This window comes from Labeo rohita, chromosome 2 (assembly GCF_022985175.1).
Source record: "Labeo rohita strain BAU-BD-2019 chromosome 2, IGBB_LRoh.1.0, whole genome shotgun sequence".
Taxonomy (NCBI): Eukaryota; Metazoa; Chordata; class Actinopteri; order Cypriniformes; family Cyprinidae; genus Labeo; species Labeo rohita.
In genome coordinates this window covers 27,130,103-27,201,552 of record NC_066870.1, presented here as the reverse complement: position 1 = coordinate 27,201,552, position 71,450 = coordinate 27,130,103, and the positions used below count along the sequence as shown (strand labels likewise).

Genomic DNA, 71,450 nt, shown 5'->3' with positions numbered 1-71,450 from the left:
TGCAGGCATTTTTACAGCACCAAGGAAAGGAGCGTATTACTTCAGATTTTATGGTCATTGTCAAAGTGGAACCACAATGGCAGTCAGTCTCTTGAAGAATGGTCAAACCCAGTGCTCTCTGCATTCTTGGAAGCCTACCTCCAACAGTAATGCCAGCAATGGTGTTGTTCTCACACTGGAGACCGGTGATCAAATTTATACACAACTTTGGCCGAACACCTGGGTTTATGATGATCCAGCAAGTTACACCAGTTTTGGTGGTTTTCTGCTTTTCCCCATGTGAATGTTGTATAACACATAACCTAAGGATCCTCAAATGCACACTGTGTGTCTTTTGCTTCAAGAGAGCAACCATACATTTGTGTTTTGTTTCCTTTCTTCTATTATTTTTCCATTGTTGTTTAGTCTTATGACTGTTTCAAGGGCTGTTTGTCTTCATGAATAAGAGATAAGTGGGAATGTTTATGGAAATTCAAAGTTTATGGGATGTTGTTGTGAAGCAGTTTGGTATAACACTGCTTGTTGGATTTGTATTCATTAAACGAAGTCTGAGCATTGAAACATACGCAACTAGACTATTCAATAAACTCTGCTCCTTCTTTCTCAGCATCAGTTTGTCTCCTGCTTCTGTCTGTCATTGCTCAGTCAACGTATTGGCTGACAGAAAACTGTTAATACGGTCTTAGGTACCAGACAAACACTGTTTTTTCACCAGACAAGACTTGCATTTAACAGGTTTTGGTTATTAGGCAATTTTGCTGACAAGTTGTTCAGTTACCAGAATAAATGGATATTTTCTAACAGTATCTGGCGTCCAGGGCTGGATCTTTATTTTCTGGCATGGAGGCATGATCTAACATGTAAGTGAACTACATCTTAGTAAAAAAGAGTAAATAATACGCATAAAGTTTCCTTAAATTAAAGTTTCCAATTTAGACATTCTACTAACAGTAAGTAACTTTGCAACTGCATGTCAACTTGTCATTAGAGTATTAGTAGACTGTCTGCTTAATATCTTCTAACACCCTTCTAAACTTTGCAAGTATGTCAACTTATTCTACTAACCCTAAACCTAACCTAAAAGTCTGCTCTGAGAGTTAGTTGACATGTAGTTGCAAATTAATAAAAATTAGTTGACATGTAGTTGCAAAGTTACTTACAGTTAGTAGAATGTGGAATATCAAAATGAAGTGTAACTGGTTAATGTGTTTTCACTTAATAATAAACTTAATAATTAATTTCACTTAAAAATAAACGTCCAGATCACTAGCAGTTCCTGGGGGCTGACAAGGTGATGCTTGAGTATTAGTGAGCAGTTAAGTTGTTAAACTTGGTAAAGAAGAAGTCCACTTCCAAAACAAAGATTCGCATACACTGTAAAAAACAATTTGCTGAGTCAACTTAAAATAATTTGTAACCTGACTGCCTTAAAATTTTAAGTTCAGTCAACTCAAAAAGTTTATTCAACTTGAAATGTTGAATTATACTAAGTGACAACTTAGATATTTGATTTGAATCAACTTAAAATTTGAAGGCAGCTGGGTTACTTACCCATCTGTTAAGTTTAGCAAACACAAATATCGAAGTTGTTACTTAGTACAACTTAACATTTCAAGTTGACTAAACTTATTTTAGTTGACTGAACTTAAAATTTTAAGGCAGCAGGGTAACAAATTATTTTAAGCTGACTCAACAAATTGTGTTTTTTATTTTTTACAGTGTATAATGTACTCACCCCCTTTCCTTCTAAGGTGTTCATGTCTTTCTTTCTTCAGTTGTAAGGAAATTATGTTTTTTGAGGAAAACATTTCTGCATTTTTCTCCATATAATGGACTGCTATGGTGCTGTCACGAATCTGGTCGGTGTCCCACGGTCCGCTCACCACCAGATGTCACTCTCGCTCTATCACACACGGACTGTTGCACTACACCCCGGACTACATTCCCCATCAGCCATTGCACTTCACCCGCGACCAATCAGCGGCGCTATAAAAGCCCCGGTCTTTCCCCTTGCAAACCACAGAGTATTGTGAGTTGTTCTTGTGTTCTATTGTTAGCGTTCTCTAGTTTCCTTGTTCCCGAGTTCCTAGTTTCCAGTGTTTAGTCCCCTCGCTTGGCCCTTCTCGTCTCGACTGCTCGCCGCCTGCCTACCTGACTCTCGCTCGTGTTTTTGGATTATTCTCTACGTCTCTCCTGTGATATTCCTGTTTGCTCCTGTTTGACCCTGCCTGTCTGACCATGTCTTTGCCTCGTCCATTAAATAAAAGCTCGCATTTGGATCCGCTCGCCTCTCGTCTCTCACTCCATGTTACAGGTGCCCTGATTTTGAACTTCCAAAATGCAGTTTAAATGTGGCTTCAAACGATCCCAAATGTGGTTGTAAACAATCCCAGCCAACGAAGAAGGGTCTTATCTAGCGTAACGATCGGTTATTTTCATTTAAAAAAATACAAATACTTTTTTAATCTCAAATGCTCATCTCACCTTTCTTTCCATGAACTCTGTGACAAGACAGTTAGGGCATGTCAAAAAACGCAGACCGTATTTTCTCCCTCAACTTCAAAAATCATTTCAAAATCATCCTACATTGCTGCAGAAGTTCCGACCCAGTCTTTGCAAAGTGAACATGCAAAGAAGATCAAACCCCCTAACAAGAAAAGGTAAAACAGCAATATAGGACGATTACAAAGTTGAGGGAGAACATGAGATGGGAGTTCTTCGACATACCCTACCCGACATACCAGAACTGGAACAAAAACAGTCCAGGCAGAGTAAGACAAGATGAGCATTTGAGATTAAAAAGTATATAAATTGTATTATTTGTATTAAAATTACTGATCGTTACGCTAGATAAGACCCTTCTTTCTCGGCTGGGATCGTTTGAAGCTGCATTTAAACTGCATTTTGGAAGTTCAAAATCGGGGCACCACATCAATCCATTATATGGTGAATAAATTATTTATAAATTGTTGCTCTGTAAGTGGACTTCTCCTTTAACATGTCTTTCATTTTAAAAAATATTGATCCAGATCACTAGTAGTTCTTGAGGGCTGACAACGTAATGCTTGAGTAATTACTGACTTACTACTTAATTCATCTTGCTTCCATATTAGTTAGTATTTTTAAGCTCAGTGTTAATGTAGTACCTATTACTTCATGATACTTGTTAACAATGGACCATTATTCTAAAGTGTTACCCCCATTTCTAGCATATGAAATGCTGAGCATTTAATTAAATAAACCAAATACATCACTGAATTATGTTTCGCTTTCATTCTTATCCACATGTGGTCAGACACAGACAAAGAAGAAGAAAGTTTAAAAACTGAACTAAACTAAAGCTGAACTAAAAACAATCTGTCCCAAAATCAATCTGGGGGCATTCTCAGTCTGGATGACCTCATTTGGGGAGGTCGCTAAAACTTATCTTTAAATCTCTGTGACGAAGGCGACATTAGAACCATCGCTGATAGTCTTTGCCTTGACTGAAAAACTTTTTGATATTTGTACTTCAACTTATACTGCTACAAAAACTAACTGTAATCAATAAATTAACTTCTGTTTTTCTATTGACAGTGTACTTTAAGTGCACTTAACATCTGTACATCTGACGTGTACTAATGGATTACTAAAATAAACAAAACCCTGCATAGTCTAAAGTACAACCGTTTACAAACATGCGCAACCGTAATACAAGGTTTCAAAGCATTTGTAACAGTGTCCAAGCTGAACTGTAGAATAATTACAGGAGTAATTTGTGGACCTGAAAAATAACTGACAATGGCGGTGTTACAAATGGTACTGCTGCTCTGTGCTGGGAGTTCACTTGCAGAGGAGTTCTTTTCACCAACTGTGAACATTATTGCTGAGCTTGAGAAACTGAAAAGCGTGAATGAAAAGATACAAAAGTTAGAAGAAACACTGGCCAAAGTGTTGAGTTAAAATGAAGGTAAGGTGGAACAGTAGGTACATTTTTTTTAACGTCATTGTGGAAAACTACAATTTATTTACCTATTTTAAAGAAACTGCAACTTGCGCATCAGTTTAAAATGATTGTTTAGCAACGCTGTGACATTATCATATCTTTGTGTATTCAAACAGCATTGAAAACCACAGTACAAGATTCACAAAATAAGCTTGAATCTTTCCAGAAAGAGAACGAAGGCAAGTAAAAGGCACACTTTGTTGACATTTAAATGTAATTACGTATTTTATTTTTTTGTATATTTTATACCGGTCTTTTTGTTCATTCACAGCCAAAAAAGTTGTCTTTTCTGCATTTGTCACAAATGCTTATCATATCTTTGTGTATTCAAACAGCATTGAAAACCACAGTACAAGATTCACAAAATAAGCTTGAATCTTTCCAGAAAGAGAACGAAGGCAAGTAAAAGGCACACTTTGTTGACATTTAAATGTAATTACGTATTTTATTTTTTTGTACATTTTATACCAGTCTTTTTGTTCATTCACAGCCAAAAAAGTCGCCTTTTCTGTTGGACTTCTGGAATCTGGAACAGGAAACACTGGGCCCATTAGAACTGGGCAAACTCTGGTCTACAAAAAAGTCTTTAGTAATATTGGAGGTGGCTATGACTCAAATACTGGTAAGTTCTCTAAAGAGAATATCATGACAAATGCAGAATCTTGTTCACACGATGATATTTTCTGTGGCTACTTTGTACAGGTGTTTTCACAGCACCAGTGAAAGGAGCGTATTACTTCAAATTTTACGGTCATTGTCATGGTGGAACCACAATGGCAGTTAGTCTCTTGAAGAATGGTCAAACCCAGTGCTCTCTGCATTCTTGGAAGCCTACCTCCAACAGTAATGCCAGCAATGGTGTTGTTCTCACACTGGAGACCGGTGATCAAATTTATACACAACTTTGGCCGAACACCTGGGTTTATGATGATCCAGCAAGTTACACAAGTTTTGGTGGTTTTCTGATTTTTCCCTTGTGAATGTCTTCTGTAACCCATATCCAGTGCAGTACACAATGTGTAAATTATTTTATGGAATTTAATTGTTCCTGTGTAAGTGAACTATATCTTTGTAAGTAAGAGTAAACATTGGGCACAAAGAAGGGAGATTATTGCTTTTGTTACAATAGCTGCAAGTCTAAACAAAGCAGAGTGAAAAAGAGTAAAGGAGCTAAGCTCATGATCTTTCTAAGAACAAGTGTAGCACTTACCATGTTTCTAGCATATCAAATGTTGAACATTTAATTAAAAAAAAAAAAACAATTATGTCACTGAGTTATGTTTCACTTTCATTCTTTACCCCATGTGGTCAGACACTGACAAAGAAGCAGAAAATTCATAATAAAGGGTTAAAATCAGACATTTAAAGCAATCAGCAATTGCAACACTTAACTTATTTCACACGTGAATTTGTTTAACACATACCTCTTCCTCCTCCTCCTCCTCCTCCTCCTCCTCTTCCAACAAATCTCTTTCTTCCTCAGAATCATTTATCTCTTGCTCTTTCCTCTCTCTGTCTTTTTTTGCTGGAATGCTGAAGAGAGGAAGCCTCACCCGCTTCTGCCTTTACACTTTTCCCCTCTGAGGTAAGAAGAGCATATACAATAAATGAAAAACTGTTAATAAGTAATTTAAGCAACCTATTCACATTAGTGAATCATTGGTTTTTAGGATTTTTTATTATTATTATTTTATTAAGCCTCCAGACTTCTCACGAGGGATCCCTAAAGGGGGGTTCAAATTTTACAGTTAAGGGTGCATGATCTGAAATGGAGTTTAGATCAATATCACATGATATAATTCTATCCAAGGCTAATTTAGATTTTTAAAAAAGTCTATCCTTGAAAAATATGTATGTGGAGCTGAGTAGAAAGTAAATTCTTTGTCTTTAGTGTGTAAAATTAAATGTAGCTTTTTATCACCGGCCTCGGGCGGCATCCCGACCATTGAGGCAGCTGCGAGCTAGGCCTTCCTAATCTGTGAGTGTGATCCAGGCGAACCAGCTGCTCTTCTATGCCAACAAAGGTGGGTAGCCAGGATTGGAAGAAGTTGGGTTTGCACCTTCCGCTTCTTCAGTAAAGTTTAGAATGATCAGGTTCTGTCGTCTTGAACTGTTTTCCAGATATTCCACTTTGGCTGTTCATCTAAACAATGCAGGGCACTCTATAATTTTGTCTTGGTCGATGCAAGTTTGTCTTTTGCCCCGATACTCAGGTTTCAACTTTATTGATGCGCTTTGTGTTGTCTTTTATTGTGTTGTATTTTATTTGCGATGTTTTGCAACTGGAGAGTCGTGGATCGCTCCTCTCATTTGAGTGACATCACGTGATGCCCCTTTAGTTTACTACGTAATAAAAGTCCATTTACATTTCTGCATTTGAGTTCTCACCTCATCACTACTTACAACGTGACAGTACGCACTAGCCATAAAGAGGACTCAGTAGAATGAGCATTCGAGTTCTGCCACCTACCACTGGTGGTCCTGGAGGACCGACTCCAGTGGTCCCAAATTCAGTGGTCCCGGAGAACCCGACTCCTTTGATCCCAAGTTCGGTGGTCCCAAGAGGTTCCTGGGCAACCTTCTCCAGAACAGCCTGCCAAAGAACAACCCACTCTTACTGCTGCAGCCACAAAGGCTGTCACTGAGCAGCCCGCTCACCTTGTCTCGGCCACAGAAGCCACTACAGAGCCACCCGATCTCACTGCTCACAGCACCTTTTACCACATGGAGCCTGTCTCGGAGTTCAATCCAGAGCCTTCTCTAGTCCATGAATTTGCTCCTGAACACACTCAAGTCTACAAGTTTACTCCAGAGTTTGCTCCAGGTTACGAGTCTGCTCCATAGTCTGCTCCAGTCCAGGAGCCCTCAAAGCCTGCTCCAGTCCATGAATCTGCTCCACAGCTTGCTGCAGTCTATGAGTTCAATCCAAAGTCCACTCCAGCCCATGATCCACTCCAGAGCTTGCCCCAGTCCATGAGCCTGATCCTGAGCCCGCTCTAGTCTATGAATTTAATCCAGAGCCTGCTCAAGCACCTCCCAATATGGCAGCGTCTGCTTCAGCTCCTCTCAAGGTGGTGGTGCCCATTTCTGAACTCTCTGTTTTGTAATGACCAAGGACGTCATTTCCGAACTCACTGCCTGTCTTGTCATGCCCATGGACAGTGGTGGACAGTAACGAAGTAGTTGTAATTCGTTACTGTACTTAAGTACATTTTTCAAGTATCTGTACTTTACTGGAGTAGTTTTATTTTGAGTAACTTTCATTTTTACTTCACTACATTCCAAAGCGTAATATCGTACTTTTTACTTTACTACATTTCATAAACTTATCGTTACTCCTTATAATATATCACGTGCTCTGAGACGCACAAGCGGTGTCTGATTCATGAACAAACTGATTCTTTTCAATGAACCTGTTAAACTGATTCCCCAATCGCACCAAACGATTCATTCACGAATTGGAATGATCCGATTGCAGCTGTTCTCGAATCGACAACTCATTGATTCAAGTGATCCGTTTAGAGCGAGTCTCCAGTCAAATGAATTCACAAGTAAAAACCGGGAGATCTTTTGTGCGCGCGACCGATGCTGCGAAAAGTAAGTTACCAAGGTCGAATTTTCGTATCAGAGATGGGGACTCGAGTTTGAGACTCGGACTCGAGTGCGACTTAAGTCGCACACACAGTGACTTCAGACTCGACTTGAGACTCGTCCTCGAAAGACTTCAGACTCGACTCGGACTCGAGCTGCGGGACTCGTGAACAATGTTTATTTTTAGGAAACAACTGATGAGCTCGCTGTTATTCAACTCCCTCCATTACCTATAACCTGCCCATGTAACACGCGACGTGTATCTGCTGCGCGCGGGCGCGGCCACACATTTTTTATTTTTTTATTTTAGGCGCGGCCGCCACACATGAGAGGACAACGAACAAACATGTCGACTGCTGTGCCATTCATCGTTAGCTTTGGATTTTAAAACTTCAAACAAGACGGCCCAAACAGAAGAAGTGCTCAATGCAAAATATGTGATATGAGGATAAAAGATTCAGTATAGACAGCGTCATTGATTATAATAGAGCTTTGTGATATCGCGAACTAAGCTTTTACTAATTTTAAGGGAGTTTGTAAATGAGATACTGATTTAATACAGCAGTTAAATAAACAAGATGTTATTATTAAGTGACTTTCATTGTCTGACTGTAACACTGTTGCCTGATTTTGCTCTATTTCGTCGTCAGAAGTAGTCTGAAACAAGTCACAACTGAGCCGCTGCGCATCTCCATTCAAACACAGCGGTGTTTCGTTTATGAATGAACTCGTTTCTAGTGAAATGATTCAATTTCCCATTCATAAAGACAGTCACTCTTTATTCCTAAATGAAGCAGCAGTTCGAACGAATCAAATGAATGATATGATTCAGTAATTAAATCAGTCTCTTGCCGCCACCTGCTGGCAGTTATTTAAATCATTTAACATTTCTGTATTAAAACAATTTGATTTAAAACATTAATCTCAACAATGAATTTAGGAATATGATTGCACTTCTGCCACCTCTGAACCTCATTAAACATATGAAAAGGTAAAAACAAAAGTTAAATTCCCTTGTAAATCACTTTAAGGAGTCAAATATCACCTCATAATGGGAAGGCAAATTTTTTTATCAGATTTTTGGATTATTGTTTAGAATGTGCTCCTAAAATTTTGATTGTGCTACTAATTTTTTTAAATTAGGAGCACAATGTGATGTTTGACCATATTTGGTCTTTCTTAATTTTTGGTCTGTACTGTACTGTGTGTTCATGCTACAAGGCAAAATATAGATATTAACTTAAAAGTAAAGCATTCTTGGTGTTTTTGTCATGTTGCAATAGCCTGTTTACACTGATTATATACCAAAATCAAAGCGGATACTGTATGCTAATAGATAAAGGAGTCATTATAACATATTACATGCTTTGAGTTCCTTATATATAGCTATGCAGTGTTGGATGGGTCGCTGTACGTGATGCAACACTTATTATAACCAGAGACTTAATATAATAAAGAGACTTGAGACTTGACTTGGACTCTAGCTGAAAGACTTGAGACTTGACTTGGACTCTAGCTCAGAGACTTGAGACTTGACTTGGACTCTAGCTCAGAGACTTGTGAGCATCTCTGTTTCGTATTAATTATTATAACTGAAAATCATATTTAGGTCAAAGCTGTCCGTTGTTTGTGAATTACATCTGCTGTAAAAGGTGATCTGTTTAAGCGCACTGAAATGCTTGAATTCAGACACATCAAAAACGAAAAATTGTAATAACAGCTTAAATAAAATAACTCATGCACGTTCATATTCCTCGCTGATGTAACGTTAGCAGTTTTATTAAAATGCTAGCCCTACGTGACGTCTGTTTATATATTGTTTTGCAACAGTATAAATGTTTATATTGTTTGGATCAGCTAGAGTAGACAGATATAATGTTTATTTAACTATACTGAAAATAAGTAAATATTGTTAGCTGATGCTAACTGTCTAGCTGCTTGCTGGTGCTAAGTTGAGATCATTTTTAGATATAAAGTCCACATATTTTTATTCAACCACCTAGATAGATTACATCCGAGGGAAAAAGAAAGGATGTGATGTTCAGATCATGGTAACTACAGTAATTATCAAAGGAAAGGAAATAATCATTATGTAAATATTTCCTTAAAATGTTCTCCCTAACTTTAGGCCTTATTCTCATGTCATATATAACCGTGACGTTATGCAAAACAAGCTTTAAAACACTTTTTTTTTCTTACTGTTGAAAATATGATTGTCAAATCTGTTTTGTCTCGGTACATTGCAGTGTAAGCTACACATTGAATATTACTATATCACTTTCGTCAACATAGTCCATATCAACAACAAAAATGTATTTTTTGGGAAAATCCCAGGTTTTTTGAGCAGTAGGATTATAAAAACAAATATGTGCTAATATAAAATTCAATTAAGTAGCCTATTTAAAATTGCAAAATTAATCTATCAGTACTTTTTTACTTAAGTACATAAAAAATCGGGTACTTTTGTACTTTCACTCGAGTAAAATTGAAAGAGGAGCACTTTTACTTTTACTGGAGTAATATTTTATTATACGTATCTGTACTTTTACTCAAGTACTCAACTTGTGTACTTCGTCCACCACTGCCCATGGAGGCTGTTCTTGAACTCTCTGTTTGCCTTGTCATGGCCAGGGATGCTGTCTCTGAACTGTTTGCCTGTCCTGTTTGGATTACAGCGACCCCCTATGAACCCCTTGCCTCTTTTGTTACAGCCACAAAGACCATTGTTAACCTTTTTGTGCTCTCTATTACAGTTCTGCCGGATTCACAGTGGTGGATCTTCAGACCGGTTTGCTCTGCTATCATGGTCATCTGCTCCACCATGGGGGTCTTCAGATTACTTGGGCTGCACGCTTTTTCATCTATGTATAATATTGTCTCTCAAGAGGAAACAGACACTCAACTCATGCACTCAGAGATAAGAGAGACACTCAACACGTGAGCTCACAGATAAGAGAGACTCGTGGTTACTGTAAATGCATGTGTTTAGTGTCTCTCTTATCTGTTTTGCATGAACACGCGGTTCACGAGTTGGTCGCGTGTTCTTGTTTTGTTTTGTGTAAGCATATGACTTTGATTTACTGTGCTGCACCCCCCATCTTGTTACCTGATTATTGCTTTAGTTGTTCCAACTGTCCCTCCTCGTTTGCTCCCTTATTTATTTGTTTACATTCTTGTGTTAGAGTCCTCACCTCATCACTACCTGCAACGTGACAGTGACATCAAATTTTATAACAAAATCTGCCTTCCGGGGAATTGATTTATGACTTTGAGCCAGAAAAGACCACAGAGATTCTTCTGTCCAATTGTAAGTATTTTAATGTTCTTGTAAATTAGGTCAGATTAAACTTAAAATATGAATTAATAATAGGCCTGCATGTAGTTAATAATTCATTAATGCATTTATGCTAAAGATGTACTTTCAGTGCACTTAAAGGGTTAGTTCACCCAGAAATGATAATAAGCCCTTTATTTACTCACTCTCCAGGCATCCCAGATGTATATGACTTCGTTTTTTTAGACGAACGCAGCCAGAGTTATATTAAAAATTATCCTGGCACTTCCAAGCATTAGAATGGCATAGGTGGGTGCTTCTCTTTATCGGTCTAAAACAAGTCCAATAAAGGGCATTCATCAATAATGAAAAGTGCCTCACATGGCTCCATGGGGTGAATAAAGGCCTCCTGTAGCGAACTGATGTGTTTTTGTAAGAAAAATATCCATATTTAAAACGTAAGAACCACTTTAATAGGCTGCGCCAACTGCTTGTACACAGAAGCTGCTCCAGGCAGATGACTGCAATACAACTATTTATATTTATGAGCTGAATGCACATGAAGGCCACCACAAAGTCGTTATTACGAGTGGGAAACTCAAAATTTTCTTTAAGACCCAAGTTTCCAAATTGGGGGTGTGTCAGTGAAAAAACGTGTTGGATGCAATGGACACAGCCAAAGACAATAGATGTGCAGCATCTGTATTGATGGTAAATTTGTTGGAATGAATACAATTATTATTTTTTGTAATGTACAATAAACGTAAAACAAAAAGTTACATATACAAAATATTATATTATTGTATAATAACCAGAATATGTAATTATGCCGCTTACATCACTTTCATAAATGAAATAAAAACACAAAAAGCAAAAACACCATGATGCACCATCATTTTGTAGATGCAGAGTTTAAAAAATGTTGAATTTTATGTAGAAAAGGTAAATCGTCATCTTGCTCCGACCAAAGGGACTTGAACGCACCTGATGTAATGAGGACTTGTCAACTTGGAAGTACAAATGTCCCAGGAGGACTTGAACACAGCATTAGACGTGAACGCCTCTCAAGTTGTATGTACTACTGGGAAATTTTATACCAGAGTTTCCGAGTTGAGCGGGTCTTGTCGCTAAAATAGTGTATTTATAGGCTAGATATTAACGATCATTCGAAGCATATTGTATGTTTTATAAACAGTGAAATAAGAATGTATTTGACCGAAATTCCAGAATTGTCAGCAAACTGCACGTGTAGTGCGTTGAACGTTTATATGATTGTCAACCAATGGGATGCTACATTTTATTCTTTCCGACATTAAAGCACTTGAACATGACAAACTCGTAATCACAACTTCATAAGTTGGAAATTTCCGATAGAAAGTGAAGGCAGCATAACAGGTGATCAAATTTCTACACAACTTTGGCACAACACTTGGGTTTATGATGATCCAGGACGTTAAACCAGCTTTGGTGGTTTTCTGATTTTCCCCTTGTGAATGTCTTGTATAACCCATATCCAGTGCAGTACGCAATGTGTAAATTAGTTTATGGAATTCAATTGTTCCTGTGCAGGTGAAATAAATCTTAGTAAATAAGATAATAGTAAACAATAGGCATAAAGAAAGGGAGATCATTACTTTTGATACAATATGTTTGTCTAAACAAAACAGAATTTAGAAGTTTAGAAAAGCTAAGCTCATATGATCTTTCTAAAAATGAGAGGAGCACTTCCCATATTTCTAGGATATCAAATGTTAAACATGTAATTAAATAAACCAAATGTCACTGAACTGTGTTTCACGTTCATTCATTACCCCTAACAAAGTAGTAGAAAATTCATAATAAAGGTACAAAATAGTAAAAAAAATAAAAAAATAAATAAATAAATAATAATATTTAACGGCAAATTCATGTTATTTGGAATATAATATAATATGAATGAAAAAAAAAACAATTAAAAACTAAACTAAAAACAATCTGTCCTCACTAACCCTAGTATATATATATATATATATATATATATATATACACATATATACAAGGATTAGTAGTGAGGACATATATATATATATATATATATATATATATAAAATGTATAAAATGTATAAAATGTATGTGTGTGTGTGTGTGTGTGTGTGTGTGTGTGTGTGTGTGTATTTTTTTTTATCTTTTTGTCTTTATTGTGCCCACAAGGCTATTGGTGCTGACAAGTGATCAAATATTTGCCAGTGTTATCAAGCCTGCATGAGTGTTATATGTTTGCAAAGCTGAAAACATTTTTTTAATTTAATATTTTATTAAAATTTTCCTGTAGAATTATTCTGAAACAGGGTAATATAAAAAATACAGGTAAATACAAACATATATGTTTCCTGGAAACTTCATTGGCTCTCTGTAATACCGGAGCCACTCAAGTTTCCCTTTTAAAATACAAATTTTATCTTTGCTCACAGGAAAAAAAAAATCCCATAAGACACACAGGGCAAACAGAGATCAGGCCAGTTTCACTCTGAGAATACATAACGGACATATTCTGCTAGTGAAAAATAAAAACAACTCTCAGGTTCAAGACAGAATGATTAAGAATAACTGGAGAATGTAATAGTTTCCGTTGTCTGAAAACAAACGTTTGTCTTCATCAAGGTTGAGGGACACTTCAAAAGCCTGAACAGATGTCATGCTAACATGAAAAATAAACTGACATCAGTGAAACTGATGTAACTGTAGTGTCAGTAATTACAGGAGTGCAGGCATCTACATTATAACAGACAAATCTTTTAAAGACTGGCTTCAACCTTTCAAAAGAACTGAAAGGGTTGAATTTTTAGTGCGTGTCTCGTATCCACAGGGTTTAAAACAACCTACGAGTCGTCGCCATTAATGCTGTCACCATCATCTTCCCCTTCTTCGTGCTCGCCCTCTTCCTCCTCTCCCTCTTCTTCTTCTTCGTTCTCTGCTCCTTGGCTTTTAACCTGAGTGGAACAAAATAAAAAAAAAAAAACCTTTGTTGGTGTATCTGTACAAAATCCAGCACCAATTACAACACTTAACTCATTTAGCACATGAATTAGTTTTACGCATACCTCTTCCTCCTCGTCTTCTTCCAACAAATCTCTCTCCTCTTCTGAATCATTTATCTCCTGCTCTTCCCTCTCTCTGTCTTTCTTGCTGGAATGCTGAAGGGAGGAAGCCTCACCCGCTTCTCCCTTCACACTCTTCCCCTCTGAAGTAAAAAACACATGCATAAAGAATAAATTAAAAACAACAACAACAACAACAACAACAACAACAACAACAACAACAGTTAATAAGCAATGTATCATGGTCTCAAAACATTAAGCAGCACAACTGTTTTTAACAATGATAAGAAGAAATTTTAAAATAGAAATTGCATATATATTACAAAGTTCAAACGCTGCTTCACTTATGTTTCAGAAGGAAACACAATGCATTAAGAAAACTTTTTGAATTTGAAGATCAGGGTAAATTTAACTTATTTTGTCTTCTGGGAAATGTGTATGTATCTTATGTAGCTTTTGAAGGACAGTACTAAATGAAAAAAATATAATGTTTAGGAAAAAAAAAGAAAAATGCACCCATCTTCATACTGTTCAAAAGTTTACACCCCTGGCTATGCATCGTGTTTCCTTCTGGAGCATCAGTGAGCATTTGAACCTTCTGAAATAGTTTCATATGAGCCCCTCAGTTGTCCTCAGTGTGAAAAGATCTCGAAATGGATCTTGAAATTATACAGTCATTGCTGAAAGGGTTCAAATATACAAAAATGCAAAACCAAAGAATTTTTGGGACCTAAAGGATTTTCCTGAAGAACAGCAAGCAGTTTAACTGTTCAGGACAAACAAGGGACTCATGAACAACTATCACTGAAACAAATAAAACAGATGTGGATCATTCAGGTAACAACACAGTATTAAGAATCAAGTGTGTAAACTGTTGAACTGGGTAATTTTTATAAATTCAACTATTATTTTCTCTTGTGGACTATATGTAAACATCTTTTATGTAAAATATCCAATTCAGGTCAGTACCAAATTAAAAATAACATGCATTTTGTATGATCCCTCTTACTTTGTTAAAATAATTAACATTTAGCAGATTCTGCAAGGTGTATTTAAACGTTTGACTTCTTCTGTATCTGTTTAACTGACTAACTTTAATGACAATATGCATTTAAAGACACATTCCCATCTATAAAATCATTACTAATATTAGTCTGGGCCAATTTTGACATTTTCTGGTGACCCTAGTACAAAAACTAGGGGGAAACCATGAAGAATGTTACCAGATTTCTTGCTGTGGTCTTTCTCCATCCTGTCCAGACTCTCCAGAAGATAGTCAACCTTGTGTTTGATTTGAGCAAGCTCTCTCTTAATAGTTTGGAGGTCATCAGCTTTCACTGAAAGAAAAAAAAGCCCTGAATGCATACAAACTGACAAGCCAACAACAGTTAAAACCATAAAAAGGATAATAATGATTTGCCACTGGCAGATTAAAATGGAAATAGTATGAGAATAGTAAAAGGAGGCACTGACGTGTTCGAGAAGATGTTCGTTGGCTGCTCTTGGATGAAGTGGAAAAGCTGGACTTGGTGCGGCGGCTGGTTCCCCCACTCACACTGACCCGTGGACGTTTGGAAGGGACCACCGCCCGTGAGAGAGGAGGAGGTGGTGGAGGGGGCACACGAGAAGGGTATGAATACATTCTGCACAACGCAAGCAGACTGAAAAGTCAGAAAAAGTGCACACTTATATAAATCCACTCTGGGCAGTGTTTGTGCAGATCTTACCTGTCATAGTAATCTCTCTGGAAATCATAATCAAGCTCGAAGGCAGAACTACCGCTGCAGAGATTTTAGAAAATGTTTAGAGATTTTGGCAACAAAACAGCTCATTGAAATAAAACAATATAATGGGTAAGAACACATAAGAAGAAATATTTTCATTACCTGTACATATCTCCAGCCGATCGCTTTGTTGTTTTCGACCTGTGAGGTTTGGGCTCTCCTGCCAAATTAATATCTGATAGAGAGACAATGTGATTATTCAGTTAAGAGGGAAAAGTGATAAGGATAAGAGAGCTGAAGATTTTTTTTTTTTTAATGTCCTCACCAAGCACCTGTCCAACAATCATCCGGCCGTCTTCTCCTGCAACAGCCGCCCGTGCGTTCCTCTCGTTGACGTACTGGACGAAGGCGTAGCCCTTATGCACAGAGCAGCCCACAATCTTGCCGTATTTGCTAAAAATGGCTTCAACGTCTGCCTTGGTAACTAGCATAGTATTTAGGTTCCCAATGAAGACCCTTGAGTTCAGCGACCGGGGGTCTGTCTTATTTGTGACGTTGCTGGCCAACAGCTGACTAGTGCTGGGAGGACGACTAGAGCAGGAATAGGAAGGAAGGAACATTAGTACATCCCCAATGGGAAAGCTAGTAAAATTAAGCATATTCCACTTTTATGACATCTAGTACAGTGTTTTGTGCTACCTGATGCTGTTTGTGATGGTCTAGTAGTAGATTATCAACCCAAAGAGGACAATACTATTACTATAACATTTATCCAGAAAAACCACACGGAGTATTTGACATGGAAAGAAAAGTGTTGATGACTTCGACTCACTCCATAGCGTCAGTGCAGGGCAGTTGTCTGTTTGTCAGTGCGAGCAGGCCAAAGTGTAGATTGCTCTCAACCAAAACGACAATATTAGCACTCAACCAGTGAGCAGCACCTCCAACAGCTTCCCGCGGTGGCAATGTGTACCAATTAATTTAAACCTGAGACAACAAAAATATACAACATTACAACTGGACACAGTTTTTTTTTTTTTTTTTTTTTTTTAAATCATTACATATCCATTTCTCTTTTCAAATAGATGTGCACCAGCAACCCACTGGACACTACAAACTCTGAATTTCTGGCAATACGCTGCTGCCTTTTTCAGTCTTAAGGTATTAATACAGAAGAAAAGACCAATTAGAATACAGTATAATTAGAATTCAAAGAAAGAATTTTAATCTCAGATATCCGAAGTGAAATGTTTAAAAAAGCCAAAATGCAAACATGGACTTAAAGGCTGAAAAAATAAAATTATATAAACTACCAGTCAAAAGTGTCTGAACAGTAAGATTTCTAATTTTATTTTTTTTTAAAGAAGTCTCTTCTGCATTTATTTAACCCAAAGTACAGCAAAATAGCGAAATTGTAAAATATTTAAAATAACCATTTCCATTTGAATCTGTTTTAAAACGCAATTTATTCCTGTAATTTTAAAGCTAAATTTTTAGCAACATTACTCCAGTCACATGATGATCATTCTAATGTTTTTTTAGAATTTTTCAGGTTTCTTTGATGAATAGAACGTTCAGAAGAACAGCATTTATCTTAAATAGAAATCTTTTGTAACATTATAAATATCTTTATCACTTTTGATCAATTCAAAGCATCCTTGCTATATATATATATATATATATATATATATATATATATACACATATATATATACACATATATATATATAGATATTTTTTTTTATTTTTTTCTAGTTTCAAAAACATTTGGCTTTATTATGTAAAAAAAGAGATGCAACAGCATCCTCTTGTGATCAAAAAAAAAAAAAAAAATTCAGTAAATCATTGACCTAAAACTACCCAAGGCGACCAGAGAGCTGCAGTGCTGTCTGGGTTTGGGGTGAAGAGCTTGTGGTCGCGACGAACAAAAAATTGAATTTGAAGGTTCCCCCATGTAACCCGCAACGCGGTTAGGTTTCTTTTCATAAAAATCACTGATGCAAAGCACTACGACTCAACAAAACCTAACTCACGTGCAGAGATTCGTGAAATGTGATTTAAAATCCTGAAAGTAGACAAAGAGGACAGACCGCACTGCATAGAGCACTGCTCGGCCTAGACACTCTGAGGGCGGCTGTATAACGGATCTTTCAGTAAATGCACAAAATTAGCAAAGGGCATTATTGAAGAAAGAAATAAAATACAAAACGACTCACCGAATATTTAAAATGCGCTATTTGGGGAAAGATCAATTATCTTTCACTGCCTGCAAAAAGGCAACAACTGTGAATTCGCCGCGAGCAGTCAATCTGCTACGACATAAAAGGTCGCCACGCGTTTTTCAAGTTAAAAGTCATCATTTTATTTTTGCTAAAAGGTCTTCTCGTATAAACCACGCAACGCTGACCTGCCTAGTGTTTTTTAATTACAAAGACGTACTATAGTAGGTTTACTGTTTTAACGAGTGATTTTAGGTCGGTTGTTGTGCCGACTGACAAATGGGTAAAGGCTTGTATTTTGAAACAATCATGACCTTTAGAGTCGCGTCGCGCCCTTCACACATACAATCAAACGCGAATTTCATTCAAATTGGTGGTCATGGGCAGTGCTTATGTTTCCTGTTTATGTTTTAGTGCCTAATATTTCAGTTTGTTTTGTAGCCTACTGATCGTATTGTAACGCTATATATTCATATCATATGAACAACAATTTGTTACCAGAGGATGGGCTCCCCAGTCGAGTCTTGTTTTCCTCTCTAATACCTCAACATCTCATACAGGTTTTATACAAGTTTTGGCTTAGTCGCTGTGGAATTAGAGATATTAATATCTCCAAAAGCATTTATATTAAAGCTGGCCACAATGGCCTAAAGACATTGAACCACTGGGACATATATTTCTGTGAAGCTACATGAAAACTATGTATTATAAAAAGCATATGATATGACATAAACATAACTCAGGAGTAGTCGTGCGAATTTTTGTACTGCTTTAAATTATGGTCATAAAAGCAACACACCATGAATATGCCTGAACACGGTCCAGGAGGGTTTAGCAAATTACAAAAAGCTCATTAGAGCTGTCTTATATTAGACTGATCTACATGTAAAAAAAAAAATCTCAGATGAAGCAATAAAGATTTGCAGTGGTTCTCAATGAAGTTGATTCTTTTTTTCCTTTACGATTAGTTTACAAACTATATACTGCTTCACAGACTTTAAGGTTAAATTCTTGAACAACTACTGTTCAGTTAAGGTAAGAAGTTTCTATCTGTAGTTTCATTTTTACACTTTTAGGAGGAGATTCAGTCCAAATCATAACACTGACTAGTATAAGCCTGATAGCAGAGAAAACCAGAGTGTTATTTCATTCACAGGTTACAATAAGGTAGTCAGCTACATTAGTTAAGATAAACAATTAACACTTTTACAGCATTTATTAGTGATACCTTTTAAGTCAAAAGTTAGATTTAGAAACTGTAGCATAAATAAACAATGACCAATTGTATATAATTAACATAAATGCTATAAAATATATTGCTGGTATTGATAATTAATATGTGACCTTATTGCAAAGTCTATTTTAGATTTCTATCACATGCTAATAGCCTATTTTAAGCTGTTTGAGGAAATAAAATATATAATAAAAATTTATTTTGTGTCATTTATTTCCTGTCTAAGCACAGGATGCACAAATACTAAAAGTGAATACAAGTGTCTGTGTTACCATTCATACAACTAATTAAGCAGCACTAACTATTATATAAAATGATTACATACTGTTTGATGGCCTGGAATTAATTACACTCAAAATAAATTCCTCCTGTATTTACAGTAAATGAAGGCACTCGAAATAATAAGGCACTTGGTCAGAAACAAAAGAACAGATTTTTCTCTTTTTTTTACTGCACAATTCGTACATGTTGTCTGAACTGAACTGAAAGAACACAACATCAGGCAGCGTGGGATAACTCAGATCAAAAAAAAAAAAAAAAATGCCAGTGATAGGACATCTTGAGCAGACAAGTGAGAATGAGAAAATAAAAATTAACAGAAATTAATGAAAGCTTTTAATTTCAGTGACAATTAGGGTTGTAATCCAAAAAAAGGAAGAAAAAATATATCCAATGTTTCCATTCATTTAAAAGTATTTTGTCTTATACAATATAAACCTCTGCATCAAATACCAATTAAATTTAGACACCCTTCAAAAGAGTAAGGGTTGAAGATGATTTTTACAGGTTTTTAATATTTATATATATATATATATATCTTTATATATTTGTATATACATATAGTCATTTAAGTTATTCTTCTCATACAAAAAGAGAAAAATTGAGACTTTATTCCCCTCACAAAAAAAGAAGGAAAAAAGGGGCAACGTAATTCAAGCTCCTTACCCCTGCCTGCGCACCCCGCAAGTGCTATCCACCCCCCCTCCCCCCGCCATCAACCCATCCTTCTGAAATGATTCGTTCCTTTTAACATGCAACAGGTCACAGTCCATCCATGTTTGCTCTTAACCATCTGAATCCAAATACTGACAAAGAACAGCCACCATTTTTATGAAAAATGGGTTGTGAGGGCTTTCTCAGGCAAACATGGAACATCCTGCTACATTTGATCCTCGCCGTCTAGTTAGGCGAAGACCCAGAGGATGTGTATTCGAACAAAAGACAGAGGAAGAAACATGGATTCAACAAATCACTAGCTCTGAGCGTATCGCCTTCGCTCTCAGTTTTTACGGGACAGGGCTGAGAAGACGACGGCAGTCCGTGGAGAGTTACATTTTTAGCCTTTTGGAATTTCTTTAAGAACTCCATCACGTATCTCCACCCAAGTGCAAATCCAAAAAACCCAAAGAGCTGGTGTCAAAATCTCCGTATTCAATTTAAAAGTCCACAGTAAGTTTGGGAAATTGCAGGCCAAAGAACTAAATTAGCATAATAAACACATTTAATCCAAGTATTGCATGCCCCCTAAGCGCACACTCGTCTTAGAGATTCAAAACTCAAAGCAGATCCCTGATTAAAGTGCACTCAGTAGCATGGGAGAGAGGAACGGAGCAAAACAGCCAGCTCTGGAACCAGATTAAGCAGCTCTGGCTCATTCTGTGTCTTCAGTCAGATCTAAGAGAGCATGATTGACCTCAAGAAAATTTGCTGCGTCTGGCTTCAGCGAACACACACACACACACACACAGGAGAAGAGAACAAAGACAAGACAGGATTGGACGGCCAGACGGCCCATGACAGTCTATTACTGCGATGAACAAAGACTGCGGTCCGAAAATAACAAACGTCCGCTCGGTCTTACTTGGAGACAGAGGCAGTTCAGATCACTGGAGAAAGCTGATGAGGCCAGTAAAGGATGGTGCTGGTTTTTTTGAACAAGTAACACTCATCATCTCGGTAATCTGCGGAAGGACTGGCTTTGAGTGTCCGTACTGTCTGCTGCGAAAGAAAAGCTTCAAGTGGAACTGTTTACTACAGCACAGATGAGAAATGTCCTCTTCTGTGTCTCATGACTGTCACAGCGAAAAGCTGCTTCTGAAATTCATGGCTGTTGATAAACTAAGGCTGCAAAACAGTAGAGGTGATTTTTCTCGATCGCCAACTGTGGTCGTCCATGTGATACGCTGTAAAACTGGGAATGAAATGCTCCTGTGTCCATGCTCGCATAAAATCAAAGAGTGGTTAATTGTGTGTGGGGTTGCAAATGTATCAAAAATATGAATCTCAGTATCAGTTCTTCCCCTAGTGAGTGTGGAGCACAAAGCCAGATTTTGACAGTCGTTTCCCTCTCCCTCACACTGTGTATGTGTATATAAAGCTGTGTGTGTGTTTGTTGCTGGCCTTCAGTGTCTATTTGTGTACCAGTGTGTTACTAGTATGTATGTGCTTAAATATATGGCAAAGAGCATGTGTGTGTGTGTTTATGTGTGTGTGTATGTGTGTAGGTGTGTGGCTCAGGAGGACATGCACTGCACATGGTCTGGCCCTCCCTCTTCTTCATCAGAGGAATCTGGTGAGCTCCAGGATTCGTCTGTGTCTCCCTCTCCTCCCTCCCCTCGCCGGGCCTGCAAAGGGTAAACATTGAGAGGCTGTCGGTGTATAGTTTTTGAATGAATATAAAGAAATCAGGGCCCGTATTCACATAACTCATAAATTTAGGAAAAATCTTAAAAAATAACCCTTGTTTTCATTAACCAATTGGGCAAGAAGTAACGACTGTTCTTGCGTCCAGTTTGGTTTTCTTGTACGTTTGCATATCTTAATATCAACCATGATTATTCTACTCAATTATTTATATGTATATTCACTAATTGTTTACCATACACGTAAGAGGTGACACAGCCTGTATTTTAAAATCTTTAGTAAATGTGGCAACATAATATCGCATTCTAGTATATTTCTATGAATAAATCTCTGACAGAGACCCCTCACTTATCAGCCAGTCACTGTGTGCATAGTTAGTACGCACGCTGACATCATCGATAGCAACCAGGTCAACCCCGCCCTTACTCTTATCTTAAGACTTTTCTCTATTCCTTAGTAAAAGTTTATCTCAGCAGCTTTATGAATAGGTTTACGAGAAAACTCTTCTATTTAGGAGAACTCTTAGTGATAAGATAAAATATTTTGTGAATACGGGCCCAGATCTTGTAGAATGAGGTTAGGTTCTTTTCTGTCAGGTAAACCAAGCATTATGAGGTTATTCTATTTACAGCTTCCATTTTACTTTAAAGTGTAGGAGCGCAAAAAAAGAATGAAGTACTGCATATTTAGTACATTGAAACAGACTATGTAGTCAAGCTAATAAGACTATATATTGGTCATGAAAATGATCCTAGAAATGCAAATTCTCACCCGCTGAGGTCTTCGGTTTCTCATGTGTCTCATTAGGAACCAAAGAAGCTGTGTGTCATACTGGTCACCATGACGAACACTGTCTTCATCACGCTCTCGCTTGTTCTTCTTCATTACCTAAATAATCATGATAAAATGTAAAAATTTGTTTTATTGCTTTAAACAAAATATTTATTCACCCGTTTAAGTTTCCTGTCAAAGTTTGGATACGTTTTTTTTGTTAGTTTTTTTTCCTTCTAAATATTTATTCTTTTTTAAGATATTTCTTCCTACCGTAAAGTACAGTAAAGACTATAATATTGTGAAATATTAAAAAATAACTGTTTCCTAATTTATTTATATTTACTTATCTTTTTATTATCATTAATTTTGTGGAAACCATGATACTTTTTTCCAGGATTCTTAAATAAAAGGTCAAAAGAATAGCATTTATTTATATGAAAGGGAACATGGTTGTTACAATGTAGGCACATTTACTGTTACCATTAAATCAATACTGAATAACAAGTATTATTTTTTTTATTAAATTAAAAGAAAAAAATATATTAAAAAAAATTATATATATATATATATATATATATATATATATATATATATATATATATATATATATTTATATTCATTTATACATATATCTTACTGACCCTGAATACATATAGAGTTGGATAAAATTAAATATTTAATTCTTGTCAATTTCCATAACATTTTCAGACCCAGAATTTTTTTTTAAATGTATTTTCAGGTTTTCACTACTATCAGATTAAAAGAATCACAATGCACAAATTAAATAATGTGGCAAGTTTGGGCTAATTTTTAATCTTGAAAATCTGCTACAAATTCAGCTTTGCTATCAGAGGAATAAACTGCATTTTGAAATATATTAAAATAGAAAACACTTGTTATAAACTGTAGTAATATTTCATAGTATTGTTTTACTTTATTTTTGATCAAATAAATGAAGCCTTGGTGAGCAAGAAAGACTTGAAGGGATAGTTCACTCAAAACTGAAAACTCTGTCATTAATTGTTCACTCTCAAAACCCGTAAGACCTTCGGAACACAAATTAAGATATTTCTGATGAAGTCTGAGAGCTTTCCTACCTTTCATAGACAGTCTGCCACCATTATCAAGAGTACCAAATTACAGTTAAACCACTGATATCACATGGATTATTTTAACAATGTCCTTACTACGTTTCGGTGCCTTGAGTGTGGTAGGGCCCTCACAGTAGTATTTACACAGTAGTGTAAATCTGACACAAATGAAATGCACTAAAGTTCATGTGAGATGCACAGTATGTATACATAGTATAGCGCAGTGTTTCCCAACCTTTTTTCTGCCACGGCACAGTTTTGATAAGTAAAAAAATCCGACGGCACACCACTAAGCACTAAAAAAACATTAGAATGGCTTGTCATTAGAACGGCCGCATCGGAGGCAGTAAATTACATTTTCATCGATTTACAGGTTATAAAGTTTATTGTAGCTGTATGTGCACTCAGTTTTTCTTGTTGTTTAATACATTTGGCCAAAATCTAATGATATAAAAGATGAACCACTATGCACAGGATATTTAAAACATATAAAAGTACATTGGCAACAACTACATGGCAAATGCTAAGACTTTTTACGCTCTTCAAATACGCAACAGCTTTAGCATTTAAAAACAGTGTTTCTTGAGTAAAGAAAATGCTGTACTTATTCAAACATTAGTTCTTTATTTAGCCTTGCATTGTGAAGAAGTAGACGTCTGTATTCAAACTGCACGTCGCAGAACTTCATTCTGAATGGAGGTGGGGCAGAGTTATGAGGTTTGACTGACAATTGCGTATCCAATGGCGTAACAAGCTTTAGTCACAAGCTCTTTTGAATGCTTTTCATTGGTTAAATTTTTGTCAAAAACCCTCAAACAGACATAATGATGGCCAGTAGCACTGATAAAAAATAATAATAAGGAAATATAATAGAGACGGTAAGTTTTTGATAATTTTCCAAGGCACACCTGACAGCCTGTCACAGCACACTAGTGTGCCGCGGCACAGTGGTTGGGAAACACTGGTATAGCGCAATATGTATAATATGTATGAAGCATACCTCTTTAAGTCCCTTTAGTGTTGTGGGATTTTCAGCAGTAGGTGCCCACAGCTTCACATCGTGGTCCAAACCACTGGTGGCTAAACCTGGAAGATGAGGATGTGGTTCCAGACAATTCACCTGAACACAGAAAGAGAATTTTATTTATACATCAACTTTTCCAAACCGGATGTTCAATGATCTAGTAGTTCAATTTATTTAGTGACAGTGTCTTACCACTCCTCCCCGGTCTCCCTCCATGAACTGAACCACACGAGCAGAGTTCTTATCCCACAGGTAGATGTGTCCACAGTCACTGCCACTGACAACAAACTCACTACAGGGACCGTAAAAGTTAACTCCCTTCACTGGAGGAGGATTTTCCAATAGCAGATGGAATAAGAAAAAAGGGTGATGGTTAAGGACTGGATTTTCAGAAACTGCGTGCAAAATGTGATACACACCTTATAGAGCAATTAAATCAAATAGAAAGTACCTGTAGCATTGTTGCGGTGACCCTTGTATCTCCTGCGGTAATCCGCTCCATCACTGTGGCTGGAGTCAAAAAGGTAAATGTCCTCATCATTGTAACTTGCCAGCAATTCTGAAAGACAGTTCAACAATGACACACTTTGAATGTTGCTACAACAGACCATGCAATATAAAGCATGTAACCATACAAGAGTCTCCTTCTGAGAGTTAAGTGTGCATATTACCTGTGCCGTCATGGCTGTACACTAAACAGGTAATATTTGTTTTGGACTCGCTGGACACCAAGTGAGAGGGACAAAACTTCTTCAGCACACCATTATTATCATGTTCATTTATCTTTCTCTGGTCATAGATCCTAAGAAGAAGAAGAAGAGAGAGAAACAGTGAGTGATGCAGGACAACAGCTGCACAGTACTGACAATGTGTCGTTGGAGAAACAATTTTAACAGGTATAGAGTTTGACAGCTGGATCAGAAACAGCTTGACTTTGGTGCAAAGGAGGTGACATGTTAGTAAAGATGTTCGTCTCACCTGACATACTGGTCTCTGCTGCCACCCACAGCAAAGTGGTGTGTGTTGGCTGGATTCACGAAAATGGTGTACAGCCCCACCTTCTTTTCACCCTCCTTCACCACCACCAGTTTGCTGAGAGATTAAAAAAAGAAAGAAAATTGACTAGTCAATATAGCAGTACATGCTTCGCTTACTCTTTGCTTGAAGACTGAAATAACATTTTCAAAAGAGAGATTTTTTTATGATGCCGTGTTTCTGGGATCTAAAGAAGAAGAATCTGGTTGTTAAAACACTGTAGTTTCTCTAATGTGACAAAACATTTTCTGTTTCTTCAATACAAGTAGACGTTCTTCTATCGTTGGCCTTTTGGCCATTTTTATTTTTGTAGAACAAAAAGAGAAAATATGAGAAGAGGAGGGGAACAGGATTGCAAGAAAGAATATCAAACACATTCACTTTTAGGCTGCAGGATAAAAATATGTCTTAAAAAAAAAAAAAAAGTATGACAGTCAGGGCTGATTCTAGGATTTCTAGGGACTTAGTATGAGCTGTTTTTATAGTAAGTGTGAAAAGATCACATAATGAGATTTGTAAGGGTAAGCAGACCCATTTTACCCACAACAAAGTGGGTGTGCTAATGCTCTGAACTATTCTTAAAAAAGAATTTTAAAACATCTTAAAAAGGCTACATTTATTTAATCACAAATTCAGTAAAAACAGTAATATTATAAAATATTACAATTTAAAATAACTGTTTTTTTATATGAATATATTTTCCCGAATACAGGTACTTATTTCTTTAAAAAAAAATTACTGACCCCAAACACTGAACTGCTGGGTTTATCAACTTTTTATTAAATGCTACAGTTTCATAGCATTACTTCTTTGAGGAAGTATAATAATTAAACAATTTCCATAAGGTGTTAACTAAAACAAGCAGCACTTCCCCCGTTCATTTAAAAATAATTTATGTATCAGAGGTGTTAAAAATACCACTGTTAAGTAAGCCATATAATAACCTGTGACAAAAGCTTCCACCGACTCATCTAGCTGCTGACACAATTCTTTGTCGGATATCTAATCCTGCCTTTGTTCACTTGTGTCACTCTGCTGAAGTGCTGCTTTTCTTTTCTTCTGGCAATCTTAGGGTTGTTTGTGACATTTGTGACATGACTGTGCACTCACTTGGCAGGTCTGTCTAAACGCAGGTCAATGCCGAACACTACTGCGTCTTCACCAGCAGAGAGGAAAGAGCAGGGAGAGTCTGGCTCCAGTGCAAGCTGAGAAAGGAAAAAACAAACAAACATTTAAATCACACGCATCATAATTCTGACTGGGAGACAGATGTTCCAAGCTGTTGATTAATGAATGTACAGTATTTGAATGAAAGGCTCCAACCAGTCAGATTTCAAACCTGTTTGGTTTGAAGTAACCATGGAACAAGTGAGCCGAGAACAATGAATTTTTGAAGATCAATATACACACTAGCATAATGGCCACAACTTTAAACAACTTGGAGTTATCATTCATTTTCCATAATCAATCTATCATAAATAATTCCTCTTAAATATGCAGTTAAATAAAACTTATGGTTGATCATACCTTATGAGCTGCACCTTTGTGCTGAGCCACTCTTTTGGTGTTCTTGCAGCGTTGTGTGGCAGAAAGTTCAGCCACTCTGATCTGTCCATCTCGGGCACACATGGCCAAAGTGGAGTCACCGCTGTGTGGGAGGAACTTTGCCTGGGGAGAGAATAATAAATAATAAAGAGGATGCACTGATTTATATCTATCCATTTTAAAACCTTCTTATGGACATCTAAAACTAAGTTTTAACACCTTTAGTGGAACTACACAAAACAAGGTTTCTGTCCAGCAACAACAACCCAGTAAAAATAAAGAAAATCACTAATAAGTTGGACAGCAGCTAAACCACTGATGTGGCTTTTATGGTGGTTATTTTTTTAAAAACTCTACTGTTCAAAATTTTGGTAAGTAAATTAATAACTTTTCAGTTAGGATGCATTAAATTGATCAAAAGTGAGACAGTAGAGAGTAGAGACAGTAGAGACTTTTCCACTATTACCAAAAAAAAATAATAAAATAAAATAAAAACTATTATTTTGTTAATCAAATTAATATTATACCGAACTTTCTATTAATCAAAGAATCCTCAAAGCTTCTACCAGTATACTACGCATCACAACTGTTTCAACATTTTAATAAAAAAAAGAAATGTTTCTTGAGCCCCAAATCAGCATATAAAATTTTTTTTTTGAAGGATCATGTAACAATGAAGACTGAAGTAATGATGACTGCTGAAAATTAAGCTTTCCAGTCAAAGGCACTTTAAAATATACTAAAATATAAAATTGTAACTTAAACTGTAATTCTGTTTCCCAATATTACAGTATTTACTGTAGTTTTGATCCAGTAAATCCAGCCTTGATGAGCATAAATTAAAAATAAATTAATTTAATTAAATTTAATTAATTAAAAACTTACAGACCCCTTACTTTTGAACAGTAGTGGTTAAAATAAATCATTTTTCCAAAAATGGAAGTTCTGTCATTATTTTCTAAAAAGATCATGTTTGCCATCAGTGACTTTAAATTTTAAGCATTTAAAGGATTAGTTCACTTCCAGAACAAAAATTTACAGATAATTTACTCACCCTCTTGTCATCCAAGATGTTCATGTCTTACTTTTTTCAGTCATAAAGAAATTATGTCTTTTGAGGGAAACAGTTTAGGAATGTTCTCCATATAGTGGACTTCTATGGTACCTGGGAACTTCCAAAATGCAGTTAAAAGTGCTCTAAATGATCCCAGCCAAGGAACAAGGGTCTTATCCAACGAAACGTTCTGTTATTTTCTTTAAAAACAAAAAAACTATAAACTTTTTAACCTCAATTGCTCGTCTTGTCTAGCTCTGCGATGCGCATACATACTCTGCACTCTGGTTCAAGACAGTTAGGGTATGTTGGAAAACTCCCATCTCATTTTCTCCTCCAACTTCAAAAGCATTCTAAATCGCTGAAGAAGTACTGACTCAGTGCTTACAAAGTGAACATGTAAAGAAGGTCAAACACCTTTTACAAGAAAAGGTAAAACAGTGATGTAGGGCGATTTGGAGGAGAAAATGAGATGGGAGGTTTTTTTTTTTGTTTTTGGCATCGCAGAGCTAGACAAGACAAGCATTTGTAGTTAAAAAGTGTATAAACTAACTTTTAAAAAAAAATAAATAACCGATCGTTACGTTAGATAAGACCCTTCTTTCTTGGCTGGGATCGTTTAGAGCCCTTTGAACCTGCATTTAAACTGCATTTTGGAATTTCAAACTCACAGGCACCACAGAAGTCCACTATATGGAGAAAATTCCTGCAATGTTTTTCTCAAAAAACATTTTCTTTACGACTGAAGAGAGAAAGACATGAACATCCTGGATGACAAGGGGCTGAGAAAATTATCTGTAATTTTTTGTTCTCGGAGTGAACTAATGAGCTTTAGACATCTGCAGTCAGCTGAACTGCACTTTTTTTTCACCTGAAAGACATTGCTCTTATGTCCACTGTCGAACTCCAGCTCTGCCCTTCTGCGAGCCCAGTCCCAGATCACCACGCGGAGGTCATCACTACCGGAGGCCAGGCGGGTGCCAGATGGGTTAAAGTGGAGGGTGTTCACGCAGCCCGTGTGTCTCTCCAGACGGCCCTGCAGTTCCAGCCTCTGCACTAGACCACGCGCCCCACACACTCTCCTCACAAACTGGTGCGAATCGCGGCCAATTTCTCGGGCACGCAGCGACGGGACCGCACGCCATGAAGGGCGACTCAGGTCACGCAGGTCGGCTCCCAGCCACGCTTCCATGGCCTGCTCATCTTCCTCCTCAGCATCCTCTTCCTCCTCTTCGTCTTCATCGTCATCATCTGAACTGGAAGAGTGGCGAGTGGCTCCACCACTGGGTCGATTCCTCTTCCTGGCGGATCTCTTACTTTCATCTTTTCCACGCTCTCTCCCTCCCTCACTCTCTCTTTCTCCTTCTTCAGTTAGAGAGTAGAGACCACTGCCATCCATGCTGTCGGTGTCCTCATCTTCTCCCGTCCCCTGCTTCTGCTCAGAGTTTGCCATCGCCCTGTCCTGACCATCCTCACTTCCCTCTGGGGCTGAACTCAAATTTCCTGTCAAGAGAAAACTTGAACAATTAGTGGAGCACTGCTTATTACATATCCTGCTGTAAAGATGATTCCTACATTATACTAAAATACCATAGCAAATTCACAACAGATCATTATTTTAGGGTAAATGTTTATGTTTAATTAATACTTCTACTCAGCAAGGATGCATTAAAATTTAGCATTAAATTGCCATGTTCTTTTGAACTTTTAATTAATCAAAGAATCCTGAAAAAGGCATATATCGTGGTTTCCACAAACTATTAAGTACCACAACTGTTTTCAACATTGATAATAAGAAGAAATGTTTCTTGAGCACCAAATCAGCATATCAGATGATTTCTGAAAGATCATGTGGCACTGAAGACTGGAGTAATGGCTGCTGAAAATTCAGGTTTGCCTGAATTTATGTTCTTATATATTCATATGAAAAAAATAAAACTAAAAAATTGTTTGTTTGTTTTTTAACTGTAACAATATTTCACAATATTGCTGTTGTTAGTGGATTTTTTTGATTACACACACACAAAAAAAATCCCCCAAACTTATGAACAGCAGTGTATTTGACAGTTAGGACTGTTTCCATACCTGAATCAGGACTGGTCTGGGCCTCTGGCACTGCAGATGTATCTGCCTCCTCTCTTCCTTCTCCAGGTTCTGGATCATCAGAACCACCTGGTAAATTAAGCCAGAGGCTTAAAAATTGGCTACTTTTGCCATCATTTGAATACATCAGAGAATATGAGCATTTCACCCAAGACTTTATTGAGTGTTTTCACGACACGTCATCAATCGGCCATATTGGCCTCACTGAACGTAATTACTGCCACTGAACTGAACAAAACTTGCATATTTTGTTGATTATTGCTGGTGAAAATGGTCAATTATTGTCATGATTTGGGCTGTACTAATCAGTCAGACCAGGATAAACATTTGGAGTACTACAGACTGCCAAAAGTTATAACAAATCAAGAAGAGTGCAAAAAAACTGTCTGAGGAATAAAAGGTGTTTGTGGTTGGCTAAACTGAACCAGAATTTCCAGGGCAAGAATCTGAACAATATTCATGTTTCCAGTCAGACAGGTGAAATTTTAGGCTAATATCTGAATTAATACTGCTCGTACGCATTTTTATTAACTTTAGTTGGCAAAATATTGCGCTCTTTCCTGCTTACTAAGTCCATCTCTATATGATTTAACAGCATCCATGTGTTTTTTCTGTGGTTTAGACATCATAAATTAACGTTATTAGCAAATCAGCAAGTTGTTTACATCCGAGTATCACCTATATGGTTGCGCATCCATGTTAGTGCAAACCATCATTTTTTTTTAACCTTTGTTAACACTCCTCATACAGAAAATACGACATTCTTTCGTATTTTTATGACACAATTTTCAGTTTTGGGTGAACTTTTACTTACTTAATGGTTTACTTACCATTTGGGACACTGGATTTACCATCTGTATCACACATTCTGTCTGACTGTCTCTTCTGACAGAAGAGACCCTGTAAAAATAAAAAAAGAAAATGGCTTGTTTCAATCAATCACACAGTGGATATTCACTAGATCAAATTATTTTCAAGACCTGAGTTGAGAGTACTCTTAAAGAAAGCTTGACAGATCAATTAACGTTGGTATTTTATACAGTCAATGATCAAAATGCATGTCTTCAAACTGATGAACATAAAAAGACGTTACTGTAATTTTGACATATTGAAAAGGTGCTGACCCCTCAGACTGACAGGATCCATGACATCAGCTAAAGGTGGCAAAATAAGCCTGCTTGCATAGTAAATAGCTGCCACGGTAAACACCAGCCTCTAATCGCAATACCCATGACATTACCTTGTACAGTAACAACCGAGTCCAACTGCAGACGAACCTTAGAAGTGTTTGTGCATTCGTGTTAATGCCACATGACAACTTGGTAGTGCGCAGTAAACTGGCTGCGACTAGCTACTGTGCTAACTAATCTTAGCAATTGCTTTTGTGGCATTACCATGGTCAAAAATAGACAAGCTGCTGGCTAGTTTTGCAAACGCACACTGATGTTGGCAGGCAAATAACGTTAGTTCTACAGGCACTACAGTTTGAACAAAGAAAGGTATATTTTCAAAATTTCAAAAATGTCCCGACGAGAAAATATGGTTTAATGTGTCGTGCACGGAAAAACTCAAGTTTAACACGTCAGAGACGGATATGTTGTAAGTGCTGCCTCGAGCTGACAACATGTAAACACTGGTCGTGCGAGAAAATGGAGAGCTAACTAGCGAGCGGTGTTACCTCTAGTGTAGGCCCAAAGTCTCCGCACTTGTTAATCCTCTGCGCAGATTTCCCTTCCTTCACCTTCGAGTCAAGCGCAAACAAAAGCTCGACACATTAGTGAGATGTGCCCTCAACACACTCCCGCACTGGCGATCCAAAAAACGCCGCAGTTTTAGGTCACGTTTTTGGTCGTGCCCGCAGTGTTTATGTTTTGACTGATCTGCTTCGTTAGCACTTCTGTTTTTTTCCCTTTCTCTTTCCTTTTTTCTCTCTTTCTTTTTCCGGCAAGACGCTCGTTCTCCGGAAGTAGGTCTAGATCCACAAACAAAGCGGCGCTTAAGATTACACCACACACTGATAAATGAGATACATGATGTTCACTCTAAAAAACACACACACACACACACACACACACTTTTTGTTGTTGTTGTTCACAATATTTATTTTGAATACGCCATTTACGATTATAATGATAAAAATGAAATGCAACACAACACATTTATAAAAATAATTAGAAGAAGAAGAAAAAATTCGAAAATAGTAGTAATAATAATTATTATTATTACTGTTGTTGTTATTATTATAGCCTAAATATACCAGTAAAATATGGCCAAATGTCTGACCATATCTAAAATGAGTATTTTGATTAATTAATGATAATAATTAAGAATGCAAATAAAAACATTTCTAATAAAAATAATTATTATTTTAATTATTGTTATTGTTGTTGTACCATTTGCATATTCATCATCAGTAATAAAAACAGCCTAAATATACCAGTTAAATACATCTCAATGTCTTAAAATAGTATTTTGATTAATTAATGATAATAATTAAGACTGCAAATAAATAAATGTATAATAATAATAATAATAATAATAATAATAATTATTATTATTATTATTATTATTGTTGTTGTTGTTGTTGTTGTTATAGCAGTTGCAGCCTAAATATACCAGTAAAATATGGCCAAATGTCTGACCATATCTAAAATGAGTATTTTGATTAATTAATGATAATAATTAAGAATGCAAATAAATAAATTTCTAATAAAAATAATTATTATTTTAATTATTGTTATTGTTGTTGTTGTTCCATTTGCATATTCATCATCAGTAATAAAAACAGCCTAAATATACCAGTCAAATACATCTCAATGTCTTAAAATAGTATTTTGATTAATTAATGATAATAATTAAGACTGCAAATAAATAAATGTATAATAATAATAATAATAATAATTATTATTATTATTATTATAATTATTATTATTATACTAGTAGCATATTCATCATCAGTAATAAAAACAGCTTAAATATTCCAGTAAAATATGTCTTAATGTCTGACCATATCTGAAAATAGTATTTTGATTAATTAATGACAAACATTAAGAATGCAAATAAATACATTTATTATTATTATACTAACTGCATATTCATCATCAGTAATAAAAAACAGCCTAAGTATACCAGTAAAATATGGCTTAATTCTGACCATATCTGAAAATAGTATTTTGATTAATTCATGATAATAATTAAGAATGCAAATACAAAATAACTATAATAATAATAATAATAATAAAGTTTTCATAATAATACTTTAATAATCTTATTATAATTATAATTCTAGAAAGTGGTATTATTATTGTACTCAAAATATTAACATTATTTGAATTCTTTTTAATAATCAAGAATGTAAATTGTAATAATATTATTCATAATATTTATTCAAACGTATTATTGTTCTAGTACACTGACCTGAGAGAGAGAGAGAGAGAGAGAGAGAGAGAGACAGAGAGAGAGAGAGAGAGAGAGAAAACACCTTTATTCACAATATAACACCTAAATCACAATATTTTCACTCACAACAAAAACTTTTCAAAATTACAACCCAGCAAAAACCACAACCATACACAAAAGCCACAAAACAGCTTTTTTTTTTTCCTTCCCCCTTCTTTTTCTTCCTTTTTCTTCAAAAAGCAATCAACAAATCACCATCTTCACTAACTGTACACAAAACCTCATTTATCCCCCAAACATCTATAAACACTTCTAGACACTTTACCAACTTATAATAGGCATGCTCTATCCTAAGACGAGCAGCCACCAGTCCCATAAACATGTTCAAAGCATTTAGAGAACCCTGCCCTAACAATTTATTTTTTCTAGATTTCCAAATGGCAAGTTTTGCTGTACCCGACAGGAAGTTCAATAGTGTCAACATATTTTTCTGACTTGCTGAATATTTTGGACCATAAATAAAAACTTCAAAAGAGAAAGCTTCACCAATTCCAGCAAACCATTGAGATAAAAGAGAGAAAAGGTCATTTAACCGAGAACACTGCACAAATAAATGAAAAACTGTCTCAACCTCCAAACAAAATGGGCAACCCACCCCTACAGAAGGATTTAGGTGCACAACGTGTCTGTTTGTTGCTATGGCCCCATGTACAATCCTCCATTGGAGGTCACCCGTTCGTTTGTCGATTGGTCGTTTGTATAGGGACCGCCAACAGCCTCTGGGGGAAGAATTGGTTCCCAAAAACTCAGTCCATTTTGTTGCTGGAACTCCTCTCAAAAGATGACCATTAGATGCCTTTACACAGGAAATATAAATGTTTTTCCTGCTGATTTCCTCAAACTCACCCAGCTGAGGAGTTTTCAATGACAAAAGGCAACTCTCATCCTCTTCCCACTCACTCATAAAAATAGTCACCTTCAATGAGGGAAACAAATAGGGAACACCCTTCCTCCATTGATCAATTTTTGTTGGATCATTTAAGAAAGTCTTATAGTCCTCATCCAAAGACTGATGAATCTCAAAAATTGCTTTCTTTAGCAGTCGCAACGATCTCAACCCAGTTCTTTCACTCAACTCTTCAATCTTGCTGCTCAGAATATGTCCCAGCTTTGTGCAACCAACAGCAGTTAAACGTGAACGCAAACTGTAGGCAGACATCAATCTCGACTGTAGCAAAGAGTTGAAAAAGATTGGTTCCTCAAAAAGCCACAAATCAGCAGGTTCATCTGATGAACGTGAAATAGTAAACACTTTCCATGCTTCCATAGTAGATTTATAAAAAGATGTAAAATCCGCCCAAACATCATTCTGGAGTTGCATTAGGAACAGATGTTTATCCAGTCCCATGCCTCCTACCCTCCTGAGAAGAATGAAGGCAGTTTCCATCCAGGATGCATTGGTGTGGTACAATAGTCTCTGAACTGTCTGCAAGCGAAAAGTCCTTACTCTGGATTTTATATCCACCAGTCCCTGACCTCCCTCTTGAATAGGAAGGAACAAAGCAGCAGAGCGAAGCCAATGCTGTCCAGACCAGAAAAAACTCACAAGCATCCTTTGAATTTCATCTATAAGTCCAGCAGGTGGTTGTAACACTGTTAGTTTGTGCCAAAGAGTAGAGGCAACCAAATTATTGATCACCAAAATTCTTCCCCTATAAGACAGCTGAGGTAGCAAATATTTCCATTTAGACAACTTTGTGCGCACCTTCTCTACTACGCCCTCCCAGTTTAACTTTTGGAAAGTGTCTGACCCAAAAAAAATCCCCAACAGTTTAATACCTTCTCTACCCCACCTAAGATCCCATGGTAACTGTGGGAGACTTTCGGACTGCCCCTGTCCCACCCAAAATGCATCGCTTTTATTCCAATTTACTTTAGCTGATGAAGCTCTCTCATAACAATTAAGAACTTCAAATAACCTCTTAACATCTTCATTATGATTAACAAAAACTGTAATATCATCAGCGTAGGCAGAAAGACAATAATTAAGACTGCAAATAAATAAATGTATAATAATAATAATAATAATAATTATTATTATTATTATTATAATTATTATTATTATACTAGTAGCATATTCATCATCAGTAATAAAAACAGCTTAAATATTCCAGTAAAATATGTCTTAATGTCTGACCATATCTGAAAATAGTATTTTGATTAATTAATGACAAACATTAAGAATGCAAATAAATACATTTATTATTATTATACTAACTGCATATTCATCATCAGTAATAAAAAACAGCCTAAGTATACCAGTAAAATATGGCTTAATTCTGACCATATCTGAAAATAGTATTTTGATTAATTCATGATAATAATTAAGAATGCAAATACAAAATAACTATAATAATAATAATAATAATAATAATAATAAAGTTTTCATAATAATACTTTAATAATCTTATTATAATTATAATTCTAGAAAGTGGTATTATTATTGTACTCAAAATATTAACATTATTTGAATTCTTTTTAATAATCAAGAATGTAAATTGTAATAATATTATTCATAATATTTATTCAAACGTATTATTGTTCTAGTACACTGACCTGAGAGAGAGAGAGAGAGAGAGAAGGGGCGTGTTTTTTCGAGATGAGAGATGGAGATTCACTTCTCTGCGTAATATTCTCGGTTCAGTTGTTCTGACATAATTTTAAAGCACTCGGACAAAAAGGGGGAAATAACGATCAAATTTATTTAGTGTTTCAAAGTCACGCTACAAATTATCCCGCGAACCCAAAACGACATTCGACTTCCCTCAGAACTATGAGTGAGGTGAGTGTTTATTTGTTATTTTAATTCTGATAAACCAGAGTAACTTAAAACTTAATTCGAAGCTTACAATAAAATAAACATCTATAGCATTACGTTCAGTGTAAATACATTCTTTATTGAGGCAAAAAAAAACAACAACAAAAAAAAGATTAAATAATTCCAATCCTTTGAGCCATGTAGGTTGTATTAAAGAGTAGATTGCTTCGTCAAGACACCTCTAATTTCTCTTAAGTTAGGATGAGAAATATAAAAGGGTTCAGTTTTTCATCTTTAATGAAGAGAAATTAGAGGTGGATTGACAGCTAAGATACCAACTCCATACATTTTACGATGCATTTTACAGTGCTTTTTGTCTCAGTGAGAAAATATAAATTTTTAGATCTCCCTGGTTTAAAATGAAAGTGTGGTGCTTTACATTTTTTGTGTGTCCCATTAATTGCCAATTAATAAGTGGCTCAGGGGAGCTTGACCTTGCTGATATGAGCTTGGCTAATTAGCAGATGGAGATTGTGCCGTGAGGCTTGTGTGTATCACTGACGTGTGAGAGTGAAAATAAAGTGCTGGCTGAGGTAATGTACCAGAGAAAAAGTAATGGCCAACACACTGGGAGCCAGCTGGCTGGATATGGGATCTTTTCCCCCTCATCATCATGTCTTTTAAGTGTGAAAACCAAGTGTGAAAAGTCTTACCTCGGTAATACTCATATAACCTACTTTTGGCAAATAACACAGGCAGACAAAAGTCTGAAAAAAATGCTTTAGATTCAAAGGATTTTATATGACAGCACAGATGGTGTGTTTGATGTATGGGTGCTTTAAAACATATTAGAGAGAGATGGGGCAGGTTCAGTGTAAAGGTAAGGTAAAGATGTTCTCTCTTTCCAAAAAAAATAGGATTATAGAGGGAGGGCTGCAGAGATTTGCATTTGAAAGAGTCCCTTGCAGCAAGAGAGTGGATAATACGTGTACATGTGTGAGTGTGCATTTAGGCAATGTTCTGTTTCTTTTCTGTGCTCTAAAGACAATATGCAAGACGTGTTTACAGTACATCTACTGCGTTTCTCAGGTTAATAGACAATTCATTGTTTAAAGTACACATTAAGTGACGCAAAAAATCTATGAACAAAATTGACACATTTTGGATGTCAGTGTCTATATGAATAACTCAAATCTAGGGCATCGTCTCAAAGTTAATTTGTTCTCGTAATTGAAGAAGCAAGGTCACAGATATACTGAATGCATTTTGGCCTCAAGTATAGTTTACTCATGCTGTGCATATTGGAAAGGCAACATAAGGATGGTGATGGATTATCTCTTTAACAAAAAATACAAATGCACACTTTTGTTTAACATATATCAAATAGATAAACATGGTATTTGTATGCATCAAATATAAATGTTCTTCAACTACAAATTTAAATAAGGATAAATATACTTTAAAAATAATATAAAATACACACACACACACATACACACACTAAGCTTGCATGTTATGGCCATCCTCTCCAGGGCTGAGTGCCACTGTTCCAGATTGCACACAGAATTGAAAAAGGAGGATTAAACCGATGGGGATTAAGGGGTCTTTATCACTTACTATCCTCATATCAGCTTTTAATTTAATGGCAGACCACATAAAACTTCAAAAATGTTATTTTTGTTTATAGTGCATATATAACCTGAAAGTTGCTATCTCTTTCTAGCAGAACAGTTCATCTGATCCTCCCAACAGCACTCAGGGGCCCACCACAGATACAAAAGGTGCGTTTACGCATTTCATTACACCATGTTTGATTTTTTTATAATTGATTTCTTGAAAACTCCTCCACGTTTTGTTCTCCACCAGAACTGTACAGTTATATAAGGCCAGGTTTATATTTGTACAAATATATGTGTAGCCTACCACTAAACAGATGTCTACCAGTTCAGTCTGATTTTGATCTGTTTTTACTATTTTTATCTTAAAGGGTCAGTTCAGTTCTCGCTCTCCATCCTCTTAACAAAAAACGCACATGGGTACCCACGAGAACTGAAGCACGCATTCACTCAGGAGACTGTTCTTTATTGCATATCTAGTGGAGGTTGGTTATTCCCTTAAGGTCAGGGTATATTCAGCTGACTTACCCTTTCATCTCACCAAAGCCCTGGCATTGCAAGCTGCATCAACTAATTAAATGAGCTTGTAATGACTCATGTTTCATCTAAAAATTTGATATTTTGAAAAATCACTCAGCTGGTTTTGTACGTACAATAGAAGTCTGTTGCCTGTAGTGAGTGACAACAAACAGAATTGCAAACATTGGTTAAATAAAAAGCATTGCAAATAGTGCTGCAGTGTAGTGCAGTCGGTATGTATTTTTGTAGGCCAACCCCCGAAGTTAGCATCACCCTGGTTTCGCTCAACAAAAACACTTCTTGGATATTAAAATGTATAAACAATTTATGCAATAGGATTTAACCTTAATTGGTGCACACTGAAATCCTTTTACTATGTCATCGACATTCTCAATATTTCCATGTCATGTGCCCCTCAGCCCCTCAGGAGAAACCGGCGGACAAAGCTGGGAAGAACCCTACGCAAGAACCTGAAGAAGAGATCGACATTGATCTGGATGCGCCAGAGACAGAAAAGGCAGCTTTGGCAATACAGAGTCAGTTCAGACGCTTCCAGAAGAAAAAGAAGTAGAAAAGGGAAGAATAAACAAAAGGGTCAGTGCAGAGGACAAAAACACCTTTCACAATATTCAAAATGGAAAGAGATTTAATAAGGTAGAGACCAAGAAAAGGGAAAAGTCAAGTGTGGGTGGGAAATTAGGGGTTTGGAAAACAAATGATAGCCCTGTGGCATCAACATGCTGGGTTGATTAGAGTTTAGGACATAAGAATAGAGAAGGATTTTCACTTTGAAAGACATCGTGGATTTTGTTCTCGTTGTAGCCTATTTGTCTCTATTCTTTCTTTCCTCTACTGTAGACATAAATATAGGTAGGAACGTCAGTTACTGACATGTGCAACACCCATATATTATTTAATATATTCAGTATATCACTGATGCAACAGTACAAATGTAACTGATATAAACATAAGAATTCGAAAGACAGTAAATGACCAAATGTTGCACTGCACCTACGGTAAAACATGTTGGTGTGAATTAGCATTATAGATATGAAGTAGCTTAGGTGTAAATGTGTTCTTAGAGGTAGATCTAAATTGTTTGTTTGTTTTTTCTTTTAAAATAAAAAGGGTTTGAAAAAATAAGGAAATCTCTGTAACACCATTTTTATCATTAGTTAATTAACTTATGGAAGCCCGTTTCCGTCCATCACTGAATAAAAAAGGTAATTGCGACTTTTTCAAAAATCTGAAACTTGTAATTCAAATTTTTTTCCCAGAGTTGTGAGTTTATATTTCAAAATTGTGACTTTTTCTTAGAATTGCGAGTTTCTCGCAACTCTCATTTTATAACACGCAATTGTGAGAACATCTCAGTCTTTTTACCCTTCAAATTTGGACTCAGAATTGCGACTTTTTACCTCACAATTGTGAGTTTATATCTCGCAATTTTGACTTTGTAACTCTCAACTGAGAGTTTATATCATGCAATTCTGAGAAAAAAGTCAGAATTTAGAGAAAAAAGTCCTAATTACGAGATGCAAACTCACATTTGCGGAAAAAAAAAGTCAGAATTGCAACTTTTTAACTCGCAACTGTGCGTTTATATCATGCAATTCTGAGAAAAATTTTGGAATCGTGAGATTATCTCGCAATTCTGACTTTATAACCCGCAATTGACAGCTTATATCACACTATTCTGAAAAAAAAGTCAGAATTGCAACTTTTTAACTTTTTAACAGTACAAATTTACATTTACGAAAAAAAGTCAGAATTGCAACTTTTTAACTCGCAACTGTGAGTTTATATCATGTAATTCTGACTTTATAACTCGCAACTGACAGCTTATATTATACAATTCTGAGAAAAAAGTCAGAATTGCGAGATACAAACTTGCATTTGTGAAAAAAGTCAGATTTGCAACTTTTTAATTCACAATTGTGAGTTTATATCATGCAATTCTGAGAAAAAAATCAGAATTGTGTTTATATCTCGCAATTCTGACTTTATAATTCGCAGTTGAGAGTTTATATCACACGGTTTTGAGAAAAAGGTCATAATTGTGAGAAAAAAAGTCAGAATTGCAACTTTTTAACTCACAATTGTGAGTTTATATCATGCAATTCTGATTAAAAAAATCAGAATTGTGTGTTTATATCTCGCAATTCTGACTTTTATAACTTGCAATTGAGTTTATATCACACAATTCTGAGAAAAAAGTCAGAATTGCATGAAAAAAGTCAGAATTGCAAGATACATTTGCATTTGTAAAAAAAAAAGGCAGATTTGCAACTTTAAAAGTCAGAATTGCTTTTTAGCTTGCAGTTGAGAGTTTATATCATGCAATTCTATGTTTTTGTTAATGTTTTTTAATGCATTATTGTAAACCTTATTGCAAGGTGTTACCGAAATTTCTTTATATCAACGGCAGAAGAATTAGCAATAGCCATATCTTGCATATTTCTGCATTATGGACAGGGATTTAATCAAGACACCGTATAAAATTAAGTAGTTTGTTATTTTTAAATTCCTCCCTGTATAACATTTCTGTTCAGTTGTATTTTACCAGCTGGTTGAATTTAGCACAAGGTCACGTCATACTCACCAAAATTAGCATAATGCCTTTCATTTTTGCTTCAATGCCATTAGTTACAGACGTGCAGTGAGATGCTTGAATTTTTGGGAACTGGTGACTCAAATGAAGATTATCAAGGAAAGTGTAACATTTTGATCTATTTTAAGTGTCTTTCTTTTTCTCCTTCCCCTATAATTAAAGCAGTCTCCACAGATATCTCAGAATAGCTCATAATAATGAGAGCAGTCTATAGACACTCATGATGATCTCACACTTAATGGGACAAATGATGTCTGTAATTGCATTGCGACAGGTGTGATGAAAATGTCATCTGTGTTTGATCGTTTTCAAATAGTCACTGGAAATGCAATAATTGAATACATCTGTTATTATTCTGTACATTTTATATAAAGTATGACACATTTTACTGTTGTACGGTTATCTTGTCCTGTATTGCCCTGTACCTCTTTTCCTGTGCGTGTGCTTGAGTGCTCTAACCCACACTTGTTTCTTTTTTTCTCCGAATGACTCAGTCTAAAATATATGCTTCAATAGCAAGAATTGTATGTCCTGAGCTGGATTGTATGTCCTAGGGGCAGTGAGTCGATGGTTATGTAACGTAAAGAGCATTATATAACATTAGTTTGCTTCTTTCCATCAAACATATTTTAATGGATATTAGAAATGCATATTGCTTGTAGGTTGCAGTAGTATGTCTTTAAACATGCAGAACATTAATCTAGTGAAGCATTAAGCATAAAGTGAAGGGTAAAAAAATGAATGTTCCTACATTTATAACCCAAAATAGCTTTATATCTAGTTTGTTGCTATCCCTTGTAATGAATCACATTTAAGAGTTGCTTCTTTTGATCCTTTAATTTGAATGAATTCGCATTTACTCATGTTTGGTGCTAATGTGTAAGACAATGCAAATGCTTAGCTCCCAAATGTCATCATAAAATCTTGTGAGAAGGGATAATGCCGTCACACTATAGATGTTTAAAAAAACAAACAAAAAAAATCTATAAACACCTTAATACTGTACCTGTAAACTATAAATACCCTAATACCACATATATATGAGCAATCTTCAACAGCAGAGGGCACCCTCTCAATTCTTTCAGTCTTAGGCCCCAAACAGAGAAACATTAGGCTCCATCACAATCACAAATGTGAAGGCCCTTCAGAGGCCCTTGAAAGGAGCCTTAAAGGTTAGTTAAAAAAGATCAACACTGTTTTGGATGCTGTTATTGGAAGGAGGAGATGATATTGTCGATGGTAGACAGAATACGCTGAATACATTTGTGAGGAAAGAGCTTATAACTTAATGACTCGACAGCCTGTTGGCTAATCTTCAACATGTTTGCCAAAAAACATTAATGTTGGATTGAATAAATTGCTGTTGTATAAGAGAACGGCTAGGCTATTTATTACAAAATTGGCCTAAATGCGAAAACTCATTCTGCAGTTTATTTAAAAAAAAAAAAAAAAAAAAAATTATACATTGCATAAATCCAGAGAAAATTAACTACACAAAGCATTTTGGAAATGAATGCTAAATCATAAACAAACTACCTATTAATTGACTTAACAGAACATTTTTGTAAAAATAAAAATAAATAATACAAAAATTAAAATATATTACATCTTTAATGCATTGCATAAAACCTAGTATAAAAACTGCTTGGGTTTTTTTTGTTTTGTTTTGTTTTGTTTTTTTGTGGGCAGCAAGGATGAAATGTGATCATAATTTGTGTCACTTGAACTACCTACTAGGTCAGCTCCAACAACTGCTCATTTACAATTTCCACACTCATAAAGAAAATAAATCCAGAATCACCAAATGCCTTTCTATCTACAAATGTTCATTAGTGCACTCAGCACCGGTTTAAGGTGGATTCCTTGTTTTTAAAGCCACAAAAGAATGGTTCCTGTATATAATACTGCAGCAAATGTAACACGTTTTGTTCTGTTGTGAATCACACCGGCCAATTCTGAAAATCTTAATTACAGTCTATAGATTGTAGAAAAAGCCCTTCACATTTTTTCATTTTTGGTCTGGTTTTCACACACATTTCCATGAATTTATTTACTGTGCTTACAAGACTGAACTGTTTTGATATACCTTAAATATCAAAGTTTAGTGGTTTGTTTTAAACCCACAACCCTAAAAAAAATCATTTTTAATTATTTTATCTGCATACTTAATTTTGATTACCATGTATTCAACAATTTAAGTAAAATTCTCATGTGTAGTGCACAAAAAATAAAAGATGCATGTTGAGTGGTAAAATGTTTCTGATGCAGCATTTTGATTTATATAAAATTAAAACCTAATCCTTACAGTCTTACTTAAAACTTTAACATGAATCTTGAGCTTTTTCTTTCTGCTCTCTCTTACCTGTTACTATATTATTAACAAAATTTTCCTGAATAACACGAGTGTTTATAGGCTTCTCACCCCCTTGCTTTCACTTTAATTTTTTTTTTCTGTCTTTTTAACCCTGAAGTGTTCAGTTCCTCTTATTCATTCTGTTTTCAGCCCCTTAAAGGAGTAGTTCACTTCCAGAATGAAACTTTCCTGATAATTTACTTACCCCCATGTCATCCAAGATGTTCATGTCTTTCTTTCTTCAGTCACAAAGAAATTACGTTTTTTGAAGTAAACATTCCAGGAATTTTCTCAAATTTTTCTCCATAATGGACTTCAATGGTGGTTAAAAGGTCCAAATTGCAGTTTCAATGCAGCTTCAAAGGGCTCTACACAATCCCAGCTGAGGAATGAGGGTCTTATCTAGCGAAACGATCAGTCATTTCCTAAAAAATATATATATATATATATAAATATACTATTTAACCACAAATGCTGGTCTTGCAATAGCTCTGCAATGCTTCTCGTATTGCATAATCACATTGGAAAAGTCACATGCGGTTAGTTCTTCATCTGTGTACTTTGGTTAAAAAAGGTTGGGCAGAGCAAAAAACTCTAATTTCTCTAATTTCACCTCATTTTCTCCTCCAACTTCAAAATTGTCCGACATCGATGTTTTACTTTATTTGTAAAGAGCATTTGGCTTTCTTTGCATGTTCTCTTTGTAAACACTGGGTCGGTATTTCCGTCTATGTCACGCGTGCATTATTATGTAATATGCACAAGCTAGTGCAAGACGACCATTTGTGGTTAAAAACATAGATTTGTATTTTTCTTAGAAAATGACCAATTGTTTCTCTAGGCAAGACCCTTATTCCTTGGCTGGGATCGTGTAGAGCCCTTTGAAGCTGCATTGAAACTGCAATTTGGACCTTCAACCACTGAAGTCCATTATATGGGGAAAAATCCTGGAATGTTTTCCTCAAAAACCTTAATTTCTTTTTGACTGAAGAAAGAGAGGTGAACATCTTGCATGGGGTTGAGTAAATTACTAGGAAGTTTTCATTCTGGACATTCTGGAAGTGAACTTCTCCTTCAACATCCGTGTAAAGTCTTCTTTTTTCTATATTTTAAATCATTCCAAGTCTTTTTTAAATCAACTGCATTATTCCTCTTCATTTTTGTTTCTTCCCACCTTCTATTTGATAAGTCTGATAAGACTCCTCATTTTCTTTCTTTTCTGGGGTCTCTTTCTCAGCATCTCCTCTCTTGCTTTGGTTCATTTGCTGCTGCTTAGTTTTCTGGTCCAGTTTCTCCTCCAACTGATCGATTTCTTCCTCAAGCAGAGCCAGTTTAACGGGATCTGACTCACATTGGTCTTCATCCTCCTCCTCTTCCTCGTATTCTTCCACTTCAATTCCATCCATGGTCTTTTGAAGCTGAGTCTTCACTTTGTTTAGTTCCAGTAGGCCATGTTGTAGCTCTTTGCAGACTTCTCGGAGCTTGGAGGCAAATTTGGTCTTGGCACCTCTGCGAAGTTCATTGGAGTCTTTGGCAAGAAAAAAGACATCCAGGGCAAGGAAGAGAGTGGACATTACCCCTGTAGTTATACTGATGGCCTTGGCGGCTTTGGCAGCACCTCCAGCAACACCTAGAACTTTCACAGTGCTGATAAGCCTATCTGTGTTTATCATAAGAGCTTTACCTGCTCGTCCACCTTCCTTCATCACATACTTTATGTTACGGCTAAGACTCGTGTTAACCACACTCTCAGAGTACCCCCTAAAATCCCATTCCTGCAGGGTGTTCATTCCTTCCTACATACACAAAACAGACAGACAGATGAACAGACAGACAGATTGATAGATTGGCATACAGATGACACACAGATGGAATGCTGAACATACCTGCATGAACTCCAGACAATCTCTGATGTCATTGATCTCATTCTGGTAGCCCTGGATCATCTTCTCCACCTTCTTGCGATCCATCTTTGATTGAACAGCATCGGTGATGTTAGCTGTGGCTGAGGTGATGCTTCCAGCTGTTGCCACACTGATACCCACTGCAGTGACGATAGTGGAAGTGCCAAAGGTGAAGGGTGCCAGGATGAGGCCAGTAATGGTGGCTATGCCCCCTGCCACACTGGCTACGCCCCCTCCCACAGCTGCGCTCACAGTCTTCTTATGGAAGTTGTCAGCAGTGTCTGCCAGAGCCAGCAATTCTAAAATGCGACATTGCAGAGAGGCTCCACGCTGGTTGAACAGACTGACGAAGAGACGGGCCGCCATGAACACGCGGTCTGCAGCAGCCTCAACAGCCCTGGCAAAACATTTAAAACAAAAAAAGACCAGTGGAGCATTGAAGCCTGTTTCTGCCACTGAAAAAAACTTTGCAGCTTTTTTCTTGCAATTGTGTGTTTACATCTGACTTTTTTCTCAGAATTGTGAGATCTCTCACAAATGTGAGTCATAAAGTCAGAATTGTGTGATATAAATTTGCAATTGCAAATTGTGAGAAAAAAATGTCCAAATTGCGACATTCAAACTCGCATTTGTGATAAAAAAGTCAGAATGGCGAGAAAAAAATGTCCAGACTTGCATTTAGAATTGTGAGATATAAATTCGGAATTGCAAGAAAATTGTCCCAAAAATGTGACATACAAATTCACAGTTGTGAGAAAAAAAAGTCAGAATTGCAAGATACAAATTCGGAATTGCGAGAAAAAATGTCCGAATTGCGACATACAAACTCGCATTTATGAGAAAAAAAGTCAGAATTGCAAGATATAAATTCGGAATTGCGAGAAAAAATGTCCGAATTGCGACATACAAACTCGCATTTGTGAGAAAAAAAGTCAGAATTGCAAGATATAAATTCAGAATTGCCAAAAAAAAAGTCAGAATTGTGATATACAAACTCACATTTGTGAGAAAAAAGTCAGAATTGTGAGATATAAATTCGGAAATGAGAGAAAAATGTCAGAATTGCAACATACAAACTCACGTTTGTGAGGAAAAAAAAGTCAGAATTGTGAAAAATAAATTTGGAATTGCGGAAAAAAATGTCTGAATTGTGACATACAAACTCGCATTTATGAGAAAAAAAGTCGGAATTGGAAGATATAAATTTGGAATTGCGAAAAAAAATGTCAGAATTGCGAAATAGTCACAATTACCTTTTTTTATTTTGTGTTCAGTGGCGGCAGTGGGCTTCCATAGTGAAGCCAATTAAACAATGATTTTAAAAAAAAAACACATTTACTCACAGCTCCTTATCATCCTCCTGAAAATTTGCAGTTTCATTCCACACACTCCAACCTGTCAAAAGTCAGTAAGCCATATGAAGTTGCTAACAGTGACCTAAACTAGATACAGTAACAGGGATGGGGGACAAAGGTTGACCAATCATCCAACTGACTAATTTTAGTCGACCAAAATTAGTTCATCTACTAATTTCTTATATATACAAGTCTAATTATACAGGAACTTAGCAGGCTGGTCTTCTAGGACTAGTCATTTTTGAAAACATGTACCTTTAATAGGTAATGAAGTAATCTGACCCAACTCACCCTCAACAGTTTCCCACCAGTCCATCAGGTCATCATCCTGTGAAAAGAGAGCAAGAGAACATTAAAAGGTTAAAAAAGATTTCATAATTAACCAAATGTAAAAATCATTGTATAATAATGAAATAATAATAATAATAATATACCTCATCTGTCTCTAAAACATTTGAATCTGTTGGGTAAGCAGCCATCTCCACTGGCAGGATTTCAAAAGAACAGTCCTATAACATTCAGAGAATAAGAAATTACCCAAACATTATGTGATTGCATGATATGATATTGATACACCATAGAAGGAGCATAAATAATATGTCAAATAAGTCAAGTACACTCATTTACAAACTCATCGCTATAACTCGCCTCATTTGTCCCCAGTTTCTGCATTTCCACTGGCTCCTCAATTATATCTTCTTCATCTAAACCCTATATAAAGATTTTAGATTAAGATAGTTCTTTTTGACATAAATTATCAAATATATTAAAATAAAAGTGTTAACACTACCTGCGTACTGGATGAAAATGTGGACATTCTAGGTAGAGTTCTTTTCACTCTAAATGACACAACCTGACAGGATGTGAGCAGCAAATGAGATTATGGAGAATGTGTGAACTGGCACTGTAAATATAGTCATTGTTTGTGGCAAGTGGAATTATGGGCTTCAATTTCCTACAATATTCCTGGCTATGTATACCACTTTTTCGACCCTCAGAAAAGAAAACAAGTTCTCTTCTGTATAAAACGTTAAGTAACTTACCTTGTTATTACTGTTGGAGAGTTTCTCATCATGGCATTTTCTGGGCACTGCAATAGATTTCTAGCAAATAGAGGAAGCAGTACAGCATTTGTTTCACATCATCTACTTTGCAACTTAAAATCATTACATTTAATTAATTTGTTAAGTACCTTTTCAATGCCATTGTCCAAGAAGTTATAATCCCAATCTATAATTTTACTGTGCTCACTTAGCGGATCCTACATATGAAATAAAGTATCATTTTAATTTTATTTCAAATGGTATAAAAGTAAATGTTAACCTGTAAATATTGTCAATAATCTAAATGCAGCAATAAGAAGGGGAAGCTGCTTCACCGTGTCAGCAGGAAAACGTAATGCTGGTTTTGGGGAACTGCGGAAAGTGCCACTTAGCTTCCCTGAGTTCTCCTGCACAAAAAGGAGAGTAATTGCGAATCGCAGGTGACTAAGCAATTAAAATAATATAAATACATTCTACTATATATAACTTTAAAAAAGGGTTGTGATAAACACCTTTATGTTGTTGTTAGAGAGATATAAGAGACTGTCATTACTGGCCAGCAGTTTAATGTGTAATGGTGGGCTGTCCTACAAGAAGAAAGTTTGTAACTAATGTGCATTATCAGCAGGAAGGCAGTGGTAGAAATACTACAGATAAATTAAACAGACATAAGTTAATTAATTTTGTTGTAGCAATATACCTCTTCATAAGTATCCTCAGTTCCTCTAGGAGATGTTTTAAGAAAATTAAACAGGGAATTTCTCTCCTAAAAAAATAAATCGGAGAGTTAGAATTATTATTTTTTTTAACTTTAAATATTTGATTGAACCTCAGTGGCATTATAGCTTACAAGTCTGTCACTGCCTGGAAAATCTTCATTTTTCAATGCTAGTTCTTCCTGTAAAGAGAAAGAAGACCAGCACATTATACAAAGCTACACAAATTATTTAAAAAATTGGACAGTATTGCAAAATGTAAACTTTAAGACAGTAATGTAAGAATAAATGATTATATGCAGTTTTGTCATACCTTGTTGTTTGTGTTTTGTGTTTGGTTGTGATTGCCAGCTGAGAGTTCTCCATGTTGTAATGATAGTTCTTCCTGTTAAGAAAGAGAGAGGAAGGAAATATTAGGCGTATAATACTTGCGAGCTAAACCAAAGACAACCTTCAAAATACAATATCTCATTATTCTGTGTAACATCAAAGCATGATTTTTACTGACTGAACTGTAAAAAAAAAAAAAACACTTTACCACAATTATAGCAATACATAGCTATACAGTTTACTGTATGTTTTTGTGGACTAATATTTATTTTTAAATCCAAATATTATGTGTCAAACTATGTGATTCACACTGGATCAGTGTTGGGGGTAACAGATTACAAGTGCGAGTTACGTAATATTACGTAATATTTTTTCCAAGTAACTAGTAAAGTAATGCATTACTTTTTAACTGACAAGAAAATACAGTTACTTTTCTCCCCATTTATTGATTAAAAGCTCTTCTGTCCCCATGTTGAGAGAAATCAGGAGAAAGATGTTAGTTCTAGAATAAATGTGAACAAGCATTAATTCATCTCACTCACAAAAACAGATTCAGTATTCCTCAAAATGAATAAAAACTCAAAATATGACGCAATCCTGCAATAATTAAATGTTACAAAATACAAATATCCTTTATGCATTTAATCCCATTTTATTAACTGAAGTCTTTCCTGCCGAACTTTGATGATCCAATTCAACCATACTAATAAGCAAAAATGACTCAATATATTAACATTTGTTTTCCCTTTTTTTTTATTGCTGAAGAGTTGACATTTTTTTCTTCTAAGGTCTACTGTACAGACGTGAATTTTTTTTTTTTAAAGCCTGAGGCTTTTGGTGTGAAAAGGCTTTTACATTTGCCCGAAATAGAACTTTTTATATTAAAAACAAAACAAGCAAGCCCTCCCCAGATTTAAAAAGTAGCGAAAAAGTAAAGTAACGCATTACTTTCCATAAAAAGTAACTAACGTGATTAGTTACTTTTTTAGGAAGTAACTCAGTATTATAATGTATTACTTTTAAAAGTAACTTTCCCCAACACTGCACTGGATATTTAGTTTAAGATGTGATGTCATGTGATGTTAGGTGTACTTGTAATCATAACAGACCTTAAGGCTGTGTTGGCTGGACGGACTGTTGGTGTCAGCAGTGAAGCCATCCTGGGGCAAATGGAAAGAAAAGTTCTGATAAGTTTTCATTATCTTTAATATCAGATCATAATCATTAGCTCAAAATGTATGTGCGACATTTGATAGTAAGACTGAGAGTTTGGCTGATTTGCTGTCAGTTTCACTGAGGAAGTTTCCTGCCACCCTCTAGTGGTAAAAGATAGTACAGTTTCATGGCCTGACATGATCAGTGATGTAATGTGCTAAGCACATGTGTGTTAAATAAGTTTTTATCTGCAAAGCATGTATGTATAACACAATGGATGAAAATGGATTTTAGCATTCTGATACCTCAGTGCTGTTCAGATAATTTCAACAATACTAATTATTTTAAGTAGCATCTTTATATCAAGAGACTATATAAAATAGCTTTAATTGTTTGTCACCAATAAATATATAGGCTTAAAGTGGTTATTTTAATGTCTAAAAGCTCCACCAGATCTTTTACCTCTTGTGCAGAGAGGCTTGTCCACTTTTTAGAAGTTCTGTTAAACAACCGACTGAAAACAGCAGCTTTCCCCTGATAAATGATGAAAATGTACATTTTATAAACATTTTCATCATAAAAAGTGACAAATATGACTTGGATATAAATATACACAATTTATGATTAAAGTCAAGAAGAAACCTTTGGGTTATTGTTGCCTGTTGGTTGATCATTAAGACCTGACAGCTCACACTCAGTTAGCTTGTTCTGGGAAAAGAAGTTAAATGATTATTCTCAGAAACATGCCATTGCTATATTTACTGTACACCTTCTACATATTACTGAATAATTTTCTTCCTTGCACTCTCCAAAATGTTATTTATTGTAAACCAGAATCAATGCAGATTCAGAACAGTATTCTAAGAAATCAAACCAGAACAAGACAAAACATACATTAGCTGACCTTAATTTTGCTGTTCTCTGGACTGTCATTACTGCCCATGAGTTCACCATTCTCATCCTATAGAAAAAATAGTCAACTAACCATTGCAAATGAAAGCCCAGATATTGCAAGAGAGTCCGGTTACATCAAACGAATTACCTTAGTGTGAAAGCTTCCTGTTACTGCACCCTTAAACATGTACTGTCTCGCCTCAGATGAGTGCTCAACTACATCTGAACGCCTGGACATTGAATCTGCTTTTTCCTGTAGCACAAACAGAGAAAAAAAACACACCACATAACACAAACTGGGAGGTTATTCATATATGTGTTTGCTAAAAGATATTTGCGCATTTAAGTGTTACATGTGTGTTACATAACGCTGGACCACAAAACCAGTCATAAGGGTCAATTTTTTAAAATGGAGATTTATACATCATCTGAAAGCTGAATACATAAGCTTTCCATTGATGTATGATTTGGCCCAAGATACAACTATTTGAAAATAATGAAATTCTTAGCAGTGCATATTACTAATAAAAAAATGTGTTTTGATATATTTATGATAGGAAATTTACAAAATATCTTTATGGAACACAATCTTTAATTAATATCCTAATGATTTTATTTTTAAATATCATGCTTTAAAATGACCTTGAAAGCACCTTTTTTTTGTATTTTCTGAATAGCTTATCTAATTAACTTAATCATTACAATAGTCTAATACTATTTAGAATCCTTCTAAAATATTATGCCATAGATTTTCTAACATACAGTCAATATCTTACATTCACACATACAACTATAAAAAGAGTTTTCTCTCGCTTTAATTTGTCGATCCCTAGCTGATCATTCTCTGGGGTGGACTCTTATGTTCGGAACTCATGTCTATGGACGTTATAGGCCTACAGAGATTAAAATTAATTATCACAACCAACTCCTTTCACAGATTATGAAGAAATGGACGATCAGCCCCGGACATGTCTCAGTGGTTCACTAATTAGTTCTTGACTTCCTTTAAGATATCTTGTTATAATTCAAATAAATAATTTCCATGATAAATGCTTAATAAAATAATGCTGTCTTTCCTTTTTATTTGTTCTTTTCCATTCTTTCATAACTTTTATGTTCATGATATAGAAACTGAAAAATCATTGTGTCTGAAATGTATTATATGAATAAACTTGCCTTTTCATGTCATAATTAAACAGGTACTGGAACAACATTTGTTTTCTGAAATAAAGACAAAGCATTAATGAAGTTAGGTTGAGTAAATTGTATTTTTAGGCTTGAATCCCTACTCCCCACTTTATTTTTTGGGTTTAAATTATAATTTAACAAAGCAGTGTCATGAATGACACCATGGAAATGGCAAAGAGTGATATTTTATTATCATATGATTGTATCCTTACTTCATGTAGCCACGTATTACCTCATTTAGGGGAGGTTTGAGCTTGCTGTTTCAGTTTTCCCTCTGGAATCAGAATTGCATTTCTCCATTTCTAACGTAAGGGAAAACCATGCTTACACAATGTATAATGGTAAACAAACAGCCGAAACTATTATTATGAAGCGTTACACGGCCAACACTGCACAGGAGTGCACTGTAAAACAATCCTAAAGAGTGCCAGACACTGACATCACCATTCATGATAAACAACTGCAAACACGCGTCAACGCCTTGCGCTGCGGACGCTTCGTTAAATGCTATTTATTAGACGATTTGGCTTGCTCACTTTTTATCCTTTTATTTTAAACAATGTAGAATTCTTTTTCGAAACCGACAGTTCGTTCTGTTGTTATTGTAAATTTTTCTAGTCTCAGAGAAAGCGTCTGATTTGGAATGTCACTGTGCGCTGGCGAGACAAACACAAAAGACTCTTTTGTGCCGAAACTTGACTGAATAGTTTATTTAATAAACATACAGAATTGACAATCTTGACGAGATTTCACCGTACTGTTTCGCCTACCTTAGGTTCCCATGCGTACAGCTACAGACAAACCGACTGTCAAAACTTTGTCAAGCTCCGCCCGGTTAATCTGTGGATAGACACAACAGCGGGAACAACGGGGCGGTTTAGCACAATGTCAGTATGACGACAGTGAGTCATCTCTTCACTTCCACTAAACAAAAATGTAATACGGGTGTTTCTTCTGACACTTTTGTTCCAGACATTGGGTTTTATTATAACAAAGTTTACCCTTAAAGCATTGAAAACCTTTTAGAAAACCCCCATAATATATGTTAAATACAAAGTGAGCACAATCCATTACAAAATTCACTGTGTGAAAATACATTAATTTTTAAAATCAATTTAAAGGGATAGTTCACCTAAAAATTAAAGTCAAAAGTTTACATATACCTTGCATGAATAAGATATTTAACACAAAAGATTTTTACATATAGTCAACAAGAGAAAATAGTGGATAAATAAAAAAATGACCCCATTCAAAAGTTTGCATACACTTGATTCTTAATACTGTGTTGGTGCCTAAATGATCCACAGCTGTTCTTCAAAAAAAAAAAAAAAAAAAAAAAAAAAAAAAAGCTTCAGGTCCCAGAGTTTTTTGGTTTTTCAGCATTTTTGTGTAGGCCTATTTGAACCATCTCCAACAATGAACGTATGATTTTAAGATCCATCTTTTCACACTGAGGATATCTGAGGGACTCATGCAACTATTACAGAAGGTTCAAGTGCTCACTGATGCTTCACAAGGAAACACAATGCCTTTTTGAATTTGAAGATCAGGGTAAATTTAACTTATTTTGTCTTCTGGGAAACATGTACATATCTTCTGAAGGGCAGTACAAAATGAAAAAAATATGATATTTAGACAAAATAAGAAAATACATCTTCATTTTGTGAAGCATTTGAACCTTCTGTAATAGTTGCTCAGAGTTACTCAGTTGTCCTCTTAATATCATACAGTCATTGTTGGAAGGGGTTCAAATACACAAAAAATGCTGAAAAACCAAAGAATTTGTGGGACCTAAAGGATTTTTCTGAAGAAAAGCGGGCAGTTAATTGTTCAGGACAAACAAGGGACTCATGAACAGCTATCACTAAACAAAAAAACAAAACAAAAAAAACCCACAGCTGTGGATCAGTCAGGTGACAACACAGTATTAAAAATCAAAGCATATGTAAACTTTTGAACGGGGTCATTTTTATTATATATAACTATTATTTTCTTTTGTGGACTATATGTAAAGAACTTTTATGTTAAATATCTTACTTGGGTCAGTACTAAATAAAACATAACATGCATTTTGCATGATCCCTCTTATTTTGGTAAAATAATTAAGATTTTGCAAAATTCTGCAAGGTATATCTAAAGTTTTGACTTGACTTGAATTTTCCGAAGCTACGAGAATACTTTTGGTGCACAAAGAAAACAACTTTATTCAACAATTGTCCTCCTGCAAATCACGTCGTCCACCATTATAGAGTTCCAAAGAAGAACAAAGGTCTTATGGGCTTGTAACAACATTAGAGTGAGTAATTAATGACAGAATTTTCATTTTTGGGTGAACAAATGGTGGGTCTCTTTAAGACTGTCACTCAGTTGTGGTGACATTTCAACTATCAAAAATCTTGGCCTTAATGTAGACAGACAGATAAGAGCATCAATGACAGATTGAATTCTATTCACTCACCATGGTGAAATAATAACCATGTGTTCAGGACCATATAGACCATATATTAGTTCATATTCTTTTAGTCTTATATAAGCAGCAATTATACCCTAACAAGCAGTGGATATAAAGTTATAAAAACAAGTTAAGATCCCAAATTTTCTCTTCTGTCTGATACAGAAAGCCAGTATAGTTCTCTAACCATATCATTTTTATACAGTCTAGTGTGAATGTAACAATAAACTTAGAGAAGTGTTTACAGAGGTTTGTCAAGACGGTTTGTCTTCTTTCAGAGTGGTGCTCAACCGCAACTCATCTCGGATTATGTTAAGTTCCATTAAGCCCTCATGCAGCTGATCTGCCACCTCTCTAATCTTGGCAGCAAATTCTGATTTTGCACCATTTTTCAGCTCATGGGAGTCCTTGGCCACAAAATAGATGTCCATCCCAACAAAAAGCCCCGTCAGAACACCTGTGGATATACTAGCGATCTGCACAGCACGTGCCGCAGTGGTTCCCGCCGCGTTGGCTACCTGCATTACACGCATAATCTCATTGGCACTGGTTAGAATAGCTTTGCCCGCCATGGCGCCGTCCTCATAGATATTGTCGAAACAAGGGAAGTCGCGATTATATGCATGCTTCTTCATCTTATTCAGGTTGAACTTGCGTAGATTTGTAATGCCTTGCTTGATGAACTTCATGCATTTGTTAAGGTCAGCCATCTTCGCCTGGTAGTCTTCCACAATGCGCTCCACCTTCTTGCGATCCAAAGAGTTGTTGACGGTATTGGATATCCCAGCGGATGCAGAGGTAAGACCACCCGCCATGGCAACACCCAAGCCAACCGCAGTGACGATTAGAGAGGTTCCCATTGTGAAAGGTGCTAAGATGAGGCCAGTTATGGTAGCAACACCTCCCACAGCACTAGTGGAGCCACCAGTGATCTGGGCAATCTTGGTTTTCTTGTTGAAGCGGTCCAGGCCATCAGCAATGGCATGCAGGTCGATCACATGCTGCCACAGTCCTTCCGCCCGTTCTGAGAAAAGTTTGTTAAACACTCGTATGCCCTTTTGCACCTTTTCAGCTGTTACAGCAAAAGCCCTGAGAAAAACAAAATTGGTCAGTCAAACTCACTCTTTCATACACACATGCACACAGAATGACTTGGGACTTACTTGGCTTCCTCTTTCTCTGTCATGTTGTCACTTTTGGGCATGTCCTCCCATTCTGAATTGGAAAAAACAAAATGGGAGGAAAATAGCTAAGAATATTAAGTTCAGACCATGATGAACTATCTATCAGACCTTTACTAAGAATAAATTGCTGTTAATTACTTTAAATTAAACTAATACAGTTGAGGTCAAAAGTTTACATACACCTTGGAGAATCTGCAAAATGCTAATTATTTTACCAAAATAGGAGGGCTCATACAAAATGCATGTTATTTTTTATTTAGTACTGACCTGAATAAGATATTTTACATAAAAGATATTTCACACAATGGTCTATAAGAGAAAATAATAGTTGAATTTATAAACATGACACAGTTTAAAACAAATTCTTTGGTTTTTCAGTATTTTTGTATATTTGAACCCTTTTCTAACAATGATTGTATGATTTTGAGATCCATCTTTTCACACTGAGGACAACTGAAGGACTCATATGCAACTATTACAGAAGTTTCAAATGCTCACTGATGCTTCAGAAGGAAACAATGCATTAAGAGCAGGGGGATGAAAACTTTTGAAGATCAGGGTGAATTTAACCTATTTTGCCTTCTGGGAAAAATGTATCATATATAGGCAAAATAATTTTTTTTTACACATCTTCATTCTGTTCAAAAGTTCACACCCCCGGCTCTTAACGCTTGTTTTTTCCTTCTGGAGTATCAGTGAGCGTTTGAACCTTCTGTAATAGTTGCATTTGATTCCCTTAGTTGTCCTTAGTGTGAAAAGATGGATCTCAAAATCATACAGACATTGTTGGAAAGGGTTCAAATACACAAAAATGCTAATAAAAAAAAAAATTAAAAAAAAACAAACAAACAAAGAATTTGTGGGACCTGAAGGATTTTTTTGAAGAACAGCAGGCAGTTTAACTGTTCAGGACAAACAAGGGACTCATGAAAAATAGCATGCATTTTGTATGATCCCTCTTATTTTGATAAAATAATTAACATTTTGCAGATTCTGCAAGGTGTATGTAAACTTTTGACCTCAACTGTAAGTATTGGGATTGTTTCTGAAACTGGACACATGGTAGGACAAACTCACGTTCCACAGTGTTCCACCAATCCATGAGGCCATCAAGATCCTGTGACGGATACATTCAAGATAAATAAAAATGGTCGTTTTTGGAAAACAAAGGCAAGGATCTATATTTACAGAACCAACCTCCTCATCCTCTCTTTGAGCTTCACTTAAACGGAACTCATCTAGCCATTCCATGAGGGACTTCTTGTGGCCTTTAGTCTTGAAAACGAAAATGAAAAGTAGATTGGACAACAATGTTTAAAAGGGAACTTGAAGGAAAAATTCCAATGCAGAAATCAACAAAATTGCAGAAGTTGCAAGTCAAGTAGGAAGGTGTTTGTGTGGTTTTGTTTTTTGTAACAGGTTGCAAAAATAAACTATTTGCTGTTGCAAGCTTATTTTTTCCCTTTAGGAGTAAAAAAAAAAATAGTAATTGGGTTCTCTTTTTTAGCAAATATACAAAACTAATTTAGAAAAAGAAAGAAGCACAGAATGCCTCCTGACAACTTAGACAACTTATACTCTTATTAATGTTTGCAGACATATAGATTACCACTTGCATATGCAACTGTTTGTTAGGCAAGCCAGTGCACGGCTCATTTATTGTCACCTGACCCGTAACGTGAAACAGTTTATGAAGGTCTCAGTGGGGTTTTATATTTAGGATACCACATCTCTCAGTTCTCATTCTGCTTTCTATGCCTGGTTGAGTCAGTAACTTGTTTTCACTGTTATTTTGATTGAAAGAACTGTTAGGACATTACAGCACCTCTGCAAGGTCACTGCCACTGTCTTCATTTTGGTTTTCATTCTTCTTCGGTGTTGTTTTGTTCTGAAATAACAGCACAGGCTTCCATTAACCAACAACTGTTAGGATTTTAAAAAAGTAAGCATGAAAAAAAAAGGGTTACCTTGGCGGCAACTTGGGGCATAAATGGATTTCTGGGTTTCTTCTTTTGTGCTTTTTGCTGTGAAAATGTCATATGGTTTAAAGAAGTCCAACTGGGATGAAATCCAGATCACCTGTTTTGGTTCTCTGGAAACATGCAATGGTAAGGCCATCAGTATTTAGTCCAACTTGTAAGATGGGTGCTTACTTTTGGATTTTCCTCTTCTTCAGGTGTCTCAGCCATTGTGTCGGGCTTTTTTTCCAAGATCTCACTGTTATCGCCCTGTAACAATAAGTAGAAAGCCTAAGCCTACGATTCAGAAATGATTTTAAATGTGTGTTTATTTGGTTTATAATCTGTACTGACGAAAAAATACAGAATGCAAATGATGACAGAATACAAAATGATAAACTAACAAAAGTGCCATTAAAAAAAAAAAACTTTAGTAAACCTGTCATGGTTGCCAGACAAAACAGCACCATTTGCTGCAAGCAGCAGTCAGGATTTTCAATTGTAGCCTCACAATTTGCTTTGTTATTGAGCTACTTTATTCAGCCTCTGCTAGATGATCTTACACAACAATCTGAGTCATATTCTACCCAGAATTCAGATGTGCATGTAGGTACTTGTCTTTTATCTTTGGTTATTGCTATTTAAGCAAGGCCAATAAAACCCAAAAAGTACTGCTGAAAAAGCCCAAAGGCATGTTCAAATAACAGCTTCCATACCGAGCTAGACTTGCACAAGATTCTTAGATGAACATCAGCAACTTAACCAGTCGGTTACAACATGTTTTCAGTGAACCTCAAAGTTTAGAAGTGATGTCTCTATATATAAACCTTTTTTGTTTAAAAGGAGTTTTAAAGCATTAAGCCTGTTTAATGAACAAACAACACAGAAATATTACACAAAATACATCTGGAAAAATCATCATAATAATTGTACAATAAAAAATATAATACTATAATTTTTATTATATAATATTCTAAAAAGAATACAAATAAAATAAAATAAATTGTACCATATTTTGGCAGTTAAACGTTTCTCACATTATAAACCAGTGAAGATTAAACTGTTTATTTACCTCCTTATACGTTGGTTGGCTCTCAACATCAACCAGTGCGTCTGTATCTAAACCAGAATCCTGGTATAAAAGAGAAAGTGCATTTCGGTCAATAAAATTTTGATTAAAATTTCCTTGTCTTTTGAGATTTACTGGATTAAAGGCAGTCCTAAGTGCCAACCAAAGATGTGTGTAATAAATCTGAGCTGTAAAATATGTATGTAGCCAGCAAATAATTTACAAAAACAAACTGCATCTTTAAAATAAAAAATACGCCCACCCGCATAGATTTTGACTGTTTATCGTCAGGTTTCTCACAGGGCTCCAAGGACTGTTGTGTATTTTCCATGCCCTGCTGGGGAAGCAGATGTCTTCCTATTACAACATGTTTTATCACCTATCAGAACTAGTGAAATTACTAAAAAGATCAAGTATGTGAAACAGTGACTTTAGGTTTAACTAACACACAATACATGGAACATACAATACATGTGAAAGTGAAAGTCAGTAAGTGAAAATGAGAGGGACAGAGTATAGACATAAGGCTTACTTCAGTAGTGGAGTGATCGCCACAGTTGTCATCAATTTTAGAAAGTTCTGTGTCCATTATGAGAATGTCCTAGGAAAGCATCAAGAAAGGACTGGGAGTCAGATGAGCAAAACAGCAAAATTAAACACTCTCACTAATGTTGCGGTCAGACCGAACATCATCACATGCCAAAGGTTCGTTTTGAACTAAGAGGTCATCCTGAGACAGAAAGAAAGGGCTTTTTGTTGTAAATGACCTTCATGAATCTACATTATGTGCTGCAGGGCAGAACAGACCCCAGAACAGCAACTTCTGCCACTGAAGTCTGTATTATGCTCACCAAGGCTGCATTTGTTTGACAAAAATACAGTACAAACAGTAATACTGTGATATATTAATACAATTTTAAACAACAATTTAAAATGTAATTTATTGCTGTCATGGCAAAGCTGAGTTTTCAGGAGCCAATAACTTCAGTGTTACATGATTCTTTAGAAATTATTCTATTCAGTTTATTGTCACCATATTAGAGACAGCTATGTACTAAATTTCCACTTAAGAAAATTCTTAAATATCTAGGAAAACATGGATATTGAAGACAAATATATGGGTGACAACAAGGGTATCTGAAAAATTAAATCAAAGTAGCGGCTGTTAGTTAGTCCTGCTGCCTCAGGCAAGTTTGTCAACAATCAACAGAGTCAAGTCAAACCACGGGATCTATAACAAATACACGCATCCATGGCTCTCCCGGTCGTTTCCTGAATATGACAGTGCTTTCCCACCATACATATTAAAGTGTGTACAATTTATTAAAATAAACAACACAACAAAATGTAGTCGTTAAAAGTTGGAGCAACAAGACATGCGCTAACTTACCACACACCGCCCACTTCCCTGGAGAAAAAAAAATGGAGCAGGGCGAAAGGGTAAATAAACCTGTGGTCTGTCTATGAAATGAAAGAAAACTGTGTACTGTAAACTGTTTCCATGGTATTTTCTATTGACGTACAGTACTTGTCCATCTGTTGTCTTGCAATGTGAAGTAGCGAAATGTTATTAACTCCGCCCTTTTTTGCCGTGTTTGTTGTGCCTGTAAATCCATTGACGGCAGTCAGGTGGTGCTAGTCAGGCTTTATTCCCTCAGAGACCGCTGGTCAGGGTTATGATACATGTTTTTAGGCCCCGAGCCCTAAAAGGGCGAGAGCCCTATTGTTCTTCTAAGGATTATTTTTTTTTTCCGACTATCCGGGGGTTTTTGGGGGCCTTAACATGCTCAAAAACTCTTGAAAATCGGCACACACATTGGAATCTGCGGTCATTAGGACGCCGCAGAGACTGGAACCCGGGCGTGGCACAGGGGCTCTACAGCGCCCCCTGGAACACCTTCCCAAAACTTGATGTATTTCCCACACATACTTGCATATATAAGACCTATAAGACCTATAAGACTTATAAGATCTATAAGACCATTTCGCTAGATGTAAACATACTGGTCCCGATAAACTTCCTGTTTCTTTTTTTTTTTACTTTACACAAACATCACAAAAAATACAACCACCATAACATTTGACTGGATGAAAATGTTACATTAGCACCTTTAGATGTATTTGTATATGTGAAATTTAAAAAAAAAAAAAAATAAAAAAAAAAAACAGGAAGCGCTTCTGGACCAGTGTTGTTTACATCTAGTGAAATGGTCTATACATATGAAACTTGGTACACATATAGATCTCACTGAGGCAAACAACTCACGCACTCTATGTCATTAGCTAATCCCAACAGGAAGTGAGTTATTCAGGGCTGTTTAAAAAGCGCATGTTCTTGAATTTGATATACTCCTCGGAGGCCTTTATTCTGACGGCCACCAAACTCGGTCAGCATGACCTCAAGACATTGGGGATACTAAATTGCGGAGGGATTTTTGATATCTCGAACGGTTTGGCCGTGGCGAGGCGACGAAATTATGGCGAGAAATGAGAAACAGGAAATGGCTAATAACTATCGCACACATTGTCTGATTCTGATGAAACTTCAGGAGTTTGTTTGTTGTATGATGTCGATCACATAGATGTGACTATCATGAGTCAAAGTTATAGCGCCACCAACTGGCAGCAGGAAGTGTGTTGTTTTCAAAATGCTTTTAAATCAGTCTCTTAATTTTACTCGATTTGCTTCAAACTTCATCAGAATAATGTCAAAACACGGCTGATCAGAATCTGTAAAGGGGTCGTTGATACATTAAATGCTGTTGCCATGGCAACGTGTCAAACTTTAACATTTGTTTCCTGTGTTTTTGGGGCACTTAATAAGCTTAGATTTTTATGAAACTCAACACACACATCAGTATTAATTATAGTTAGACACTGGCAAAGGCTCCTAAATGGGCATGGAGAAGGCGCTGTATAGCGCCACCTTTTGTCAAAAGTTGTGGGGTTAGTTTTAGCTACAGACACCAAGCTCAGTACGTATATTGGTCTCATCAAGCCGAACAACTTTCTAATTTGCACCCATTAGCTGCGACCAACAGGAAGTCTGCTATTTTGATTTGAATATGGATTTTTGGAAAAATCAGGCTATAAATAAATTCATACTCCTCCAAGCAGGAATAAGTAGTTCCCAGCAAACTTTGTCAACATGATGCCAACATACTCAAGATGTTAAATTGCGAGCGGATTTGGGATAACTTGAACGGTTGATTTATGGTGATTTATGAAAGTAACAGTAAAAAAGATAACAGTAATTTTCAAATATCTTTAAAGTGCATTATTCTAACTCTTCAAAACTTTTTACATATGAGGAACTAGTCATTCTTAGAAAGCATGGTTAGTTTCATAAGCTTATCTTGTACAGAAGTCCCAAAAACATTAAAACTATCATATGTCTTAAGGTGGTAGATGAAGACTGTAATACCAAAGATGACCACAAGATGTTCTCGTATAATAAGGGATCTTTTTAACTCCGACTATATACAGGCCCGTAGCCAGGGGGGGTTCGGGTGGTTCGAACGACCCACCCCATCCAGTCAAAGGTCCGGAATTTATGTACGTTTTTTTTTTTTTTTTTTTTTTTTTTTTAAATAAACAAGTGTTCTTTTAAATACCAACGCACTTTTAAAGCCATAAAAAGTATTAAATACCTTAATAAGTATAAGAAAAGTCTTAATTATAATTTCAAGAGGTCTTAAATTTGGGGACGGAAAGACAAAAATAGCGTTATGGATTAAATGTGCTAGTCGTTTGAAGCGAGTCACACGGACCGTTTGTCCGCTCAGATCACAATTCAAACAGCAGCAGAGCGCAGGTTTACTAGAGCAGATGCGTTTACTCGCGATCACTAAACAGCGCTGTGAGATCCAGAGTGAAGCGCCTGAAGTCGGTGAAGAACACAATGACATGGCGATTTAAACAGATGAAACAGCGCTGACAAACAGCAGAAACACTGTGCGCAACGATAGTCAGAATCATTTCATATGGATTATTTTTACTGTAACACTGACTGCACTATGGCAGAATTGTGGGACATATCGAACTGTTACGTTATTATGTATACATGTATTAAATCTATTAAAGGAGTAATGGAATGTAATTACAGTATTTTGTGAATAATAGCGTTTGTGCATTTATACTAAGATCACTGTTCTTCATACAAACACCTAGAACCCATGTAGTTCATTTTTATACCATGGTATTGAGGTAAATAATTATTATTAATAATTTAATAATACAAAAATAAGGTGGTTGTCGGCGCCGATGGCCTTGTGGGCAGCGTGCTCCGGGCTTCCCGTGTTCGAGTCCCGACTCGGGGACCTTTCCCGCCGCCCATATCACTTCCTGTCCTTTCTGATCTGTCCTGTCCATAATAATTTAAAAAAAAAAAAAATAAGGTTGTTCCAATTTTAACAAATGGTACTGTTTTTGATAATGAACATTATCTGAGCTGTAAATCAGGATATCAGTTTACTAGACAGCTTTTTCCATATTAATTCTATTTCTGCAGGTCTTTAAAAATATATATATATATATATATATATATATATATTTTTTTTTTTTTTTTTTTTCTGCATAAAATTCCTTTCTTGATATTTGTATTTTGAAAAGGAGGAAAGACTGCATAGGGCTCAGAGGTTGAAAGGGGCTCAGAGGAAGGGTGTAGCATGGGTCTAGGAAGAACACAGTATATTCTCACCAGGTGCGGTTCTAGAACCGATTTTTCAGACTGTCATCAACTTTTTTGTTTGTTCAGTTTGTACAATGAACATGGGTTGGAGCTCTTACTTTTGAGTTCTTAAAGTACACCAAATTAATGAATTTCACTTTAAAATGTGTCAAATTTTCTCCTGGGGGGCCATGCCCCAGACCCCCCTAGAGGGACACACATCCACCCACAATTTGGATATGTGTCAGTACAAAGAATCTGTGATTTTATTGCATTAAAAATGTCATTTATTTTATTAAATTACTTATTGCTTTAAGTATTTGTGTATATTTACTGAACAAGGCGATATCTTGGTAAGCAGTTTGACAACATTGTAGTAAATATTTTTGGTGAATCAAAAAATCATGCTTATTAAAATACCAGCACACATGATAATACAGCACAGATTGGTGCATGAGTAGTCAACAAAAAGTATTTGAACCTCATAGTTAAATACAAAATGAGTGGGAACTGAAAAAGGTCCACTTTTTGGAAAAAAAGAACCCCCCCTTCCGCTAGGCTGGCTACGGGCCTGATTCAGGTCATTCTTAGTGTATAAGAATGAAAGCTAATGCATAGAATCAGTTGCACTGTCAAAATACTTTTACATAATTATTGTATAAATGCTTAAAGAGCATTACAATCTTTTTTTTTTTTTTTTTTTTTTTTTTTAATCTTTAAAGGAGAAGTCATTAATGTTTAAATACATCCTATCCTCTCTCACTGGTAAGATTAGAAATCTTTTGAGTCTGTCTGTTTACTGCTCAGTTCAATTAATGAGAATTAAAAATAATAATAATAATAAGTTAATATGTACTTTATTTGTAATATAATTATTTCACAAGTGCTCACAGATCATTAAAATTATATTTAAAAATGGTTGTAGATCACAAAACATGGTCTCTTTTGTTAACATCAGTTACTCTATTAACTAATATGAAGTAACAATGAACAATATATTTTTACGGCATTTATTAATATTTTTTAATGTTACTTTATAAAAAATATGTTCATGTTAATTCACAGTACATAAACTAATGTTAAAAGATCCAACTTTACATTTTAATAATGTATTAATACTTTTTTAACTTAATATATAATAATAGAAATGCTATATAATTATTGTTCGTGTTAACTAATATAGTTAATGTTATTAAATGAAACTGCATGGTAAAGTGTTGCCAAGGTTATATATATATAGTTCTCTCCCTGTGTGTGTGTATGTGTCTGTGTGTTGTTCTTATAGAGTAACCCTTTCGTTGCTGAAACCCTTAAATCCAAACTGCCAGAGGGTTACTGTAAATGCATGTGCCCGCTGGGCAACATTTTCCTGATGCTACCGGCATGGCGATTGCCCTGGTGGCGAGGGCCCGTCATCGCTGCTTGCAGCTATATTTATCTTTTCTCTCTTATTTTTTAACTGTCACTATGTGAACTGCCATTAAACATTATCTTAATAATGAACATCATAAACTTAAGGCACCAATCATGACGCACCAAAATTAACAATTGTGTGCTTTATCATTAGAAGAGCTTGGTAAACACAAGACATTTTGTGAATTTTATCCAAACTAAAATTCAATTCATATTTAGCCTTTTTTTTCTCTCTCTCTCTAACTGTTGGAAGCTGTTGGAATAATTGCATCACTAGCCTATCAATAAAAATGTGACATTTATGGAAATATAGAACAACCCTTGTCCGCAAAACACAGTTCAGCTTTCCACTTTAAATTGTTGGTAATTTTGTCATAATGCTGACTGACCATTTGTCTGAATGTATTGCAGTTATTAATTTAATTAGAAGTATTGATTTGTTGTGACAAGCAAATTTACAAAATGTCTTATGCTAACTGCCATGCCCACTTTTCACAAAAAAAAAGTCTGTTTACAGGAAGGAAAGCTTAAAAGTTCATAGTCCAAAGTTGCTCAGACTGAAAAATAAATGTTGTTAGGTTTCTGTGAGGCAACAAGAAAATGAATGCAATCTACATAATTTTACTGTTGCCTGTGTTGAGCACACAGGCACAAGATTCTGTGTTACTTACATTGGATATCATTAGTGAACTTAAAAAGATTACAACCAACCTTGTGGTTTTAAATCCTTATGACATATCAACCGGTGTTAGACTGCTAAAGAACGGCAATTTTGTGGTCACCATAACAGATAACCCTCCCAAGGAAGACACTGAGGATACTACATGCAACTCAGTTAGTCTTATTCTTGAACAAAGGGACCAGATATATCTTCAGCTCATAGAGAACCGTCGTGTCTACACAGATGAGGCGAGACGTAACACCTTCAGAGGACACCTCCTTTTTGCTATGTGAGGTTTCTGTGAGTGTACACCAATTATTGCATCAAAGTTTTGCAGTCCAAAGTCTGTTGGTCTGTTTAAACAATTATGCAACTTCTGGTCTTTGAGACAAAGAGAGTGCTACTCAGTACAGCACGAGTAAACAGACACAACAGTAAATAATGTTGATTTTTATAGCAATTTTAATGCTCAATGTGTGGCCTATACCAGCAGATGATTTAGTTTCACCAAACATAAACATTCTTGATGAGCTGGGAAAAAAAAAAAAATCATGGAAACAAGGATGGACTCTCTGGAGAAGGAAATGAAGCGACTGATAACAGAAAACACAGGTTATGTGATACTGTTTACAAACAATTTTTTTTTTTTTTTTTTTAAAGCATAAAAAACCTTAATAAAGTATACAAATTCCCTTCTAATCAAATAGTAAGCTATGTTGGTTTCCTAGACATAGATTAATAAGTCCCACCATAAAAATGCTTTCATTAAAAGCATAAAAGCATTAAAAGCATTAAATCATTGTCCATGTATGCAATGATTGTTAATGATCGTTCATTATTTTGGAACAAGCAAAGAAACTGGATGAAACAAAGATTAAAATGGATGAACTAATAAAAGAAAATGAAAGTAACATAACGGATTACAGTTTTGTCATAGACAAATGTCACGTATTTGGGCTACAAAACAGCTGTCATAACTTAAAGGGTTACTCCACCCCAAAATGAAAATGTTGTCATTAATCACTTACCCCCATGTCGTTCAAAACCCGTAAAAGCTTCGTTCGTCTTCGGAACACAATTTAAGATATTTTGGATGAAAACCGGGAGGCTTGTGGCTGACGCGGAGGACACGAATTGTTAAATAAAATCATTATTTTTTTTCTCTGCATACAAAAAGTATTCTCGTCACTTCATAAAATTCAGATTGAACCACGGATGGCAGATGGACTATTTTGACGATGTCCTTCATACTTTTCTGGGTCTTGACAGTGGTATTTACCTGGTAGTCAGTGGGACAGCCAGCCGCCCGGTTTTCAACCAAAATATCTTAAATTGTGTTCCAAAGACGGGCAAAGCTTTTACGGGTTTGGAACGACATGGGGGTAAGCGATTAATTTAAAATTTTCATTTTGGGGTGGAGTAATCCTGTAGGACACAGGGAGTCAGGAGACACGGGAATAAACTCAAAATAAACAGACTTTAATGAACGAACAAACCAAAAGAACCAACAAACTGACATCGGGAATGGCATAAGACCATATACACCGGACACTAGACACTGAAAACACTGGGCTTAAAAACTAGGAAACAAGGTAATTAATGGAACACAGCTGAATCAAATGGAACCTAATCAAACAGGAACAGGAACAAAACCAAATATGGGCACAAGAGAACAGAGGTAAAACAAGGTTAAGGAGCATGTGAAAGCAAAACGAACACACAGAACAGTCCATGGGCGTGACAACAGCCTATCAAAACAATAATGATTTACAAAAAAAATATTTGTTTTAATGTTTTGATAGGCTGTTTTATAAATGTAAATATGTGACATTTGTCTATGACAAAACTGTAATCAGTTACGTTACCTTCATTAATGCTTATCTGTTATTATCTATTATTATTTTAGCACAAGCAAAGGAACTAGAGACCATGTCCCTTTTTTTTAAATAGCTAATAGTGTTTAGTTTATTTCATAGCTTGGTCCCAGAGAGCCTTTGAGCTCAGTAAAGCAGCATTTGACAGCATATGACATCCACAATCTCATCCATATTGCTATAAAATACAACATTCTGTGTAGAATTCAAATGGGTCCGATACGTTTTATGGTCTGCGGCACATGTGATCCGCTCTTTGCAATCGTGTCTGGACCGGGGCAGACTGTGTAGGCGCTTCGACGGTTCGTGTGAAACGGCGCGAAGACAGACTTCTTTCGCCCCAATGGAATCGTTCCCTATCCCCTATATAGTGCACTATGCCATTCACAGTACAGAAAATATTAATTCTGTGTCTATTTATAGTGTTTTTATGGGGGGCAGGACATTTCAGATTCTAGAGAGCATTTGATTGGACAGAAAGTTTGATGAGAAGCTGAAATGATGTCATCAAAATCATTGCTCCATATTGGCGGAAGTGAGAGACTGTAGGTTTTGAATGCGTATATCTTGTAAATACAAATTTTGTTATTGTTTTGGAGTACATAGCTTATAACCTTAAGGCTAACATATTCATAGTAAAAGCCAAAAAAAAAAAAAAAAATCAATTTTGATTTCATGGGGACTTTAAGAAGCAAGAATAAAGTGTCATGGTATATAAAACACAAGTCCATAACTGTGACCGAAGGTAATGTACAATGCATTAATTAATAAAGTTTGATTCTTTGAGCAGAACGCTTAATTTGTAATGTTTTGTCATCAATACAGCACTGACTACAAAGCTGAAAACCTTTGAAGAGAAGACAGAGGGTTTAGGTATTAAATAACCCAATTTATTTTGGCATTTAGGACCAAAACATAGATAAGTTCAGGAAACTGCATTACAAATGGAATAAAAATATAATTGAAAGGTCTATTATTTTCACTTCCTTTTTTTCCAAAAAGGGTGAAAGTAGCATTTTCAGCCTCACTGTCAGCTTTGAAGGATGGCTTCGAATTTATTGGTCCTTATACACAAGCAACCACTCTTGTGTATAAAAATGCCATTACTAACATTGGAAATGCTTATAACAGCAATACAGGTACCATCACAAATTCTAAACATAATGCTTTAACAGTTTTATTAGATGAATTATCAGCTATTTTAAGAACTAAAGTTTGCAGGCAATTACCCCTAATCTGTATCTGTGTTTTATTAAATAATATAGAAATTCAATGAAACTTTATGACTATGCCTATAGAAAACATTTGCAATTGTAGTGTAGATTGTAGTTCAAAATGAGCCGTTATTTTTTATTAAATAAATGAGTAGTAAAGCTTTGTCAGGTTTTGTAACTCTGGGAACATTTTTCTGGCTCCTCTACTGTTATCAAGGAATCTTCACTGCACCAGTAAAAGGAATTTATTTCTTCAACTTTGTGGTCTTCAATCCTCATGCCATATCAACCGGTGTTAGACTGCTAAAGAACGGCAATTTTGTGGTCGCAGCAACAGATAACCCTCCTAACCAAGACACTGAGGACACTACATGCAACTCGGTTTGTCTTATTCTTGAACGAGGGGACCAGATATATCTTCATCTCATAGAGCACAGTCGTGTCTACACAGATATGGGGAAACGTAACACCTACATGAATAAAGTCGTAAATTGCTAGCAAAGGCAAGTAAAAGAAACATCAGGACACTACTAAATGAATCTCTCTTTAACATAATTGAACAAAATGTTTGTAGCGTCTGCTTAGGATCATTGATGATCGTTTAGCATTTACATTGTAGAGAACCTTTTAGCCTTTTGACATTTGCATATAAATTACAGACATGGCCTCACGTTCTACATTTACATGGGTGTTTAATGGTCTATGGTTCCCTCCTTGCTCTCACGAAGATGCTAAGCAGATCAACTCTTGTCTCCCCATTGGACTTCAAAGGCATTCCAATACACATAACGCACACACATAGAAACCTTTTTCTTTATTTAGACTATATTTAACCAGTTATAAATGTAGTTGGCATATGCATGTGTTGCTTGTATGTTTCTATATTATATTAGCCCAGTTACCCCTCGTTATTGGTACTAGTTAATCTCTAAATGCGTATTTTCAACGTATGAATGTATCTCTGGTTTAATACCTTCTAGATGTTTCATTCTTGGTATCAAAACGATCTGCACTTTATTTTCTGAACAATGGTGTACACCATGTGATTAGAAAATGCATCATACTGTTTGTACTATATTGTGGGTAAAACTGCATCAATTCCCCAGGCCAGCAATAAACATGCAAATGGGCCATAAGTGGAGACAAAGAGAAGTTCTACCACTCAAAAATCCAAACTTTGTATTGGCCAATTCACCCAAAGGTGGGTGTGGTAGGGAAACTATCAAAAGACCCTAACACCAACCCATCCAGGCTCAAACCCTTCGAGACACTCTCCAGGACTCATCCTTTGAGTCAATTTTCCGGTAGTTTATCTTCAAATAACTTTGTCGACTCGCTGTGGATTTTCCTATCTTTGAACGAACTAGAGAAAACCTCCAGAACGCCTAAAAAAATTAATCAAGAACTTCCATTGTCTACCGCATCAGGACTCTTGTTCAGCAACAAAGCCAATGCAAGTAATTGCATTGTAAATGATTCTAAAATAAATGATTCTCATGTGGTCGCTGGTTAACTGAGGCTAAATACTGCTATTCTTGCCCTCTCTCTCTCCCTCTCTTTTCTCACTTTCTTCCTCTATGTATATGTACACGTGTTTTGCTTAGTTAGTTGTATGTTAGCTGCAGTTCCATCTATTAAATTACATATTTTCACAATTGATTGTCTCTGTGTGCTGCTCACAATTTGAAGTCACTAAATGTTTGATCTTGCTACATGCTATATTTTGAGTTTACTACAAGTTAAGTTACGGCTAGTACTGACTGAAATAGGAAAGTTATTCTTTCTTGGCCAGAAAGTAACCTTTCATAGAATTGATGAATGATTATACTGTCTATTCGGTGGACGAACAGATCAAATGATTGTAACGTTAATTCTGCTACAGTTAATTCTAAGATCTGATTAAAATATTCATAATTAATTATAACCAGTTATAATTAATCATAAATATTTCCCTTTTGAGCTAATTTGCTACATGTTGTAGGATTTTTAAGTCACCTTTTTCTATTTATTTGGGAAAAAATAATCCAACATTGCTTCAAAATGTAGTTTTTGCAGTCCAGAGTCTGTTGGTCTGTTTAAACAGTTACACAACTTCTAAAGTCTATGTTTTTTAACATTGCTTCAAAATGTAGTTTTTGCAGTCCAGAGTCTGTTGGTCTGTTTAAACAATTACACAACTTCTGGTCTTTAAAACAAAGAGAGTGTTACTCAGTTGATACAGCACGAGTAACAGACAGAACAGTAAATAATGTTGATTCTTATAACAATTTTAATGCTTAATGTATGGGCTATACCAGCAGATGATTCAGTTTCACCAAACATAAACATTCTTGATGAACTGGTGAAATTAAGGTTAGTGGAAAGAAGGATGGACTCTTTGGAGAAGCAAATTGAGCAAATGAGAACAGAAAACACAGGTAATGTGACACGGTTTACAAATGTGTTTTAAAGAACATACCTATGTGGAGAACTTTAATAAAGTATACAAAATATAAGTATACAAAAATCCTTCTAATCTAAAAGTAAGCTATATTGCTTTCCTAGACATCGATTAATTAGTATAAAATATGCATAAAAATGGTTTCCAGTACAAGAGCAGCTGTACAATATGAAACATTGTACATTTTTTGAAAGTAAATCATTGTCTATGTATGCTCAGAACTGTGATCGAAGGTAATGTAC

General features: G+C 35.8%; 6 protein-coding genes across 8 annotated transcripts in view; 3 read left to right on the top strand and 3 right to left on the bottom strand.

Moving 5' to 3' along the window:
• Nucleotides 1–3,942: 3,942 nt before the first annotated feature.
• LOC127177924 (complement C1q-like protein 2) lies at nt 3,943–5,259 on the top strand (the record flags this gene model as incomplete). The annotated part of the gene is made up of 5 exons (XM_051130479.1): nt 3,943–3,949; nt 4,102–4,164; nt 4,321–4,383; nt 4,476–4,607; nt 4,688–5,259. Coding segments are annotated over 5 exons (543 nt in total), but the record flags the coding sequence as incomplete, so codon positions are not given.
• Nucleotides 5,260–12,997: 7,738 nt separating this feature from the next.
• On the bottom strand, nt 12,998–18,130 carry LOC127181173 (heterogeneous nuclear ribonucleoprotein C). 2 transcript variants are annotated; one of them, XM_051135741.1, is made up of 10 exons: nt 17,868–18,128; nt 16,484–16,638; nt 16,351–16,370; nt 15,977–16,242; nt 15,814–15,886; nt 15,655–15,708; nt 15,401–15,570; nt 15,151–15,264; nt 13,931–14,070; nt 12,998–13,819 (listed from the first exon to the last, which is right to left on the bottom strand). In XM_051135741.1, exons 4-10 carry the CDS (start codon nt 16,140–16,142, stop codon nt 13,709–13,711), a joined length of 828 nt encoding a protein of 275 aa, XP_050991698.1. In that variant the 5' UTR covers nt 16,143–16,242; nt 16,351–16,370; nt 16,484–16,638; nt 17,868–18,128; the 3' UTR covers nt 12,998–13,708. The 2 variants fall into 2 exon arrangements, with proteins under 2 accessions (XP_050991698.1, XP_050991690.1); XM_051135733.1 differs by lacking the exon at nt 16,351–16,370 and having other exon boundaries at nt 17,868–18,130.
• A 1,401-nt stretch (nt 18,131–19,531) lies between these two features.
• On the bottom strand, nt 19,532–32,392 carry dcaf8 (DDB1 and CUL4 associated factor 8). Of its 2 annotated transcripts, none has more exons than XM_051135712.1 (13): nt 32,052–32,392; nt 31,204–31,273; nt 30,356–30,442; nt 29,142–29,773; nt 27,199–27,339; nt 26,782–26,876; nt 25,615–25,728; nt 25,308–25,438; nt 25,088–25,195; nt 24,829–24,959; nt 24,613–24,732; nt 22,519–22,635; nt 19,532–21,728 (listed from the first exon to the last, which is right to left on the bottom strand). In XM_051135712.1, exons 2-13 carry the CDS (start codon nt 31,238–31,240, stop codon nt 21,618–21,620), a joined length of 1,824 nt encoding a protein of 607 aa, XP_050991669.1. In that variant the 5' UTR covers nt 31,241–31,273; nt 32,052–32,392; the 3' UTR covers nt 19,532–21,617. The 2 variants fall into 2 exon arrangements, with proteins under 2 accessions (XP_050991669.1, XP_050991677.1); XM_051135720.1 differs by lacking the exon at nt 32,052–32,392 and adding an exon at nt 31,614–31,738.
• Nucleotides 32,393–36,419: 4,027 nt separating this feature from the next.
• pcp4l1 (Purkinje cell protein 4 like 1) lies at nt 36,420–41,729 on the top strand. Its single transcript, XM_051135877.1, has 3 exons — nt 36,420–36,614; nt 38,317–38,371; nt 39,145–41,729. The coding sequence occupies exons 1-3, from the start codon at nt 36,606–36,608 to the stop codon at nt 39,294–39,296; spliced, it is 216 nt and encodes a 71-aa protein (XP_050991834.1). The 5' UTR covers nt 36,420–36,605; the 3' UTR covers nt 39,297–41,729.
• Nucleotides 41,730–44,643: 2,914 nt separating this feature from the next.
• On the bottom strand, nt 44,644–66,729 carry LOC127177846 (uncharacterized). Its single transcript, XM_051130358.1, has 31 exons — nt 66,709–66,729; nt 59,470–59,538; nt 59,200–59,274; nt 58,941–59,000; nt 58,064–58,138; nt 57,878–57,934; nt 57,736–57,798; nt 57,108–57,185; nt 56,988–57,027; nt 55,890–55,941; nt 54,984–55,815; nt 53,045–53,065; nt 51,235–51,339; nt 51,097–51,153; nt 50,835–50,900; nt 50,655–50,726; nt 50,147–50,197; nt 49,021–49,092; nt 48,842–48,889; nt 48,692–48,757; nt 48,504–48,578; nt 48,327–48,398; nt 48,141–48,209; nt 47,992–48,051; nt 47,739–47,801; nt 47,597–47,659; nt 47,383–47,457; nt 47,240–47,276; nt 46,937–46,988; nt 45,576–45,990; nt 44,644–45,485 (listed from the first exon to the last, which is right to left on the bottom strand). The coding sequence occupies exons 1-31, from the start codon at nt 66,712–66,714 to the stop codon at nt 44,844–44,846; spliced, it is 3,588 nt and encodes a 1,195-aa protein (XP_050986315.1). The 5' UTR covers nt 66,715–66,729; the 3' UTR covers nt 44,644–44,843.
• Nucleotides 66,730–70,964: 4,235 nt separating this feature from the next.
• Nucleotides 70,965–71,450, top strand: part of LOC127181225 (complement C1q-like protein 3) — a 1,919-nt gene continuing 1,433 nt past the window's right edge. The window contains exon 1 of the mRNA XM_051135863.1: nt 70,965–71,185. Within this exon, the coding sequence (XP_050991820.1) occupies nt 71,017–71,185 (169 nt within the window). The 5' untranslated portion in view covers nt 70,965–71,016. The remainder of the gene's footprint in view (nt 71,186–71,450) is intronic.

What these genes read in the sequence shown, in the direction of transcription:
- pcp4l1 (XM_051135877.1), top strand. An exon ending in GCCCACCACAGATACAAAAG is followed by an intron (nt 38,372 to 39,144) that starts GTGCGTTTACGC and finishes TGTGCCCCTCAG; the next exon opens with CCCCTCAGGAGAAACCGGCG.
- LOC127181173 (XM_051135733.1), bottom strand. An exon ending in ACGAACATCTTCTCGAACAC is followed by an intron (nt 15,265 to 15,400) that starts GTCAGTGCCTCC and finishes TTTTTCTTTCAG; the next exon opens with TGAAAGCTGATGACCTCCAA. An exon ending in AGACCACAGCAAGAAATCTG is followed by an intron (nt 14,071 to 15,150) that starts GTAACATTCTTC and finishes TTTTTACTTCAG; the next exon opens with AGGGGAAGAGTGTGAAGGGA.
- LOC127177846 (XM_051130358.1), bottom strand. An exon ending in GCGATCACTCCACTACTGAA is followed by an intron (nt 59,275 to 59,469) that starts GTAAGCCTTATG and finishes CTGCTTCCCCAG; the next exon opens with CAGGGCATGGAAAATACACA. An exon ending in CTGAGGATACTTATGAAGAG is followed by an intron (nt 48,579 to 48,691) that starts GTATATTGCTAC and finishes TTCTTCTTGTAG; the next exon opens with GACAGCCCACCATTACACAT.
- dcaf8 (XM_051135712.1), bottom strand. Translation starts at nt 31,240, where the DNA reads ATGTGTGATACAGATGGTAAATCCAGTGTCCCAAATG. An exon ending in CGTTTAGACAGACCTGCCAA is followed by an intron (nt 25,729 to 26,781) that starts GTGAGTGCACAG and finishes TTAATCTCTCAG; the next exon opens with CAAACTGGTGGTGGTGAAGG. An exon ending in GAAACCGAAGACCTCAGCGG is followed by an intron (nt 21,729 to 22,518) that starts GTGAGAATTTGC and finishes TACCCTTTGCAG; the next exon opens with GCCCGGCGAGGGGAGGGAGG.